The sequence below is a fragment of the Cynocephalus volans genome, chromosome 14, assembly GCF_027409185.1.
Source record: "Cynocephalus volans isolate mCynVol1 chromosome 14, mCynVol1.pri, whole genome shotgun sequence".
Classification (NCBI taxonomy): domain Eukaryota; kingdom Metazoa; phylum Chordata; class Mammalia; order Dermoptera; family Cynocephalidae; genus Cynocephalus; species Cynocephalus volans.
In genome coordinates this window covers 97,801,831-97,873,441 of record NC_084473.1, presented here as the reverse complement: position 1 = coordinate 97,873,441, position 71,611 = coordinate 97,801,831, and the positions used below count along the sequence as shown (strand labels likewise).

The 71,611-nt window shown below is 45.3% G+C and overlaps 1 protein-coding gene and 1 pseudogene across 1 annotated transcript; both read left to right on the top strand.

Moving 5' to 3' along the window:
- Positions 1–9,092: 9,092 nt before the first annotated feature.
- Positions 9,093–11,264, top strand: LOC134362709 (melanoma inhibitory activity protein 2-like; the record flags this gene model as incomplete). Its single annotated transcript, XM_063077916.1, has 1 exon — positions 9,093–11,264. A coding segment is annotated over exon 1 (2,172 nt), but the record flags the coding sequence as incomplete, so codon positions are not given.
- Positions 11,265–31,745: 20,481 nt separating this feature from the next.
- On the top strand, positions 31,746–69,911 carry LOC134362664 (mitogen-activated protein kinase kinase kinase kinase 4-like; annotated as a pseudogene).
- The last annotated feature ends 1,700 nt before the right edge of the window (positions 69,912–71,611 follow it).

Below are 71,611 nucleotides of genomic sequence, written 5' to 3'. Positions count from 1 at the left end.
GATATGCACCAGTCAATCTTTAGGTTAAAATTAAGGATGATTTCCATGTGACCGCAACGTTAAGAACTTTAATCCTTGGGGAAAAAAAAAATCATTCAACTGTATAGCGCCTATATGGGTGGTATGCATTAACAAAATAAATGAGATTTTCTTCTCATTTTTTGCAAAAAAAAATTTTTTTTTGTAAAATAGGGGAAATTCTCTAGAAAATTCTTTGATATTTCTCATCTAGAAAATAATTTGGTAAGTCTCATATTTATGCCTTAGAAAAAAGACAGTATGTGGCATTACACTCTGGTGCTTTGTACTCTGTCAGTGCAGCTAAGCTGGGAATTAATTACATTTTCCACAGTTCCCTTCCGTCTCTTCTTCCAGATTAGAATTGGCCAATAAAGAAACTTGCACAATATTGGAAACTGGAAATGAGGCAGTGGCCATAACCATCTGCAGATCTTTTCTCAGGCAGATTCAGAGACAGACAGAAGAAGAGGCCCGGGCCCATGTGGGTAAAAACCTCCAGCCGAGTCTGTGAAGTGACGTATCCCGAGGTTGTCCTGAGGGGAGTGCTTCCGTTTTTCTTTGTTCACGGATGTTCTCCTCAAACCAAAGCCATTTTTCTGGAAATTTTCTTCTCTAAAGCTTCTTGGCCTTTAAAAACCTAGTATTTGTCGTTGAGTTTTGGTGCAGCATCAAAGACCCTCCACAGTCATCTGAAGTGGCTGCTGAAGCACTTCTTCTGCAGTTAGTGTCCCTGTGAAGCTCAACTTGCTTCACGTTCTTCCACCAAAGCAACGTGTTGCCACAGATTCCTGCAGCAGCAGGTAGGAGAGTCCAGCTGCTCCTGAGGAGCGTCAGTGCTGCAGCGGCCTCCTCAGCGCTCCAGCGCTCCCGCTCCGCTGCAGCCACTGCCCCGCTAGAGCCGCTGCCCGCGTGCTCCCGATCCCACTGCAGCGTCGGCCCATTGGAGCTGCTGCCGCCAGCTCCCGCTCCCTAGGCAGCCGCTGCCCCTTGCCAGCCTCTGCCCCTTTCCAGCCGCTGCCCCGCTGCAGCCGCTGCCCCGTTCGAGCTGCTGCCCTGCGCTCCCGATCGCGCTGCAGCCTCTGCCTGGCTCGAGCCGCTGCCCTGGCGCTCCCGATCCCGCTGCAGCCTCTGCCCTGTTTGAGCCGCTGCCCGCGCCCTTCCGATCCCGCTGCAGCCTGTGCCCCTCTCGGGCCTCTGGCCCTCTCGAGCAGCTTCCCCCACGTGGGCTCACTCTCCCGCTCCCGCCTCCGCCTTGGCCCAGCTCCAGCTATTGCCCGCGCCCTCCTGCTCCTGCTCCAGTCTCTGCTCCGCTAGGGCTGCTGCCCGCTTGCTTCCGATCCCACTGCAGCTTTTGCCCTGCTGGAGCCGCTGCCCGCACGCTCCCGATCTCGCTGCAGCCTCTGCCCTGTTCGAGCCGCTGCCCGCGCGCTCCCGATCTCGCAGCAGCCTCTGCCCTGTTCGAGCCGCTGCCTGCGCGCTCCCGATCACGCTGCAGCCTCTGCCCGGCTGGAGCCGCTGCCGGTGCGCTCCCGCTCCCCCTGCAGGCTCTGCCCGGCTCGAGCCGCTGCCTACGCGCTCCGGATCGCGCTGCAGGCTCTGCCTCTCTCGAGCGGCTGCCCGCGCGCTCCCGCACAAGCAGCAGCCTCGGCCCAGCTGGAGCCACTGCCCGCGCGGTCCCGATCCCGCTGCAGCCTCTGCCCCGCTCGAGCAGCTGCCCGCACGCTCCCGATCTCGCTGCAGCCTCTGCCCTGTTCGAGCCGCTGCCCGCGCGCTCCCGATCTCGCAGCAGCCTCTGCCCGGCTGGAGCCGCTGCCGGTGCGCTCCCGCTCCCCCTGAAGGCTCTGCCCGGCTCGAGCCGCTGCCTACGCGCTCCGGATCGAGCTGCAGGCTCTGCACCGCTGGAGGTGCTGCCTGCGCGTTCCCGATCCCGCTGCAGCCTCTGCCCCTCTTGAGCCTCTGCCCCTCTCCCGCCGCTGCCCCCACGCTCACGCTCCCTCTCCCGCCTCCGCCTTTGCCCAGCGCCAGCTGTTGCCGGCGCCCTCCTGCTCCCGCTCCAGCCTCTGTCCCGCTCGAGCAGCTGCCTGTGCACTCCCGTCGCTGGTCAGCCTCTGCCTGGCTGGAGCCGCTGCCTGCGCGCTCCCGATCCCGCTGCAGCCTCTGCCCGGCTGGAGCCGCTGCCCACCCGCTCCTGATCCCGCTGCAGCCTCTGCCCCGCTCGAGCCGCTAGCTGCGCGCTCCCGCTCCCCCCGCAGACTCTGCCCGGCTCGAGCCGCTGCCCACCCGCTCCTGATCCCGCTGCAGCCTCTGCCCCTCTTGAGCCTCTGCCCCTCTCCCGCCTCTGCCCCCACGCTCACGCTCCCGCATCCGCCTTTGCCCAGCTCCAGCTGTTGCGCGCGCCCTCCTGCTCCCGCTCCAGCCTCTGTCCCGCTTGAGCAGCTGCCTGCGCACTCCCGATCGCTCTGCAGCCTCTGCACCGCTCAGCCGCTGCCCCCGCTCTCCCGATCTGGCAGCTGCCTCTGCCCTGCTCGAGCCGCTGCCTGCACGCTCCCGATCTCGCTCCAGCCTCTGCCCGGCTGGATCCGCTGCCCGCGCGCTCCCGATCTCGCTGTAGCCTCTGCCGTGCTCGAGCCGCTGCCTGCGCGCTCCCGATCCCGCTGCAGACTCTGCCCGGCTGGAGCCGCTGCCCGTGCGTTCCCGCTCCCCCTGCAGGCTCTGCCCGGCTGGAGCCACTGCCCACCAGCTCCTGATCCCGCTGCAGCCTCTGCCCCGCTAGAGCCGCTGCCTGCGCGCTCCCGATCGCGCTGCAGGCTCTGCACCGCTTGAGGCGCTGCCTGCGCGTTCCGTTCGCGCCTCAGCCTCTGCCCCGCTCCAGCTTCTGCCCGCACGTTAGCGCTCCAGCTCCCACAGCAGTCTTTGCCCAGCTCGAGATGTTTCCCACCCCCTCCTGCTCCCGCCCCACCGCAGCCTTTGCCCAGCTCCAGCTGTTGCCCACGCCCTCCCGCTCCCGCTGCAGCCTCTGCCCCGCTAGAGCCGCTGCCCGCCCACTCCAGATCTAGCTGCAGCCTCTGCCCTGTTCGAGCCGCTGCCCTGGCGCTCCCGATCCCGCTGCAGCCTCTGCCCCTCTCGAGCCTCTGTCCCTCTCCCGCCCCTGCCCCCAGGCTCACGCTCCCGCTCCCGCCTCCGCCTTTGCCCAGCTCCAGCTGTTGCCCGCGCCCTCCTGCTCCCGCTCCAGCCTCTGTCCCGCTCCAGCCACTGCCTGCGCACTCCCGATCGCGCTGCAGCCTCTGCACCGCTCAGCCGCTGCCCCCGCTCTCCCGATCTGGCTGCAGCCTCTGCCCTGCTCCAGCCGCTGCCTGCGCGCTCCCGATCCCGCTGCAGCCTCTGCCCGGCTGGAGCCGCTGCCCGCTTGCTCCCGCTCCCGCCACAGCCTCTCCCCAGCCAGTGCGCCTAAAAGGAGGGCGGAGGTTCTGGATCCCAGGGAAAGAGAGCGAGAAATGCAATGACACTGGGTCTTGAGGCTGCACTTTCCTGTCCCTCAGCTCAGGTCCCGTCACGCTGTCCGAACACCTGTGTTTAAATCTGCTCTGATATCCAGAAACCTGCAGACCTCTATTTCCATGTCAGGGTAGAGAGGACCGTCTCATTCTTTTTTAAAGCGGCATCAATTATGATTTTACCATCATGTATTTACCCCGTGCCCCACGGGTGGACACTCAGGTTGTGTCCAGGTTGTGCTGTCCTACACAATGCTGCAGTGAGCATCCTGGTGTCCTTCAGAGATTTCTCTGGGTTTGGGCCTAGAGGTGACACTGATGGGACAAAGAATATCCACATGGAAAATACTGAAAGATAGGAGCAGATTATCTTCCAAAGGCTGTAGTTTTATTGCTACCAAGTGTATGTGAGGCAATTTTAAATTGAGTTGAACTGTGGATGTGTTGAGTCTAATCAAAATTCTAGTGTTCGTCTCTTGATTGTCTGAGGTATTGCGTCAGGCCTCTGGAGACAGGTGCGTGCATGAGATGACTCCTGGCTTCCAGCTGTCTACACCATGTGTAACATGGCTGTCTGATGACTCTGGCGGCCTGCGGTCCCACAGTCAACTTTGTCATTCTCTTCTCCCCATGAAAATACAGGTTGAGTACCCCTTATCCAAAATGCTTGGAAAGTATTTTGGATTTAGGATGTTTTCAGATTTGGGAATATTTGGAGAATACATTTGCAGAATGCTCCAATGAGCATTTCCTTTGAGTGTCATGTTAGAACTCAAAAAGTTTAGGAGTTTGGATTTTTGGATTAGAGACTCTTAACCTGTATATAAATATCCCAGACATTCTGTTTTCTACTATTCTTGGAGTTTCAGGTCCTCAAAGGAGCACAAAAATATTTTGCCAAACCACAGTTCTAATTTGTGATGTTTAAGATGTGGCTTTTGTATTTGCAAACTCGAATTGTTGTGCCAGACGCTCCAGGCTTGCCACCCAGCAAAAGGCCCCATGGAAGATTCTGCCAAACAAATGCCAGATGGGCCAAGGCATCCAAGGTCTCAGGTGACTGGCCAGGGCAGCTCCAGTTGTCCGAGTTGTGCTAAGAGAGGGTCGCCTGGTGGGCGAGAGCCTGCCCATGCTACCCGAAGGGGCAAGCAGTGTGAGTTAACATTTATTTATCGAGCTATGAGTATCAAGGGGGAAGCATGTTAAACGCTTTACAAGGATCAACCAAGAGACAGGACTTGTTGCTTATCTACCTGAGGGCTGAGAAACTAGGATGCAGAGACTGGATGTGGGCTGCTGAGCAAAGGCAACACTTACCCAAAGGAGTCAATGTATGATGGTGGCATTTCAGGACATAACTGAGTTCTCTGGAGTCAGCCTGAGGCCCTGCTCTGGGTGGTGGTGGCCAGTGTCCCTCCCCACCCTCTGGGCCTCCCATCTTACCTCCTAGCACCCTGTCTCTCTGAGCCTAAATGCCAGGGACCAAACCAGGAAGCTGGCAGCCAGCCTGGTCCACACCATGGGCCCCTCCTCCATGGTCCCAAATCCTTCCTTGCACTTTCTGGACAAGCATGGAGCAGTTAGCTTCCAACCCTCGTACAAACACTGATGATCACAGCCCCATGTGGGGAGGGAGGCCGGTGTGTGCAGTGAGATGACCCCGCCCAGCCCCTGACCTCTGCCCACATTGATGCCGCATTTAGAGAAGAGATGGCCTGACCCCTCACCCACACCGAGGGTACCAAGGAGTCAAGTGTTGAGGTTAGAGGTGGGGATATCAGGGAGGTGAGCTGAGACCAGAGGGTGAGGTGAGATGCCCTCGTTCACATCAAGCCAGAGGAAGAGGGCTTTAAAGAGAGCTTTAGGCTTTGAGGTGTCCTCCGCAGGTGGAGAAATCCAGTGGACTGATGCCTCACTCCCACCCCCACCCCAAAGTCTAGAGGGCAAGAGACAGGCTGGCTGCTTTGATGGCGGAGCTGAGGAGAGGGCCGACGGCCCAGGTGAGGGCCTCGTGTGAGAGAGTCGGCGTGGAATCTCACAGGCCCAGTCCCAGGAGGCAGCCTGGGCAGTGAACAGACGCAGGCCAAGAGAAGGTGGGGCTGCCGCTATCCGTCAGGGGCTCCTTGGTTCTCTGAGGCCCACACAAAATATTCTAGTCAGGGGGACAGTGGGGACCATGTCCGGGCTCTGAAGACCCTTGGAGATGCCGATGAGAGAAAGAGGTGTAGCTTTCAACCTCCGCCAAGCCCAGAGCACAGTTCAGCTGGAGGCTGACCACGCCTGCTGCCCGGCCGAGGCTTCCCACCCCACCAGGCCGGGGCAGCAGGAGCGGCCTCCACTTCAAAGCAGGGGACTTGACGATGACGTCAGGCCCTTTTTATTGTTGGGCCTGGACGTGAGCCGAGCGGTGCTGTGTGACGTGAAGTGGTGGAGACCACGGGTATTTCCCTACCAAGAAGCAGCCTGGGCCTGTCAGGTTTCCATCTGGCCGTGGGAGGACTGGCCAGCAGAAGAGGTTTCAAGGGCCAGAGGTGGACACAAATAAAGCTGCTTTAAGTGGTTTCCAGTTCCACAGCTGTGCTGGCTCAGTGTCCTGGTGACATCCCTGAGTTCTGTGGCATCCAGAGGAGGGCTTTGGGGGGGCAACAGGTGTTTATTGACCTTCTTTAAAGAGCGGGCACCACATGCATGGTGAGACGCACCCCCCTCCCAGAGGGGCCTTGGTCTCAGGCAGGGGCTCTTGGTGGGGCAGGGCCCAAACCCCGAGGGGGAATTTCTCTGTCTCTGCCCCTCAGCCAGGCCCAACGGTAGAAAGGGCCTGAGGGAAAGGTACGGAAGAGCTCCACCTGCCGGCTTGGGGTCCTGGGGAGGAGGGATTGAACTTGGGCCTGGAGTGGAGGGGGTCATGAGGAAGGTCCAGGAGACCCCAAGACTTGTGGGTGGGGCTTGCCAAGCCCCTCCCCTGCCTGGGATGAGAGTATAAGACCCTGGTCAGCTAACGCGTCTCATCACCGCCGCCTCCAGTGTGAAGTGCTCAGTAATTGCAACATAAGGAAACGCAGCCTTCATCCAGACTTGAAACGATTCCTTCCCTTTCCACTTCCAAACTGCCCTGCCCTCGGGCTCCTGCCACCGTGGGAGGAAAAGCACAGTTCCAACCCATCAGGCTCAAGCTCGTAGCTAACAGGGCAGGCACTCCTGCAACCTTCCTCCCCTTTTCTGGGTCTGATAGCTGCCAGAGACTCTTGCAAAACTGACTCTCTCGGGGAGTTTGCTAATGGCCACGTGCCCACAGCACGGCCACCGCTGAGGCCCATGCAAGGAGCCTACTCAGGCGTCCTCGATCCCCATTCCCTCCTGCCTGGGAAAGGACCCAGTGGCGGGGGGGTGGTCATGGCAGGGGGCAGGAACGTTCACATCTGTGTTGCATGAGGGGAACCCCCCAGGTTGGCTGCTGCAGTGGGAGGTTCCCAAGGCCCCGGGGCCTGGGGGGCCCAGTGGGCAGGACAGTCGTCCTGACCTGTTTGGTTGCACAGCTTGTTAACTTCGAAGAAAGCACCTCTGAGCAGTGGGAGGGTGACTCTCCAGAGGGCAGCACTGGTTTGGGGGTGGACTTCTCTGGTCCTACCTTTTCAGTTCACACAGTAAGGAAGGCCAGGCCTGTCCTGGGCAGCGTGATCAGCAAGTCTCCAAGCTGACGTATGAAACATGGGTGTGTCATCGGTTGGGGTGCATCTTGACCGCCATGCTCGCTTTGGGATGAAAGGAACAGGCTTTATGTCCCGGCTTTGTCACTTTCTAGCCTGTGACTTGGGCAAACCCTTTTACTTTTCTGGGTCTCACTGTCATCATCCATAGAGTGAGATAAAGACACCTTCCTCCCAAGTCCACCGTGAAGACTCAAAACGCTCAGCGCGTCCCTGCTCCTGGAAGTGTGCTGGGAGCCAAAGGAGCAGGGCTGTCCTGGCCTTGAAAGGCCGAGGGGCTCCTGGGGAGCTGTGCCCTGACCTGAGGCTTGCCCCACCGTTCCCCAGGGGGCAGGGTGGGCTGGGAGCTTGGGCCAGACACCTGGGCAGCTGCCTCCCCTCTGGAACAGTCCTCATTTTATTCCCCTGGGGTCCTGAAAGTTGGAACTAACTGGCTGGCTAAAAAAAAAAAAAAAAAAAAAAGGCAAAGGGCGAGCAAGTGCTTTGTGCGTGCTGCAAGGCAGGGTGTGTCTCAGGGATCTGTTTCCATGGGAACCAGCGGCACAGGCTGGCTCCTATGGGCACCAAAAAGAGAAACTTGGCAGAGGTTTCAGGCACCTGAAGTGGGATTCATGCCAGGGATACAAGGATGGTTCAACATATGAAAGTCAATAAAGGTGATACAATAAATGTAACGGTCATGTGGCCAGTATGAATCTGGCCATCACAGCTTGGGCATGAACGGTGACAATCAGCCTTGCATCCCGTGAATATTCATAACCAATAAAATTGGGGGAAAAAAAGAATAAATGGGTACAGGAGATCTTATTGGTGTGGTGAAAATGTTCTAAAACTGATTTGTGGTGATGGCTGCACAACTTGATGAACTTACTAGAACTCATTGAATTGCATACCTGAAATGGGTGGATTACAAGGTATCTAAAATATTCCTCAATAAAGTGTTTTTTAAACAAAGAGCATTTCACTGACATCCAGCAGATCCCGAAATACAGCACACTTCTGCCACTAAATAGCTAAACAGCCCTGGACAAGTAGTGCACTTACTGTAGACCTTTGCTTCATTACCTATAAAGAAAGCGTTGGGCCAGCTGAAGCCCAGAGTGTCTCAGGCCTCTTCCCGTTGCCACATTCTACGGCTATTTTGGCAAAGTTAGTCCAAAGAAAACACTTTTGTTCCTTGGCAGATATCTAAGGAAGGATGCTCCTCTGAAAGAAATTAAAATCGCAAAATTTCCTTTAAAAAATTGCCAAAGGAAAAGTTGATCTCCTAGAAGTAGCAGACTAGTGGTCACTAGAGGCTGGGAAGGGTAGGGCGAGGAGGGGAAAGGCAGAGGTTACAGATACAAAGTTGCAGCTGGACAGGAGGAACTCTTTGTACTGATCTACAGCTTTGTAAGGTGGCTAGAGTCAGCACACATTTATTAGATAATTTCAAATAGCTAAAAGAGAGGATTTTGAATTTTCCCAGCACAAAGAAATGACAAATATTTGAGTGATGAGTATGCTGATTACCCAGATTTCATCATTATAAACATGGATTCAAATCCAGCGGTGGCCCGGCCAAAACCAAGCCGAGGTGGGGGTGGCTAGGACAGCGTGTGTCACAGGCTAGCGCGGGGCAGGCTCCGGAACCGCGTGGCGGAAGTGACGTCACAAAGGGGCCTGGTTACCATGGTGCGCGGGGGACGCCTGAGGCCGGTGGGCGCCAGTGCTCCCCGGCTCCCCTCAAGGCCGGCTGCGCTGCACTGTGTCTGCTGCTGTCGCCGGGGCCGGTTCGCGTTCCCGACAGAACGCAGAGCTGTCTCAGCTGCTGGTGGTGGCCCGGCCAGGCCGTGGCTACTGTGGCCACAGCCAGAGCAGCCTCGGCGCCATGGAGGTGCCCGGGGCTGCCCCTCAGCCGTACTTGGGGCTGGTCCTGGGAAAGCTGTGCAGGACTGTGGCAGCATTGCCTGAAGACCTGAGACCGGGCCCTGGTTTTCCGTGGGAACTGGTGACATGTGCGGCTCTTACTGGATTGTTGATTCTCTTGTTTTTGTGGAGAAGTGTTCGATCGGTGAGAAGCCGGCTTTATGTAAGAAGAGAGAAAAAGCTTGCTGAAAAGCTTTCTGGACTAATTGAAGAAAAATGTAAACTACTTGACAAACTTTGCGTTGTTCAAGAGGAGTATGAAGGCTTGGAGTCAGCTGTGAAGGATGCCAGCTTTGAGAAGGGGTCAACAGAAGCACAAAGCTTGGAGGCAACCTATGAAAAGCTGAGCAGCTCCAAATCTAAACTTGAGGATGAAATAGTCTTTCTAGCCAAAGAATTAAAGGAACAGAAATCTAAACATTGTGAGCAAGATGAATTGATGGCGGACATTTCAAAGAGGATACAGTCCCTAGAAGATGAATCGAAATCCATCCAGTCACAAGTAGCTGAAGCCAAACTAATCTGCAAAATATTTCAAATGAATGAAGAACGTCTGAAGGTGGCAATAAAAGACGCCTTGAATGAAAATTCCCAACTTCAGGAAAGCCAGAAACAGCTTTTACAAGAAGCGGAAGTATTGAAAGAACAAGTGAGTGAACTTAATAAACAGAAAATACTATTTGAAAACTCCAAAGTCCAGGCAGAACGAGTTCTGAGTGATAAAGAAAATCACATCCAGTCTCTGGCTGAACGCTTGCTCAAGATGACAGACTGGGCTGCTGTGCTTGGAGAAGACATGATGGCTGATGACTTGGAATTGGAGATGAAGAGTGAATCACAAAAGGGTGCTCGCTTAGATGATCTGCCAAAAGGAGCTTTGAAGAAACTGATTCACGCTGCTAAGTTAAATGCTTCTTTCAAAACCCTAGAAGGAGAAAGAAACCAAATTTACACTGAGTTGTCTGAAGTAGATAAAACAAAGGAAGAGCTTATAGAGCATATTACAAATCTCCAGACTGAACAAGCATCTTTACAGTCAGAAAACACACAGTTGGAAAGTGAAAATCAGAAGCTTCAGCAGAAACTTAAAGTAATGACTGAACTGTATCAAGAAAATGGAATGAATCTCCACAGGAAGTTAATAGCAGAGGAAAAGGACCGGTTAGAGAAGGAGGAGAAACTTTCCAAAGTAGAAGAGAAGGTGAGCCATGCAGCTGAGGAACTGGAGACCTACAGAAGGAGAGCCAGAGATGCGGAAGAAGAATTGGAGAGAAGCGTTCGTTCTTATCAAGGGCAGATGACTTCCTATGAGAAAGAAGCGCGTGGCAGCTGGGTGGCAGCTGAGACTGCTGAAAGACACCTCAGGTATTTAAGGAAAGTAAATGTTTCCAAGAGACAAAAATTAGCTGAAAAAGAGTTTAAATTTGAACTTTTCAAAAAAGATCCTTATGTAGTTGATGTTCCAAAGACAGCATTTGGCGGAGAGCATTCCCCATGTGGTGCCTCACCAGTGGGTCGACCTTCATCCGAAACGAGAGCTTTTCTCTCTCCACTCAGACTCGCACCTTTGACTCCAGGGCGAGGAGGAGGAAGAGGCTCAAGAGGCCCAGAGAATACTCTGGATCACCAGATGACCAATGAAAGAGGAGAATTGGGCTGTGATAGGTTAACCGATTCTCATGGAGCACCTTCTGGGTTCCTGTCACCTCCGTGGGAACAGCACCGGAGGATGAGGATCCCTCCACCAGGCCACCCATGTTCTGATCCAGCTCTTCTTCCACGAAGGCAAGACGGATTTGATCCTGATCCTGGTGGACCGTCTGGCCCAGCAGAACTCAAAAGTTTCAATCTGCCTTCTTTGGATAAAGTGGATGGGCCAAAGCCTTCACAAATGGAATCCAGCAGAAATGATACCAAAGACGACCTTGGTAATGTCAATGTGCCTCATTCATCTGTGCCTGCTGAAAGGGAAGCAAGTGGCCCTGGCTTTGCTCCTCCACCTTTTCCTGCAATCAGAGGTCCATTGTTTCCAGTGGATAGGAGGGGTCCATTCATGAGAAGAGAACCTCCTTTTCCTCCACCTCCTCCAGGAAGCATGTATGGAGCTCCTCAAAATTATTATCTACCAAGGGATTTCCCTGTGCAGCCACCACCTCCATCTGGGTTCCTGTCACCTCCGTGGGAACAACACCGAAGGATGATGATTCCTCCACCAGGCCACCCATGTTCTGATCCAGCTCTTCTTCCACGAAGGCAAGACGGATTTGATCCTGATCCTGGTGGACCGTCTGGCCCAGCAGAACTCAGAAGTTTCAATCTGCCTTCTTTGGATAAAGTGGATGGGCCAAAGCCCTCACAAATGGAATCCAGTAGAAATGAAACCAAAGACGACCTTGGTAATGTCAATGTGCCTCATTCATCTGTGCCTGCTGAAAGGGAAGCAAGTGGCCCTGGCTTTGCTCCTCCACCTTTTCCTGCAATCAGAGGTCCATTGTTTCCAGTGGATAGGAGGGGTCCATTCATGAGAAGAGAACCTCCTTTTCCTCCACCTCCTCCAGGAAGCATGTATGGAGCTCCTCAAAATTATTTTCTACCAAGGGATTTCTCTGTGCAGCCACCACCTCCATTTGCAATGAGAAATGTCTATTCACTGAGGGGATTTCCTCCTTATGTTCCTCTAGGAGCTGGATTTTCACCTCCACCCCCACATTCTGAAAGTAGGGGTGAGTTCCCTTCAGGGTCGATTCCGTGCTCAAATGAGCCTGCTCCTGAAATCCAGAAGCACAGCAAGAAACCTGATGATATTTTTGGTCTCTCTTCATAAATCGTTTTGACTTATCTTTCATTTTCAGTTTAAGTAACTACATTTTTTGCTCAAATTGAAGCTTAATGGAATTATAATTCTCAGGATACTATTTTGTAAATAAAGATGATTTAAATATGAATTTCATGAGTAAATTATTTCCATTTTATTTTATCCTAGATTGTATAATTATTTTAATTTGATTAACTAACCCACTATTACATAAACAATAATGGGAAATTTATTTAGGTAATCTTGCAGTTGGGGATGTTTTAAACTCCAAGGGCTGTGTCTTTATGCCAAGAACTGTATTTACTACGGTGGTAGACACATGTGAAAGTAACTTTATGCTTAATTAAATTTTCATTGATTTCAAGACTTGTTTGGTATTGATAATAATAATAAAATCAGCTAGGTTTTTAATTAAAAAAATCACAATGTACCCCATAAATATGTACAGTTATTAGGTGTCCATTAAAAATAATAATAATCTTTTAAAATTACCAGAAGAAATTGTGGATCTAAGACCCTTCAAGACCCTCTATTTATAAAACCTTGCTGTCGATGGATATTTTTATGCTCTTAAAACATGAACTCTAAGCCTCTGTCCATACTGCAATGAAAAAGTCTGTGGTGAGAAGATATGATAAGAAGATGAAGCATATTATTAACCAGTGTTTATGTGTTTCATAGACCTTGACTATCTAGAAAGAAACCTGTAAGGAGGGTATAATGATGCTTCTATGGTTCTAATTTAAATTTTTTATGAATAGAAAACAGTGAGCACTGTATACAGGTAAAAAGCCACATAACATCCTGCATGTATGGGTATCTGAGAACTTCAAAATGTTTGTGGAAAAATAGAATTGAAAGATAATATGAATCTTCCCTGAGCTTTTTGAAGTGCCGCCGTACATGGAGATGTGTGTATTATATATTTATGCATGTGTGTGTGTAATTGACAGTTAACGTTTTTCTGATGATAAAAATAATACATTACTGCTAATTTTTGCTTGAAATATCTGAAGGATATGCACCAGTCAATCTTTAGGTTAAAATTAAGGATGATTTCCATGTGACCGCAACGTTAAGAACTTTAATCCTTGGGGAAAAAAAAAATCATTCAACTGTATAGCGCCTATATGGGTGGTATGCATTAACAAAATAAATGAGATTTTCTTCTCATTTTTTGCAAAAAAAAATTTTTTTTTGTAAAATAGGGGAAATTCTCTAGAAAATTCTTTGATATTTCTCATCTAGAAAATAATTTGGTAAGTCTCATATTTATGCCTTAGAAAAAAGACAGTATGTGGCATTACACTCTGGTGCTTTGTACTCTGTCAGTGCAGCTAAGCTGGGAATTAATTACATTTTCCACAGTTCCCTTCCGTCTCTTCTTCCAGATTAGAATTGGCCAATAAAGAAACTTGCACAATATTGGAAACTGGAAATGAGGCAGTGGCCATAACCATCTGCAGATCTTTTCTCAGGCAGATTCAGAGACAGACAGAAGAAGAGGCCCGGGCCCATGTGGGTAAAAACCTCCAGCCGAGTCTGTGAAGTGACGTATCCCGAGGTTGTCCTGAGGGGAGTGCTTCCGTTTTTCTTTGTTCACGGATGTTCTCCTCAAACCAAAGCCATTTTTCTGGAAATTTTCTTCTCTAAAGCTTCTTGGCCTTTAAAAACCTAGTATTTGTCGTTGAGTTTTGGTGCAGCATCAAAGACCCTCCACAGTCATCTGAAGTGGCTGCTGAAGCACTTCTTCTGCAGTTAGTGTCCCTGTGAAGCTCAACTTGCTTCACGTTCTTCCACCAAAGCAACGTGTTGCCACAGATTCCTGCAGCAGCAGGTAGGAGAGTCCAGCTGCTCCTGAGGAGCGTCAGCGCTGCAGCGGCCTCCTCAGCGCTCCAGCGCTCCCGCTCCGCTGCAGCCACTGCCCCGCTAGAGCCGCTGCCCGCGTGCTCCCGATCCCACTGCAGCGTCGGCCCATTGGAGCTGCTGCCGCCAGCTCCCGCTCCCTAGGCAGCCGCTGCCCCTTGCCAGCCTCTGCCCCTTTCCAGCCGCTGCCCCGCTGCAGCCGCTGCCCCGTTCGAGCTGCTGCCCTGCGCTCCCGATCGCGCTGCAGCCTCTGCCTGGCTCGAGCCGCTGCCCTGGCGCTCCCGATCCCGCTGCAGCCTCTGCCCTGTTTGAGCCGCTGCCCGCGCCCTTCCGATCCCGCTGCAGCCTGTGCCCCTCTCGGGCCTCTGGCCCTCTCGAGCAGCTTCCCCCACGTGGGCTCACTCTCCCGCTCCCGCCTCCGCCTTGGCCCAGCTCCAGCTATTGCCCGCGCCCTCCTGCTCCTGCTCCAGTCTCTGCTCCGCTAGGGCTGCTGCCCGCTTGCTTCCGATCCCACTGCAGCTTTTGCCCTGCTGGAGCCGCTGCCCGCACGCTCCCGATCTCGCTGCAGCCTCTGCCCTGTTCGAGCCGCTGCCCGCGCGCTCCCGATCTCGCAGCAGCCTCTGCCCTGTTCGAGCCGCTGCCTGCGCGCTCCCGATCACGCTGCAGCCTCTGCCCGGCTGGAGCCGCTGCCGGTGCGCTCCCGCTCCCCCTGCAGGCTCTGCCCGGCTCGAGCCGCTGCCTACGCGCTCCGGATCGCGCTGCAGGCTCTGCCTCTCTCGAGCGGCTGCCCGCGCGCTCCCGCACAAGCAGCAGCCTCGGCCCAGCTGGAGCCACTGCCCGCGCGGTCCCGATCCCGCTGCAGCCTCTGCCCCGCTCGAGCAGCTGCCCGCACGCTCCCGATCTCGCTGCAGCCTCTGCCCTGCTCGAGCCGCTGCCTGCGCGCTCCCGATCCCGCTGCAGCCTCTGCCCGGCTGGAGCCGCTGCCGGTGCGCTCCCGCTCCCCCTGAAGGCTCTGCCCGGCTCGAGCCGCTGCCTACGCGCTCCGGATCGAGCTGCAGGCTCTGCACCGCTGGAGGTGCTGCCTGCGCGTTCCCGATCCCGCTGCAGCCTCTGCCCCTCTTGAGCCTCTGCCCCTCTCCCGCCGCTGCCCCCACGCTCACGCTCCCTCTCCCGCCTCCGCCTTTGCCCAGCGCCAGCTGTTGCCGGCGCCCTCCTGCTCCCGCTCCAGCCTCTGTCCCGCTCGAGCAGCTGCCTGTGCACTCCCGTCGCTGGTCAGCCTCTGCCTGGCTGGAGCCGCTGCCTGCGCGCTCCCGATCCCGCTGCAGCCTCTGCCCGGCTGGAGCCGCTGCCCACCCGCTCCTGATCCCGCTGCAGCCTCTGCCCCGCTCGAGCCGCTAGCTGCGCGCTCCCGCTCCCCCCGCAGACTCTGCCCGGCTCGAGCCGCTGCCCACCCGCTCCTGATCCCGCTGCAGCCTCTGCCCCTTTCCAGCCGCTGCCCCGCTGCAGCCGTTGCATGCACGCTCCTGCTCCTGCTCCCGCTGCAGCCGCTGCCCCGTTCGAGCCGCAGCCCTGGCGCTCCCGATCCCGCTGCAGCCTCTGCCCTGTTTGAGCCGCTGCCCGCGCCCTCCCGATCCCGCTGCAGCCCGTGCCCCTCTCGAGCCTCTGCCCCTCTCCAGCAGCTTCCCCCACGCTCACTCTCCCGCTCCCGCCTCCTCCTTTGCCCAGCTCCAGCTATTGCCCGCGCCCTCCTGCTCCCGCTCCAGCCTCTGCTTCGCTAGAGATGCTGCCCGCTGGCTTCCGATCCCGCTGCAGCTTTTGCCCTGCTGGAGCCGCTGCCCGCGCTCACGATCCCGCTGCAGCCTCTGCCTCTCTCCAGCTGCTGCCTGCGCGCTCCCGCTCAGGCTGCAGCCTCGGCCCAGCTGGAGCCACTGCCCGCGCGTTCCCGTTCCCGCTGCAGCCCCTGCCCGGCTCGAGCAGCTGCCCTGGCGCTCCCGATCCCGCTGCAGCCTCTGCCCCTCTGGAGCCTCTGCCCCTCTCCCACCGCGGCCCCAACACTCACGCTCCCGCTCCCGCCTCCGCCTTGGCCCAGCTCCAGCTGTTGCCTGTGCCCTCCTGCTCCCGCTCCAGCCTCTGCTCCGCTAGAGCTGCTGCCTGCTTGCTCCCGATCCCGCTGCAGCTTTTGCCCTGCTGGAGCCGCTGCCCATGCTCACGATCCCGCTGCAGCCCCTGCCTCGCTCCAGCGGCTGCCCGCACGCTCCCGATCTCGCTGCAGCCTCTGCCCGGCTGGATCGGCTGGATCCGCTGCCCGCGCGCTCCGGAATCCGCTGCAGCCTCTTCCTCACTGGAGCCACTGCCCGCGCGCTCCCGATCTGGCTGCAGCCTCTGCCCTGTTCCAGCCGCTCCCCTGGCGCTCCCGATCCCGCTGCAGCCTCTGCCCCTGTCGAGCCTCTGCCCCTCTCCTGCCGCTGCCCCCAAACTCACGCTCCCGCTCCTGTCTCTGCCTTAGCCCAGCTCCAGCTGTTGCCCGCGCCCTCCTGCTCCCGCTCCAGCCTCTGATCCGCTGGAGCCGCTGCCTGCGCACTCCCGATCGCGCTGCAGCCTCTGCACCGCTCAGCCGCTGCCCCCGCTCTCCCGATCTGGTTGCAGCCTCAGCCCTGCTCAAGGCGCTGCCTGCGCGCTCCGGATCCCGCTGCAGCCTCTGCCTGGCTGGAGCCGCTGCCTGCGCGCTCCCGCTCCCCCTGCAGACTCTGCCTGGCTCTGGCCTCTGCCCGCCCGCTCCTGATCCCGCTGCAGCCTCTGCCCCGCTTGAGCCGCTGCCCGCGTGCTCCCGCTCCCACCACAGCCTCTCCCCAGCCAGTGCGACTAAAAGGAGGGTGGAGGTTCTGGATCCCAGGGAAAGAGAGCGAGAAAGCGGAATGACACTGGGTCTTGAGGCTGCACTTTCCTGTCCCTCAGCTCAAGTCCCGTCACGCTGTCCGAACACCTGTGTTTAAATCTGCTCTGATATCCAGAAACCTGCAGACCTCTATTTCCATGTCAGGGTAGAGAGGATCATCTCATTCTTTTTTAAAGCTGCATCAATTATGATTTTACCATCGTGTATTTACCCCGTGCCCCACGGGTGGACACTCAGGTTGTGTCCAGGTTGTGCTGTCCTACACAATGCTGCAGTGAGCATCCTGGTGTCCTTCAGAGATTTCTCTGGGTTTGGGCCTAGAGGTGACACTGATGGGACAAAGAATATCCACATGGAAAATACTGAAAGATAGGAGCAGATTGTCTTCCAAAGGCTGCAGTTTTATTGCTACCAAGAGTATGTGAGGCAATTTTAAATTGAGTTGAATTGTGGATGTGTTGAGTCTAATCAAAATTCTAGTGTTCGTCTCTTCATTGTCTGAGGTATTGCGTCAGGCCTCTGGAGACAGGTGCGTGCATGAGATGACTCCTGGCTTCCAGCTGTCTACACCATGTGTAACATGGCTGTCTGATGACTCTGGCGACCTGCGGTCCCACAGTCAACTTTGTCATTCTCTTCTCCCCATTAAAATACAGGTTGAGTACCCCTTATTTAGGATGTTTTCAGATTTGGGAATATTTGGAGAATACATTTGCAGAATGCTCCTATGAGCATTTCCTTTGAGTGTCATGTTAGCACTCAAAAAGTTTAGGAGTTTGGATTTTTGGATTAGAGACTCTTAACCTGTATATAAATATCCCAGACATTCTGTTTTCTTCTATTCTTGGCGTTTCAGGTCCTTAAAGGAGCACAAAAATATTTTGCCAAACCACAGTTCTAATTTGTGATGTTTAAGATGTGGGTTTTGTATTTGCAAACTCTAGTGCCAAATTTTATGATGTTTCTTGGGTCTAGGGTCCAGACCTCCGGACAAGCAGTTGAGAGCGTTAAGAATGCTCCAAGAAGAAGCTTGTGTCAGGGCCTCTGTCAGCCGGCACTGAGGACTTGAGAGTGGGGGATTCACTGGCCCTGTTCTTTGGAAAGTCACAGTCTAATGTGGCTAGAGCCAGAGGAGTACTGGGGATGTCCATTTGTTTCGATGCTGGAACTTGGGAATTTCTCAGAGTCAGAACATTGTTAGATTGTAGCTGACGTGGCAGTTAGTTCTTGGCCCAGTCCAGGGGGGCCATGGAATCATCAGTTGTTCATGTTGGAGGGGACTCTTGGGGTCAACGTGCCCATTTGTAAAGGAGGAAACAAAGGCTCAGGGAAAAGTGGCTTGCTTGGGTTCACCAGGCTTGGAGTGGTAAAGCTAAGATGAGACCTCTGGTCTTCAGATCCCCAGAGCAGTCATTTCCAATGTGTGACTTTGGAGTAAATGACATAAATTTATTGTCTAAGAGTTCTGGAGACCAGAAGTTCAAGATCATGGTGTTGGTAGGATGAGTTTCTTCTGAGGGCTGTGAGGGAAGGATCTGTTCTGGGCTTCCCTTCTTGGCTTGTAGATGGTGTCCTGTGTCCTCACCTAGTGTTCACTCTGTACCTGTTTGTCTCCAAATTCCCACTTTTTATAAGGAGACCAGTTGTAATGAATTAGGGCCCCCATTTTAACTAAATTATCCTTGTAAAGCCCTTATCTCCAAATCCAGTCACATTCTGAGGTACTAGGGATGGGGGTGACACAATTCACCCCAAGTGGAGAATGTTACAGAGTAAGAGTAAGAACAAGAACTTGCATGTGTGTTAAATTTAAATAGAAGTCTCTACCTCTGCCCTCAATTGGAAAGTCATTTCTCGAGAAGTGCTGGATCTCCAAGCCCAGCATGGTGGGTTGTCATCCAGTAGGATCTCAGAGAGTTTGTGCTGAATACATGGGCAGAAATGAAGAGACATGAAATCAAAACCCTTGGGACTGGAAGAGACCCCTAAGGCATTTGGTCTAACCACCTTCTTATATGTGGCTTCCTTCCACGTTGTTGCATTCAAGTGCTCAGAGAAAGTGTAAACCGAAGGAATGCAAGGGATCGGTGGGCTTTTGGTTTTTCTTGTGTATGTCACCAGCAGTGGGAAAGGAGAGGGCAGAAAGATTTTTGCACATTCTCTTTTTAATTAGTCCCACAAACCTGCAAGGGACAGCATATTTCAAGGGCCTTGTCAGACTCCGTGCCCCTGCCTGTGTAATAACCATCTAGCACAGCTTTCACTCCTAGAAGGAAACACAGCACGGTGGGCAGAGAGTCCCAGGGCCCTCCACGACAGCTGTTCCTGTCTTCTCTTATGCGTATCCACCAGCTAAAATCATGACAGTATGTTGATTTTTTTTTTTTAAAAATCACATGAGAACAAAGCATGTTTTTGGTATGGGCAATTCTGTAAAGGCTCTTTAATTATTTTGAGAACATTTAAATATTTCAAGAGCATCTCTTCCCAGGTCTAGGCATTAAGACAATTATAGTACTGCTTTGTGCTATGTCCACCATGTGACATTATTAAGGGGCACTGTCAACCTCTTAGATTAGTTTCCTCAACCTTAAAAAAAAATTGTATATTGGAAAAAGGATTGTTGACTATGCATGTAGAAAGTTTCCTTCTTTCCCTCTTCCCTTGGGACGTTCTGGGGTGATGTGTTATGACCATTTGCTTTGAGGGATGGGCAGAAAGTTTTGATGCCTCTTGATGCCTTGAGTCCGGATGCTCAAGGGTTGGCAGAGCTCCTGGGAGCCCTTCCTCACGCCACTTGCATTCTCCAACAACTTCTAGAACATGGGCAGTGAAAAGTAAAAGATGAAAGGTAGGTGAGTTTTGCGAATGCTCCCAGTTACTTTTGTATCACAAAGAGGTTTAGGGCTTTCCTGTACTCTCAATAATAATAATACCATCGCTAAATTTATTGAGCACATACGAAGATCAACTCACAGTGAATTGAAGACTTATACAGAAGACAGAAAACTTAAGTCTACTAGAAGAACACATAGGGAAAAGCTTCTTGGCATTGGTTTGACCAAAGATTTTTTGGAAATGACCCCAAAACACAGGCAACAAAAACAAAAATAGGCAAATGAGATTGTTTCAAATGAAAAAGCTTCTGCAGAGCAAAGGAAATAATCAACAGAGTGAAGAGACAACCTGTTGAACAGGAGAAAATACTTGTGAAACGTACATCTGACAAGGGGTTACTACTCAAAATATATAAGGAGCTCAAACAACTCAATAGTAAGAAAATAAATAACCCAATTAAAAAATAGACAAAGGGTCTGAACAGACATTTCTTAAAAGAAGACGTACATATGGCCAACAGGTATATGAAAAACTGCTCAACATCATTAATCATTTGGGAAATGCAAATTAAAACCACAATGAGATATCACCTCACACTTGTTGGAATGGCTATTATCAAAAAGACAAGAGATAGCAAGTGTTGGTGAGGATATGGAAGAAAGGGAATGCTTGTGCATTATGGGTGGGACTCTAACTAGCACAGCCACTATAAGCAGCAGTGTGGAGATTCCTCAAAAACTTGAAATAGAACTATCGTATGATCCAGTAATTTCACTTTTGGTTGTATATCCAAAGAAAATGAAATCAGTATATTGAAGAGGTATTTGTACTTCCATGTTCATTGCAGCATTATTCACAGTAGCCAAGATATGGAAGCAACCTAAGTGTCCATTGACAGATGAATATATAGGGAAATGTGGTATATACACAAAGGATTACTAGTCAGCCTTTAAAAAGAAGGAAATCCTGTTGTTGGTGACACCGTGGATAACTATAGAGGACATTTTGCTAAATGAAATAAGCCAGGCACAAAAAGACAAATACTGCACAATCTTACTTACATGTGGAATCTGAAAAAGTTGGCCTTGTAGGAGCAGAGAGAAGAAAGTGGTCTTGGAAGGCTGGGGGTTGGGGGCAGAGTAGCGAGATGTTAGTCAGAGGATACTGTTGGGAAAATAGAATAGTTTGGTCAGGGCCCTTGCCTCGGGTCCAGCTGGGTGTGGTTCAGCATCCTTTGTAAGCAAATTGTGTGTGTGTGTGTGTGTGTGTGTGTGTGTGTGTGGAGTTAGTGCGCATGTGCACCAATGAATCCTTTTAGTTTTGTTGCTCTTCTTGTGTTCTTGAGACAGAGAGAGAGAGAGAGACAGAGAGAGTTAGTTTTGTGAAGCAGGTGGGCGGGCATCGGCCTTGGGCATCTGCCCCGCACAGCCATGCTTTCCAACCTATGGCTCCAAGGACCTTTTGGCTGGTTACCTAGCTCATAGACCTGCGTGAAGGTGTCTGGTGACCCAGCCCGGCATATGAAGGATTTGTGACCCAGTCTGGACAATGGGCTTGAGGGGTCTGTGAGCTCCAGACCCAGCCCTAGCTCAACAATCGGCCCAGTCGGCAGGATTACCGGCAGGTAAAAGAGCACGACAACTAGTGTGGTCGCCTAGCTTTACAATTGGCATCACGAACAGGATTAAGAGCTAGACAATGGATGCTGTGAGGATTCCAGGCCACAGCCGTGGCACAACAGATACCAAATTTCAGTTAGGAGAAATAAGATCAGGAACTCTATTGTACAATATGGTGACTATAGTTAACAACAATGTATGGTGTTCTTGAAAATTGCAAGTATATTTTAAGTGTTCTCGCCACACACACAAAAAGGTAAGTATGTGAGGAAATGATATGTTAAGTAGCTTGATTTAGCATTTCATAATATACACATATATCAAAACATAGTGTTGTATACCATAAATATATGCAATTTTTTTATTAGCTAAAAAATATATTGAGCATGTACTCTGTGCCAGATCTTCTTTTTAGTGTATTAACTATCTTGTTCTTAATAATATCCCCACTATTTGGCACTATTATTTTCCCACTTCTCCATATGAAGAAATGGGGGCATACAGATGTCAAGTAACTTGCCCAAAGTCACCAGAAGAGGGGTGGGAGAGATGAGATTCAAAGGGGGTGTCCTGGACCCAGAGTTTGTGCTCTGACCACTTGGCTGTCCGTCCTTTGAGGGGCCATGTTTTGATGAAGTCAGTGCTTCCTCCCAGGGCAGCAGGGAATGTGTGGGTGTGTTTGGGTTTTCATTGTGAATGAGGGTGCTGCTGGCATTTGCTGCTTCTCATGGGCATGAGGTGGTCACCCAGTGAATACTGTCCTGCCCCAAATGCCAATGGCCTGGCTGAGAAACACCGGTCATGTCTTATCCTGTCTCAGGTGGCCTGTGTATGGGGGAGCTCCCATAATGACATCCCTGCAATACATGTTCACGCAGATAGTTTCTTTTTCTCTCTCTCTTCTTTCCTTCCCTCTCTTTCTCCTTATTTCTTTCCTTTTTCTCTCTTCTCTGAGAGAAGAGGTGAAACGCACATAACATACAGTTAGCCACTTCGTACAATTCAGTGACATTTAGTGTATACACCATGTTGTGGAGCCATCACTTCTATCTAGTTCCAAAACTTTTTTCATCACCCCAGAAAAACACCCTGTACCCATGAACTAATCACTCTCTAGTCCCCTTCACTTAATCCCCTGGCAACCACTGATCTGCTTTCAGTCTCAATGGCTTTGCCTATTCTGGACATTTCATATAGAATGTTACAATAGGTGACCTTTTGTGTCTGGCTTCTTTCACTTGGGGTAATGTTTGTGAGGTTCATTCAAGTTGTAGCAATTCGACAACTACCAACTACCATGTAATATCAGTACTTTGTTTCTTTTTGTGGTTGGATGACATTACACGTATGCATATATCAGGCAGATAATTTCCTATTTTGTAAATATAGGTGTTGTCGTGCTAAATTCATGCAGTCCCATCTAGTTTGTTTTCTCCCTGGCCATGTGGGGAGGTGGCAGTGGGCCTGGGCATTTTGGCTGCAGAACCCTACTTTTTCTTCTGGAAGATGTTCCTTTTTCTTAAGCAGTCAGTCACAATGACCACTCTGATTTATTGTCCAAAACTGTGCTACTTTTCCACTAACTTCCATTATGAAGTAAGAATGCAAGTGTTGGAAAAAACCCCAAGTTCAGAGACTTGGTGAGGAAGGCTGGACGGTGGTCAGCGGGTGCTGCTGGGCCTCTGGGGGTCACAGAACCCCATTTGACCAGGACGGAAGCGTAGCTGCAGGACAGATGCGCCACTCACAGCACTTTGCCCCCTTCTTTTAAAATCACCCACAGTTTCTGTGTCCCCTCCCAAGGCTTTAGGAATTTTTCCTAGCCCTTGGGATTTCACCCACCTGCTTTCCCATGTAGTTAGTGGCTTCTGCAGCAGCTGTGTCACTCTGAGGATGACTCACGCTCTCTGAACGCATCCTCAGTGGGTACTCAGGGACCTGCTCCAGCACCTTGATCACTTCCAGGATTTGGTAAGTCCAATTCGGGGAGAACAAGTAATGCCCAGACTTTGGATTTTTTTCTTTATGTCCGTGTAGCAGCAAACTACAAATGAGCATGTGTGATTCCCCCTTGTGAAGACCTTTAATAATTTAGCAGTCGAGAATGATTATGGGGAATATTAGCTCAAAGAGAAAATAAATATATAATTGCTCTCTTAGTTTGGAGATAAAACGGTACTTCAGAAAGTTTGTGGAAAAATAGAATTAAAAGATAATATGAATCTTTCCATGAAATTTTTGAAGTATCCTCATAGAAGGACGTTTTGTTTGGGATGTATATGCTCTTTCAAACAAATGTGAAGGAGAAACATTGAAACTAGAACACTTAAACCTTCGGAAGCACTGGAAGGGTTTGAGAGAGAGGGGCGAGATTCCGGTTAATGCTGGGTAGTGCATGGCCGTCAGGTAGAAAAGAGGTCTTTACAGTCCCGTTCTTCCACGTTCCTTCGAAAAGCCAGGTCTTTGGGGAGAAGGAAGTGGGAACCTCCGATGTTGATGCATTGTGACAGTGCCCTTCTCCCTCCCACGTGGCTGTCCTACTTGGCTGGCATCAGTGAAGTCCCATGTAGGGCAGCAGATGGGCACCCCCTAGCTTACTCCATGGTGTCCTCTTGGGGGTAATAGCACCCAGTAGTTTTAGGGGACTCTCCTTCCCCTGGGTATGGTTGGGTGCTGCCTCTGGGGTCCCTCAGGTGCTGACCTTGTCATGAACGTGCCCCCATTCCAACCCCCATCCTGCTTCCTGCCCCTGCTCAGCCTGCAGCCCATGAACCAACTGGTACCTGCTCAGGGTACACACACACACACACAGACAGAGACAGACAGACAGACACACACACACACACAAATACAGACAGACACACAGATAGAGACAGACAGAAACACAGAGAGAGAGAGAGAGAGAGAGACACACACAGATCTCAAGTGAAATGAGTAAAACACTTGTAAGAAGCAGAGACCCTGTGTTCCTTGTTCACCGTCATGGGACTCTAGGTCCCAGAAATGTTATTGGTGGCATGATTTTTAATTCATTTAACAGTTAAAGATGGTAACAGTGAAGTTTAAGAAAAGAATCATTCTGGTGAAAACTGTAGAGAGGATAGGTGGTTAAGAGGTGGGATCTGCAGGATTTGATAATGCTGAATTCTGTTTACTAACGTAATGTGAGAAGTCCACTTAGAGAAGATGGTGGAGTGGTCACACTTGCCTTGACTTCCTCATCAGGAGCAGTTGTAGTGAAGGAGGTCCTGGCCTCATATCGTGCCCCCCTCCCAGCATTACCTAGCTTTCCACTTGGACACATGCCCCTCTCTCACAGGTTGTGTGATTTGGGGAAAGCCAGCCAGTCACCTCGCCATAGGGGTTGTCTCATAACCCCTAGAGGAAGCCACTCCAGGCATGGCAGCCCTCTGGCCATGGGAGTTGGTTCAGAAATAGTCAAGGAGATGTGAGGGGTTTTTTGGGTACTCCTGGGAAAGACGCTTTCGTGCTTATTTGAGAGATCTGTCGGAGGGGCACACCTCTCATTTTGGACAGGGTGGAGTTTGAATGTGAAGCTAGCCCTGGTGTCACCATGAAGGAAGCCAGCCCGAGGATGAATTGACCCACAGAGGCAGAGCAGAGAGCCACTAAGCTTTGAGAACATCCTTGAGCCACAGAGTCAAACCTTTCCTGAAGCCTGCCCCAAATCTGGCCTCCCCAACTCCTTAAGGTAGTACGTCTCCTTTACCATTCAGGTAAATGGAACTAGGTTTTCTGTTGCTTGCAACCAAAAGCACCCAGTTAGCATAAGTAGCCACTCCTGTTTCAGTTGCAGAGTCAAAAATGCTCACACTGGCTTCAGGTGCAGAGGCTGGAATCCAGGTGCTGGGGTGACGCTGTCAGGAATCCCCAGCTCTGCTCTCCTCATGCTCAGACAGCTCCTGTCCCTCTCATGACCTTCAGAGCTCCAGGTGCATGTCCAACAGCTCAGAAACCATGTAGGAGGAGTGTGACCCTCTTTGCTTTCCAGCCTGGCCCAGGCCACCCTCACTGACCCAGCTGGCCATTGCCCTTCCTTGAAGTGGTCACTGGGGCCAGGGACAAGGATTGGCCCAGTCCAGTTGGTGTCTTCTGGGGCAGGGTCACCAACCAGAACCACGTGGTTTGGGGTGAGGGAGTGGGTGACTGCTGAAGAATAACTGGGGTGATGTAGCTCAGAGAAGGGACAACAGAGGCTGGGCAGACAAAAGCTTTGCCTAATGTTCTGGATCAGTGCAGTGACTGAAGGGGAGGAGAACCCAGGAAGCACAGGTCGGGCATTTCTGCCTTAAGTGGGAAGTTGGGTGAGTTCCTTCCCTTGCTGTGAGTTTGATCGGAGGATTGGCAATACCTTTGCATTTCTGCATAGAGACTTGCTGCCTGATTCCAAAGGAAAATGTTACCTATGTAAGGGACCAATGTCTGGGTAAAGAGATTAGGGGTCATTGACGCCCATTCCTCACTGCTTCTGGAGATGGCTGCAAGTCTGAGAAATCTGGGCCTGTTTTCTAACTAAGGCTAGTCTCAGAAAATTGAGCAACTGTTGGGCACCGGCCTCGCAGTTGGAGCCGTGCAGTCACCTCTGCCCCCTTCTCTCTCCTCAGGGGTCAAGAGTCTCCTGCAACCTCCTGTTAGTGCGCATAATTTTTATTTACCTTTTTGCACTGAGTTTTGATAGTACCTCTTCTTACAAGTTACTTCTCTGCATACTCTACCTTACATCATCAAGGCTGACCACATTTGCACCCCATTCTCTCTCTGTAACTAAGGCTTTTTCTTTGCCTTGGAGCTGATGGCACGAGTTGAGAAAGGTTCCTGACAAGATTGTGACTGTGGCCGTAAACAAATAGTGCAGGAGACTCTGATGGCCACCCTTTGCTTCATAATCATGCCCTTGTGTAACACATGCAAACCTCTCTCTTTCTTCTGACACTGTCTGTGGACTTACTGTGAGTGTTCGGACATCATGGGAGACCCAGGCCCTCAGTTTCTCTCCCCACCCACTCTTGACAGCCGTGGGAGGGTACTTGACTCAAGCTTTTCTTGGCCCTCCAGTGATCTCAGGCCCCATAGTCGATTGTAATTGGCCCCTGAGGAACTCACCATATCCATCTTCCCATTTACTTGGAAATGGAGAAGTAAGTGGACAAGTGGCTCTCAGGACCCACTGTGGGACCCTGGTTCCTGACACACTGCCTGACTCACAGAGGGGGCTTCCTCTACATACAGTACCTGTCAAATGGCTCTCTTCTAAAAGATGACGATCTGGCACCGTAGACCCCTGCAGAATTTGTGCACCCTAATCTTCCACCAAGGACATCCTTTGGGTGACTGACCATGTCACACTTATACTACAGTGGGAAGCGAGGAGTCCCACAAGCCAGCAGACTCAGCCATCCCACAGGCAGAGCACAGGCATAGGGGGAGTCAAGGCCTGGTTACATCCATTGCCACAGGACTGGGCGACCCGCCCACACATTTAACTGTTGGAGCTACACCCCCATTTCTGCTTTCTCAGCTAACTTCTTGTGTGCCATTCCAGCTGCAGCACCTCCTAAATGCACCCCACAAGAGATAACCTTCCTTGTTTTGAGCACTGTCTCATTTCTTAGCTAATCACTGTCCTGGAGGTTGGACCACTGTGATGGCCTGAGTTCATCAGGAGTCGCCCCTGGGGTGGCAGTGGAGCAACTCAGAATCCTGGCAGAGGAGGAGCAGCCACCAGAAGTCTCTGCCACGCACACCTTTACCTAGGAAGAAACATTTTTGCACTTGCTTACAGTTTGTATTTTTGTCTTAGGAGATTGTCTGTGTTCATATCCTCTGCTCATTTGGCCCTATTCCTCCCTTCGTTTCCTGCCTTCTCCCTTCCAACCTTTTCCACCTTACATTCCCCCACCCCACATCCCTCCCATCCTGGGACATCTTCTCTGCCCACAGACACCTGCTTCTTAGCATGTCCTTGTGCAGAGCAATTAGGTTCTCACTCTGCCTTCTTGCCACCCTGCAGCTCATCCTGAGAGAACCAAGTAAAGGTAGTTGGTAAGCCAAAGGCTTTCCATTGCAGAAAACCACCATGTCATTCCCCGGGGAAGCGACAACAGCCCTGGCCCCTTGAGCTTTAATGGTGATGTGTAACATTTTTCCATGTGCCACTATGCACTGGGACCCTCCTGCCCTTCTGTCTTCTATGGCACACTCTGAGCTCTTTGAGAACAGGAATGGCCCAGCTTATGTTGAATTCTTAGTGCTTAGCCACGGGGTCGGCCCCTTTTGACCGTATTTTAACATGTGGTTGAAAAGCAGAATCTGGGTGCATCACAGGAATTCCTATTCCATCTAGCTTTGGGGCATGGAAGGTTCCTGGGATGGGGACAGCAGGTGACAACTCGCTTCCTCCCGCCCTGCGCTGAGCTGACTCCTGGAACCCCACGCTCGGGTCCTGACCCCGCGTGTTGAGAGGGGCGGGGCGGGGGGCGGACGGGGGAGGCGCCCGGGGCCGCAGCCGACGAGGGGTCGCGCGCGCGCGGACGGATGGGCAGAGGCGCCGGCGGCTCCCGGAGGTGGTGGCTTCACTTTCCAGGACTCAGGAGCGGCCAGGGCGGTAGCCGCGGGCAGCGGTCTCGGGAGTCGGAGCTACAAGGCCGGGCGCGGCGGCGGCGGCGGCGGCTCTGAGGGTGAGTCCGGGCGGGCGTGGCGGGGCGCTCGTTGACGAGACGGTCGGCGGGGACGTCCCGTCTCGGGGCCTCCCCAGGACCCCGTCCCCCTCGCGCTTCAGACGCCGTCTCTGCCCTGGCGACGTGTGGAGCCCGCGACCTGCGCGGACACCCGTCCCTCCCTCAGGAGCGCGCTCGGCCGCTCCCGCGCCCCGGCCGCGGGCGTCCTCCTCGCAGGCGTCCCTCGCACCCCGACCTGCTCTCCCCGCCGCCGGCTCTGCCGACACCGCAGGCGCCGGCTTCTCCCCTTGCAGGCCCCTCGGCGCCGGCTTCCCCGCGCCGCCTCCCGCGAGCCTCCCGCCCCCGGTTCTCGCCCTTTCTACCCCTCCCCCTCCCGTCCCCTGCTGCCTGCTCCCTCCCGGCCTCCTTCCCTCTCCTACCCCTTCCGCTCTCAGTTCCCCATCCTTCTCTTCCCTCCAGCCCCTTCCCTCTCCCAGCCGCATCCTGGAACTCAGTCTCTGCAAAAGTGCGGGATAAATGTCGCCGTGGAAAGTGCCCGGCTGGCTCTGTCGCTGCTCTCCCGACGGCGTGGTTGCTGCACATGGAGTCTCTCCTGGAGAGCGCCGGGTCCGGCTGCGCCGCGTCCCAGTGGCTGGCCCGGGGAAGACCTTGCGGGGTCTATTTATATATGTCCTGGTGTGTGTGTGGGGGGGGGGGCGTTGTGTTGGTCTTTTGTGATGCCTGGCGCTTGTGACACTTGGGAACCGAAGCCCGTTTCTCTCTGGTCTCTTCCCTGCAGCCCCCACCGGCCTGGTTTGAAACTGGATTCTGTCTGTTCTCTGCCTCCCCCGCCCCCCTCCTCTCCTAACGTTTTGATCCCTTTGACCGTTACTATTTCTAACGAAGATAAAGCGCGGCTTCGCGTGTGGGTGTGGGTGTGGGTGTTCGTGTTCTCCCCACGACCAGCCACAAATGTCCGATTCATCTTCTCTCCATGAAGCTAAGCCCGCCTGAGAAAGACCATCCCGTGGTCGCTGGCTGTTGTTCCTAGTTGCGTGTTTTCAGGATTCTTCGTTTTGTGCTGTGTTTCCTGGAGAGTTTACTCAGATGTTTTTATACGAAAGGAAGTGCTAGGAGTTACCCCCACATGATCTCGCGGTTCGGAAAGATTTTAAGCTCTTCTTAGTTTTAATCCCTGACCCTTTAAAACGTATGTTTCTGAGTATGTGATGATTCAGCCTGGACCTTGGGAATCTAAATATTTGTCTTTCCTCAGACGGTTTGGATACTCCGTGGCTCTGGAGCTTTGTATGCCGGAGGATGCAGAAGATGAAGGCTTTCATATGTAATGCCTATCCCATGCTGTCTCCCCCAGGACACAGCGCCCTTTCCTCCCAAATCTGGTGTTTCACTGTTATTTCCCGCATAAATAGCTTTACAGTTAAAAGCTGAATATTGCTGGATGTTGTGCATATAAGTTGTTTTGCTTTACGTTTTAGAGATTAGAAAAGTGAGGAGGAAGACAGCAAGATACAGATGACAGAGTCAAACTTTTTCCTCGTTATAAAAGCCCAAACGAGCACTTCCTTTTGCAGTTTTATATGACCTAAGGCTTATCTGCATCGTAATCTGGATTTATGGAGTGACTATATTTGCTTTTATGTCATCAGTGATATTTATAGCCAGGGCATTGCATTTTTATGGAACATGTGAGTTTCATTCATTCTGTGTGGCTCATTTCTGGGACTGTAATTACAACATAGAGTACATAGCTAATACAGCTTAGACAATTCGTGTTGAAGGAACAGTATTTGAACTCATACCTTACTATTTTATGTTTAGAAACTAGGTTTTACTTTGAATATGAAGCAAAAACATTAATTTATATATCTCAGTATCTTTCAAACTATCATTGGAGAGTGGCCCTGTGTTTATAATCCTGAGATTTGTTTATCTTCCCTCTATATTAGATAATTACTGTTTAGAAATTAATTTTAAAATGTTAATTTAGAAGCTAATGTTTAAAGAGTTTTAATTCAGGAACTTTTTTTCATTTATATTTTCGAGAAAACACCCGTTTGTACTTATAACTAATTAAAATTATTTATAGGCTACTTTTTCTTCATAATAATCTGTCGCTCTGGAGTGGTACAATCATTTTTTTTCACACTTTTTCTGTAATTGGGCATTCAAAAAACAAAACCAGCACAAATTCCCTTTGTTTTTGATATTTGAAAAATACATATGAAAACTTAATTTCTAAAAGCTTCTATAGTGGTTATCAGCGGCCTCAGATGAATCTATCATTTGTAGTTGAAGATTTGGATGAGATAAGTCATCTTAGGTTAAGAGTGGTAATACGTTTTTCTTGATTTTGAAACTATCGAAATTATGCTTCCATGTGGGCATTTTTAATAGTATTTTTAGTAGTTCTGTAGTGAGACTGTTTTTTACTTTATTCTTCCTCTGGTGCTCTGGAGTAGTTTATGAAATTGGGTTTCAGATTATGGTTCACATTACATCATTGGGTAGTCTGTTAAGTAATTGTGTCATCACAGCGTTTTTAGATTGTTTGAGGATGTAAATACACATTTATAATGAGAAGAATGTGTAACTTTATATCTAATGGGACACAAAGCTGAAACTCTTGGCATAGTTTATTAAATTATGGTGTATTAAACTGAAGCTGCAACCTCAGTATAAAAAAACTTTATTTCATTTAAGCTCCTATATATTTGTCATGTAATGGATTGCTTCTGGTTTAAGATGTACACAATGATTCCTCAGTCATTTCACATTTCTTAAACTATTGCTGGCAGCATTTTGCTGTATATGAGCGCCTTTCCCTGAGAATTGTTCTTTCTCACTCTCACGCACATGTGCTTTAACACAGTTTGAGGTACATACCTACATGGTTTTAAACCTCTGTTAAATTTTAACTGAAAGGAGTAAGGTGAGAAAAGCCAATGTTGAATCCTGGAATGAGAATTTAAAGTGAAATAGAAATGAAAAAAAAGCAAAAAATATGTTAGGACTTTTAGAGCTACATGTGAAACATACCGATATTAAATTTCAGTATTCTATGAAGTGACTTTCGTGCTCATAAAAGATGTCGCAGCTGTGGAGACTGATGCTGTCCATTCGCAGCATAGGTAGAAACGTCTTCAGATTTCCCATCAGTGTGTTTCAGAGCTGTTTGGGGCCGACCTATTTTTGTCTGGCATGGGGGAAGGGAGCTGTAGGGGTTTAGAGGGTGTTGGTGTGCGTGGTGTCTCGGTGAAGGCATTCAGTATTTGCTGTTGACTCTTCACCTCTCTTCACCTCTCTTCACTGCCTTGTGTCTGAAACTCTTTCGTGTGTTTTGTTTAGTTTTATTTGTTTAGGTGGGAGGGTAAATCATCTGGCTGTTGATACTTTATCTTGGCTGGAAGCAGACGTTTCCTTCATCCTTTTTTACTGAAGACTTTTTTCAAAGCCTGTGCTTTATCTGCCTTGCCATGTCAGATGTGTCAGCAGGCGCTCCGGTGCGTGTGCAGATGGAGCCAGTACAGAATGTGGAAACATGTATGACTTACCACGCCTTTGTTCAGAGCTGTGCTCCTTGTTGCCATTGCCAACTTGAACCTGTTTGTAGGGTTTTAAGTAATGCTCTGTTTGGGGTACGTAGTATTCTTTTCCTGCTTGTACTATGGGAAGCTTCACACTGGCTTAGGGAAGGGTGTGAGTGGACTGAAGCAAGATTCTCCTTAAGGGACCCTCTGGCAAGTCAGAAAATGAAGACAGAGCGTGATGCCTGCCCTACTTACCTTCTCCCTTTGCTCCAGGAATGACTTAAGCTTGGAAAGAGCCAATCTTAGAAAGTCATGGGTCTGGATTGGTATGTAGCAAACAGGAGGAAACGACCATGATGCCAAGGTCAGTGCCTTGTGGTGCCTCTGACCCAGGAGAAGGCAGTTGAACCAGGAAGGCTTTAGTTCTTCAGGCACTCACTCGTAGGCCTTCCTGCACAACTTCCATTGGTGGAAGCAGCCTGAGCAGGAGATTGGCAGTCACCGTAGAGCAGCAAGGAGGGGAGCCGCAAGCAGGGACAGAGGGAGGTGGAGCATGTGTGTTTCCAGGAAGGTCATTTTGAATTCTTTTTTTCCCCCAAATTAATTTTTTATTATTATTACATTCTAAGATGTTGTGGAGCAGTTGGGGGAGATTGGGAGAGGGGAAAGGGAAAGGGATAGGATGGGAGGAGGAGGAGGGCGGGAGGGGGCGTGGTCAAGGCCCATGGCACCCACCTCATTCTAGCAGGGGAGCTCAGGGGGCCTCTGGTGGCAGCATGGTCCTGGCTGGACTGGATGTGGACTTTGGGGGGAACATGGTGTGGCTGAGGCCCCCCCACCCCAGCTTGGGAGCCTGGGCACATCCGGTGTTGCTGGGCTGGATGAGGGCTTGAGGGGACAGTGCTCAGGCCCTAGGCCCTCCCCTTCCTGGCTTGGGAACCCTTGGGAGTTGGGGGTTTCTGGTCCTTCTAGGTTTTCTAGGTGTTCTTTGGTGGTGGTAGACTGTTACTGGTTAATATCAGAACTTTGGTGTGTGGGTTTTTTGTGTTTTCTTTCAGTTCTGTGTTGGATTATTAGCTGCCCCCACCACTTAAACTCTGAGCTGGAAATTTTGGTTGTCCTTTAGTTACTTCTAAAATGGGGGAACTTCCTGTGAGAACCAGCACTTGAGCCCTGTGGTTGAGCTAAATTGCTGCTTTGCTGCTGGTTCTCTGGGGAAGGCTTTCTGTGCAGCTCACCTTTTTTTTTTTTTTTTTAAACTTTTATTTTGTCGATATACATTGTGGTTGATTATTGTTGCCACTTACCAAAACCTGCCTCCCTCTTCCCTCTCCTCCCTCCCCCCTAACAATGTCCTTTCTGTTTGCTTGTCATATCAACTTCAAGTAATTGTGGTTTGTTATATCCCCCCCCCCGGGTTTTTTTTTTTTGTGTGTGTGTGTGAATTTATGTATTAATTTTTAGCTCCCACCAATAAGTGAGAACATGTGGTATTTCTCTTTCTGTGCCTGACTCATTTCACTTAATATAATTCTCTCCAGGTCCATCCATGTTGTTGCAAACAGCAGTATTTCATTCGTTTTTATAGCTGAGTAGTATTCCATTGTGTAGATGTACCACATTTTCCGTATCCACTCATCCGATGATGGACATTTGGGTTGGTTCCAACTCTTGGCTATTGTAAAGAGTGCTGCAGTGAACATTGGGGAACAGGTATACCTTTGACTTGATGATTTCCATTCCTCTGGGTATATTCCCAGCAGTGGGATAGCTGAGTCATATGGTAGATCTATCTGCAATTGTTTGAGGAACCTCCATACCATTTTCCATAGAGGCTGCACCATTTTGCAGTCCCACCAACAATGTATGAGAGTTCCTTTTTCTCCACAACCTCGCCAGCATTTATCGTTCAGAGTCTTTTGGATTTTAGCCATCCTAACTGGGGTGAGATGGTATCTCAGTGTGGTTTTGATTTGCATTTCCCGGATGCTGAGTGATGTTGAGCATTTTTTCATATGTCTGTTGGCCATTTGTATGTCTTCCTTAGAGAAATGCCTACTTAGCTCTTTTGCCCATTTTTTAATTGGGTTGCTTGTTTTTTTCTTGTAAAGTTGCTTGAGTTCCTTATATATTCTGGATATTAATCCTTTGTCAGATGTATATTTTGCAAATATTTTCTCCCACTCTGTTGGTTGTCTTTTAACTCTGTTAATTGTTTTTTTTGCTGTGCAGAAGCTCTTTAGTTTGATATAATCCCATTTGTTTATTTTTCCTTTGGTTGCCCGTGCTTTTGCGGTCATATTCATGAAGTCTGTGTCCAGTTCTATTTCCTGAAGTGTTTCTCCTAAGTTTTCTTTAAGAAGTTTTATTGTTTCAGGGTGTATATTTAAATCCTTGATCCATTTTGAGTTGATTTTAGTATATGGTGAGAGGTATGGATCTAGTTTCATTCTCCTGCATATGGATATCCAGTTATCCCAGCACCATTTGCTGAAGAGGCAGTCTCTTCCCCAGTGAATAGGCTTGGTGCCTTTGTCAAAGATCAGATGGCTGTAGGTGTGTGGGTTGATTTCTGGATTCTCTATTCTATTCCATTGATCAGTGTGTCTGTTTTTATGCCAGTACCATACTGTTTTGGTTATTATAGCTTTGTAGTATAGCTTAAAGTCGGGTAATGTTATGCCTCCAGCTTTATTTTTTTTGCTCAGCATTGCTTTGGCTACGTGTGGTCTTTTATTATTCCATATAAATGTCTGGATAGTTCTTTCCATTTCTGAGAAAAATGTCTTTGGAATTTTGATGGGGATTGCATTGAATTTGTATATCACTTTGCGTAGTATGGACATTTTCACTATGTTGATTCTTCCAATCCAAGAGCATGGGATATATTTCCATCTTCTTGTAGCCTCTCTCGTTTCTCTCAGCAGTGGTTTGTAGTTCTCATTATAGAGATTTTTCACCTCCTTGGTTAACTCAATTCCTAAGTATTTCATTGTTTTGGTGGCTATTGTAAATGGGCAGGCTTTCTTGATTTCTCGTTCGTGCAGCTCAACTTTTAATGGTTGACCTTGTATGTACTTTCAGGTCTTGTGAGGTGTCCAATACACTTGGGTTGTGTGGAAACTCTGGTCTGGGCCTGAGACTGTTCAGCACCCCCTGCAGTTCTGTATTCCTGACCAGTCTCCACTGGGTGGTCTTGCAGTGATTGGAGGGTAGATCAGCTGTCCTTGTTTTCTCCCAGTGTTCCCGAAGTGGGCCTGTCTCCCCCACTGTCCGCACTCCAAACACTTCCCATGGGGCGGGCCATGCATTGGTCCCTCTGGCGTGGCGGTAACTCACCAGCCTCTGAGTGGCTCCTTTTTTCAGTTGTCTGTGGCCCCTCACTCCTATATGGGTCCAAGGGAACCCTGTCAGTGGTCTTGCTGTCCTGGGGGCCACCAAAGCCCTTTTCTCCCCTGCTGCCTCCAAGCAACTTCATCCAAAGGGCATAGCTGCAGCTTTGTGTGGTCCCCAGGGCCTGCCTCATAATGTTCGGCGCAGTCCTTTCTTTCTCTCATCGTGGCTTCTGCCACCTTTGTGGTCTCTCCTCCTCTTCCCCTGAGCTCTCACGGTCCCAGGTTGGCAGTCATTGCTTCTTAATAGTTGTAAATTGGTGGACTGTGAGAGGGTGATGCTGGGGACCATCTATTCTGCCATCTTGATCAGAAGTCTCATTTTGAATTCTTATAGGGCTAACTCCTCTATTCTAAACTTTTGTCTTGCTCCCTCTGGGGTTGTGGGCCCAGGGCCAGTTTGAGAGGTGTGACCTGTGCTACTTCAGTGAGAACCTCCCTGTTGCACAAAGCATGGGTCTCACACACCTGGTGATGTAGGCACTCAGGCAGCATCTGAGTCATCAGATTTTTCTCAGAGATCTTACACTTTGCTTTTCTAACCAATGTTGATTTTCTCTTTTCCTGGACATCCTCTCTTCTTTCTCAGTTTAATCCTGCTTTCCTCTCATTCTCATGCTACCTGGAAATCTTCTTTAACCAGACTCTTTGCAGGCAGTTTGTCATGCGTGTGCCACAAGGAATGGAATGCCGTTGCTGGCTGGTGGTTTCTTTCCTGGGTGTGTGTGAAAGAAAGGTGGAGACTGGTCAGCCCTCGTCATTTCAGCAGACCTGTGTCACCATCTCCTTCCTTAACTGACCCCCATCCGCCCCTCACACAAACTGTGTTTCTTCCTCTGCTCGTCTTATTTTAATAAAGGAAATGGCTAAGGGAGGAGCTGAGTCTGAAATAACCTGCTGAGTGATGTTTTGTTACTGGGGTCTGTTGGACTCCCCTTAACCTCTTTGGGTTAGTGGATTCTCACTAAGTGCCATCTCAGAGCAACACTGCTGGCCTGTATTCCTGTATTTAGTAATGTGTCCATGGCCGCGCAGAGCTGTGGGGTTGTTCGACGTAAACCTTTTCTGGCCTTCAGTGGGCCAGATAATTTGTATTTGCAAATGTTTTCTAGAAAGGAAACAGCCTTTCCTAGTAATTAGTTGAAATGTGAGTATCAGTCAATTCCATTTTTTTGTCCCACTTTTACAGATGAGCACATTGAGGCTGAAGGAAGTGGAGTGAATTGCCCAAGGTCACAGTGGGGGAGTGGAGCTGGGCTGCGCCCTCTGCTTGCTGCACTCTCTGTGCTGCCTCCCACATTCATCTTCACCTTTTATACTTCATGCAGTTCTTGCATAGCCCAAAACCACACCTCAAAGGATGAGTCCCCTTAAAGTCCCCAGATCTTGGCACGAGGATAAAGTGACCATGTATATCCTCCTGCTCCTGGAGGGACTGGGGACTTGTATTCCTCGTGTTATTGTGTGTGTGTGTGTGGAAAGTGAAGTCATGCATGTCATTCAAAAGCCACACATTTTATTTTTATTTTTTCTTAAGGCTGAAGAGTGAGGAAGAAATCAAACTGGAGATAAATATGCTGAAGAAATATTCTCATCATAGGAATATTGCAACATCTTATGGTGCTTTCATTAAAAAGAGCCCCCCAGAACATGATGACCAACTCTGGGTAGGTGGGTATTTTCTGAGCATTTTTTGGGCTTTCCTCTGGGGTTGTACTATAAGGACTTTCTAAGGGGTGGGAGAGAAAAGCAAAGAGGGGTCAGTAGCTGGTAGATTCTAAAGGCTTCCTTGGCCTTTATCTCTCGGTTGAAAATACATCAAATGTTTATTTTAATGTTGATTTTGTGTTGCATGGATAAAAGGTTAACTTAATGTTTCAGGAATAAAATGGCATCTTGTAGAAGGAATATGACCTAACTGTAAGGTAATTAGGAACTGGAAAGCAATACAATAAAAACATTATTTATGGGAACTAATTAATATGAAAGCTCAGTAAATTTAATTTTTCTTTACTACCTGGAAGTGAGAGATAGATGTTATTAAGAAAACAGACTTCTGTCAGTAATTTGTTAATAATATTAATAATACTAGTTAATTAAAAATAGTATATTTCGGGGAAATTTCTGGAATTGACATGTTCAACCTTATGGTTTTTTGAACATATTTATATTCGAGGTGATGACACTTAGATACTGTCAGATCTGTGGTTATCACATTAGTTATGCTCAAGGTATTGGATTTATAAAGCAGGAAGATAGATACTTTTCTAATGGTTTTCTTTTAAAGGCCCTTCCAGAAAATGTTTGCAAAATTGAGAAAGTAGAAGGGAAAAAAAATTACCCTTATTTCTATTGCCCAAATCCAATCATAGTTAAAATTTTAGAATAGTTCAATTCGGTTCATTTTCTAGGTAATTTATAAATACAAGGATGCTTCAAAAAGTTTGTGGAAAGATTCATATTATTTTTTAAGTCTGTTTTTCCATGAAGTTTTGAAGTACCCTCACTGAGTCGTGATCATATTGTTCAAACATTTAGATATTGTCAATATTGCATTTTAAAAAATGCGTAACTGCTTACAAATAGCGTTCTTTCTTTTGCGTTAAACCCAGTCAATGTATAATAGTTTGAGGATCATAATATGTGAAAAATAGAACATCCCTGAGGCAAAGTCAGAAAGAATGGTAGGGTGTATTTGAGTCAGATTTCTCATTATCGGGCAGTGACGAGGTACACATGGTCCTCCCTTGCCCGTCTGCTTGTGAAAGAGCGCGAGCACTCAGGAACCGCCGCACTGGGAGCTTCTGCAGAACTTCAGACACTCTGAATCTCCTGGGCCAAATGTGCACTGTGAATACAATGGACTGGGAAATGAGCTTCAGTAATTTGGATGCCTCCCAAATGATCACATGCCCAGGCCTTTAGGAAAGGGGAAGGTGGGGGATTAGACTGTTTTTTCCTAACTTTTCTTGGATGTACACTGAAATCCGGGATGTGTTAATCACAACGTGTCTTGTCTCCCTGTAACTTGTTATGGAGTTCTGTGGAATGGGATCCACCACAGACTTTGTGAAGAACACCAGGGGGCACACGTTCAGAGAAGACTGGATCGCACCCATCTCCAGGGAGATCCTGAGGGTAAGGAGAGTGCACAGCTGCACTGTGCCTGCCTGTGTTTTGTGCTTCCGTTTTCATTTTCCTACCCCCAGTATTTCTGTGCATCAGTTACACCTGTACAGATATTTTCTTTTTGACAGTTGTGGGCTCTGTGTAGCTAGGCAAGTTGTTAAGCTACATCATGGTTTGACTCTGGTGGATATCTAAAGGTAGATTTGAACAAGAATACTTTTTCTGTGTTTCCATGAATTTATCTTCCAGGTCATCATGACATACCTAATGACAACTTTTCTTTGGAATTAAAAAGTGTAAAAGAGTAGAGGGGAAGAGAAATAATCTCTAACTACTGTTTTAATAGGAATCCTGTGTATAAGCTTATAAATCAATACTAATGGTGCCAAATACTGATTTTCAAAATTAACTTCTGGACTTTCGCATTAGGTGTTAGAATCTGTTGCAGTGTTTATGAAGAAAAGTTTTAATGTTTAATGTTGTTGACAGCCAATTGAAAAGCTAGCTAACTATCCTAGAGTGAGTTTCTGAACTGCTGTTTTAGCGCCTTTCTAATAGTTCCTTTCAGTAGTGAAGCCATCCTGACAGTTCAGGCGGAACGTTTTTCGGGTTTTGTATTTCAAAGGTGCATGTGAGTTTCCGGTTGGTCTGTTTCTTTTGTTCTGCCATCACGGTTTTTCTCTCTACTTCAGCCCGAAATTACACACTTAAATTGCTTGATTGCATTTTATTTACCTAGCACATTTTATAAATAAAGACTACGGAATTAAACTGAAGTCCAATTCTTATGCTTCTCTCACTAATATAAAAAATCTTGTGAGTCATTTTATTTTTTATTTATAGGTAAAGTTACCCCACTTTTTATATTTAAAACTCATAGAGGGCTGCGGGTTTTAAAATTGCCATCTAGAATTCCTAGAGAAATGTTTAATTTCTTTTTATTTAGATATTTTAAAGAGACACTTCCCTTTAAAAGACTAGTTGTGGGGCGGGGTATAGGGTGGTGGGAGAACATCTTTTTATAATCACACGCAAGCATCATTATTAAAATATCAGGTTCTCATCTTTTATGCTTATTATTGGAAGCAGAGCCTGAAAGTGGGAAACTAAGCATCCTTCCCTGTATTACTACAAAGGAAGAATTCAGTAATTGGGCACATGTATTTATCATGTTAGTAACTAAAACAGCCTGGCAGGCAGGATAGAACAGTGGTTAAGAGGTTCCGCACTTTATTAAGCCAGACTTAGGTGTGAGTCCTGCCTCTGCCACTTATCTGCTGCCCACCCTGTAGTGTTTACCTTTTTCTTAGGACTTATTTTTCTCATCACATTTTAGATACTACTCCTGTGAAATTACTGTTGTCAGAAGAGTTAAGTGAGCTTAGTGTACACGAATCATTTAATGTAATGAAGGTACAGAGCTAGCTCTCAGTAACTATTAGTTGTCATTATTCTGTTTTAACACACACACACAGACACACACACACACACACACACACACACACACATGCTTTTCTTGTATATAATTTCAGTATCTGATTTTTCATGAAGAGAACTAGCTTTTTAACATAATGTCCTAGATTTTAAATGGATTTCGGCCTTCAAAGGCATTAAAGATAATTTCCATGTTTTTGTATACCCAGGCAAGGATTATTAACTTATTATTAATATCATATGCAATATGTATATTTAAACCTTTTGCTATCATTGATGTTGGGCAAGATTTATAAGAAGCCTGGGTGGTTGAGGCCCTGAGTCAACTTGAGTATGGTAGGTGAATGGACATCTTTTTGAGATGTAGCAAATCTTTTTGAGATGCAGCAAATCTTTTCCACCTCAGTAGCATCTGGATCAAGAGCTTCCTTCACCTACGTTTCATGTAAAATGGGACTTTTTCCTATAACTAAAGATTAAATTAACTAGAAACAAACAGATGCCTCAGAGAGAGTTAAGTATTTTTCACTAGTGTGTGTTTATTATTGGAGTTACTAAGAGTCGGTTTTGGTAAAGGGAAAGCAAGATGGTACGATGGAAGTGAGGTCTCACAGGAAGGGAAGGCAGCCGCCCCCTCGAGGATTACCTGGGGCATCAAAAACAGTTGTGGGTGGCTCTTTCGGTAGCAGCAAAACCTTTGCTCATTTCTCAGTAGATGTTAGATTTAGACACTATGTTAAGATCCTCAAAAGGGTGAGGGTTGTGAGCACGTAAGCTTCAGATCAGTAGAAATGTTGTCTTGGGCCAGGACACTGAAATCCTCTGGACCAAAAGGTTTACCAGCAAAGCCAGCCTGTTCCTTCTGGCGCACTTCCCTGTTCACATTCTACAGAGCAGTTTTCTCGTTGTGGTAGAAGCCAACATTTCATATTGAGTACGGGAACTTAGAGCTTGCCACAACCAATAGTGGGAGACAGTCTTGACTGCTCCTTTGCTCTGTCTACAAATGAAAGAGTTCCAGGAAACAATTCTTGAGCTTTTCAGCATTGACTCTTTTGTCCTAGGATGAGGTATTTACTGAGTATTTGGACTTGACATTCCTGCTAAGGAGGCATAATTGTGGCCTAACTTCTGGCATGGGAGTAGTGGAGCACACACACACTACCAGGCACTTCTTACAGGAAAGTGTATGCACCTTTTAGAATAATCATAACTTGAGCTAACATTGTTGTAGAGCTGTTAGACACACTTAAGAGGGTTTCTGTAGTGATCCTTTAGAAGTATGGACAGGGAAATTGACATCATTTCATACATTTACTGCTGGTAATGAGCAACACTGCATGTGGGCCACATTTGTTTGAGAAGATGTGGGTGCTCATGTTTGTTGCTAAGATAATCCTGTAAAAGTGTAAGAAGGTTTGTGCAAGTTAGAGAACAAAAATGAAATGAAGTAATAGAAGTAGGAATGACAAAAGAATTAGGGAAGGTCCATTTTTTTGTCTTTTCTTTTGCTGTTTGAACTTATGCCATGCTGAAAGGAAGGACCTTCTTCTCAACTGTAGCACTTCCTAACTACAGCACCGTGTGTTTTTAGTGCTTTTCCCCCTAGTCAGTGCTTTGTGGTATAACACTGCATGTCCTGTGTTGTGAAAAATAGCCATCCAATAAGCTCTACTCTTTTACAGGCAGACTAGTAAATGAATATCAGAAACCTCCTGTGTTAGAAAAATTAGTGTTGTAGAGCAGCTACTGTATTTAACTCATATCCTACAAAGTAATGATAACAACAGTAAAACTCCACAAGAAAAGTTAAGCAGGAAAATCAAATAAACCCTTCCTTCTAATCTGCCCTTTTTGGATTGAGACATTTCAGAGTAAGCAGGTTGCTGTGTCTAAAGGAGGCACGCTATAGATTTGGCTTCTCTAGCTAAGAATAGAACAAGTAAATGAGTTGTGAAAATGAGGAATTGCTGTCTTTTGGACCATATTTGGATGCAACATGTGTTTTTCTTCTTCCACCACCTCTCAGGAGAGACAGGCTCTTGGGCCTCATTCCAGATAGAAGGTCATCACAACGTGCTATATGCCCAGTAGGGTTTGTTTCCTTGGGAAAGAAAGATAGTTTATTTGAACACAAGGCTCTTTTGACAGCAGAATCATTTTACGCTTCGGTGGAGGCGGGATTGATCAGCACTTAGCAGTTTGTCGCTATGCAGTGGGAAGACTAGCCAGTGTTGCGGAGGCAGATTTTAAACCCCTCTCTAGCCCTTTGCTTTCCCCCTGAGATGTGTCTAATTCAAATATGCCCACGGGGTCACCCACTGAAAGATAGATGTTTAGCGTGGGAAAGGAACCACCCTGTGTAGAAATAGCACAAATTATAGCAGAGGAACTGCAGGTGGTAATCTAAAGTGTCATAAGGCACAGCTAGAAAGTGGTAATGTTGCTCACACGGGGAACCTAACCCTGTTGGAATTGTGGGGAGTTGGGGTGGGGGGGCTTCTTTCATTGTGCTTGGTTAATATTGGTGATGTCACGCTGGGAATGTACTAAGAATAAATTTTATGTTCTAAATGTGAATTCACAGAAACTTTTGGCCCATGTATGCACTCTGTTATAAAAGGTGTGTTCCTGGCTGTTTACCCTTACAGCAACAAAGAACGAAAGTTTAGATCTGTCTTTCCTATTCAGGGACTGACACATCCTCACATTCATCATGTGATTCTCCGGGATATCAAGGGCCAGAATGTACTGCTGACCAAGAATGCAGAGGTGAAACTTGGTATGTGACAGACTTGCAGCATGATCTCATACTTGCCCTGGCACAAACCGTTGACACTCAGTGCACCCACGTTTTCTGTTTCTACTCCACGCAGGAATGTGGGAAGTGGGCTAATTGCTTAGCCTGGCTCCAACTTCCCTTCTCCCGTGCTTCTGTCTGTTGCTCTGTTCTCTGTATAGCCTCCAGACTGATTTTAAAAATCAGACGATATCACTTTCCTGCTTAACAACACTTACTGGCTTTTTATTTTACTTTGGATAAAATCCACAGTTCATACCCTGGCCCATAAAAAGCCAGATAGGATCTGGCCCCTGTTGACTTTCCTACCTCATTTTGTGTCCCTCTTCCTGTCTTTGTCATGTCTTTTTTTTTTTTTTTTAACTTCTTGGAACTTGCTTCAGGACCTTTGTATGTACTGTTCCCTATTGGGGAACACTTGGCCTCAGTTTTGAAGTTCCAATTTTTTCATCATTTTCGGGGGCCTTCTCTGACCCTCTGATCTGTCTTGGAACCCCTGCTTGTTTCTTACGTAGAATCGTTCACAACTTACCATTATATGGTTATTTATTGACTTGTATTTCTGTCTCCTTTAACAGAATATAACTTCTAGAAGTGCACTGACCAGAATTCTTATCCAGCACTACACTACTAGTGTAGTGCCTTGAGTTCAGTAGGTGCTCGATAAATTTCTGCGTGGGTAGGTCATTGCAGCCCATTGTGTCTTCCCAAAGATGATTTTATGATGGTTCTTTTGTATTTCCCATTTCCCTTAGCTGAGTTTTGTTCCCATTTCACTTTCATGTAATGATTCTGTCAAATTTTTAAACAGAATTATGGTCAAAGGGGGTCATGAATTTGAACTACAATGTATACTGAGAAGTTAAAATAAAAAAACAAAATTTTAAACAGAATTAGCGTTTATTTTTTTTCCAGTAAGCCATCACACACAAAATATTTCTTTATACTTGTTCTTAAAAGGATCTGGTCCATCTTTCTTTCAAAAACCTTAGGTATAGTAATTGTACTTTAAACATAAAATCTTCATCATTGCCTTCTTACATACTGTCTTCATTGATTGGTCATTTGTGGAGGAATAGTCTGTCCAGTTGGAAACTTCCAAAGCACTAAAGTTGTTCTCATACCTAACGACTCAGTGTGTTCCCTGCACTGACCTCACGGTGCTGGTCCTGTGATAGTCCCTGTCATCACTTAGCGATTGGTTGCTGTTGTCATCCATGTTGCTGGTAAGCTTGCTTAGGTTTTATCGGCTGACTGCATGGCCTGTGCATCTCTGTCTCAAGAGGACCATTCAATGAGCTCACCCCTAGCAGGTTGTGTGCTGCGCATGTTCTATGCACAGAAACAGAGTCTGTGACCCCTGTGAATCATCTCAGCAGTTCACGAGTCCTTTTGCCTGACCTCTTCCACCTTTGTAATTTTCTGCTGGGGTAATGCCAGTGTGTGCAGTGCTGATGTTGGCAGGTACTGAACTGGCAAACATTCCGTTAGAGATCGTGGGTTTCCTGACAACTCTGCTGCCCATCCTTGAACTTTCCTCAAGACCACCACCACCATTAAATTTGGTTGGGTGTAGAAGTTCTGAAAAATCGGCAGAAGTTCCAATTGCTTCTGGGGTACTCTTTGTGTATTTGCAATTTAGCATGATTCTGTTTATTTAACGTAGTACCATGTTCTCTCCCAGAAAACCTTTGTGGGTTTCTTTGTATGGTTAATAGGCTGCTTAAGTAGCCAAGTCCAGCGGGTCTCAGTCAGTTCTCCTGAACTACAGGCTTTTTAGGACTTGATCTTGTTTGTGGCAGGTGTGTTCTCTGAGAGCACTGAAGATCTCCATTCATTGAAAAGGCCTTCTGCTGCTGGTCACTGTTTGGGGAGCTCAGGGAGGCAGCTGGGTCCAGGCCTCCCAGGAGCTTCCAGACTGGTAGAGGGTTTTGCAGTCTTGGTGGCTTTGCTCTGGAAGGGGCACTCCTTTCCTGTGTTGCCTGCCTTGAGGAGAATCGCATGTTCATGAAGCACTGCTGTTTCCGTTTACTATGAAGATACCTCCTCCTCACATTTTTTTCTTTTATATCTGGTTTGTTAATTAATTGCATTCCACTTTTCTTTCTCTTTCTCCTGCAGTTGATTTTGGTGTGAGTGCTCAGCTAGACAGGACAGTTGGGCAGAGAAATACATTCAGAAGCACCCCCTTCTGGATGGCTCCTGAGGTCATTGCCTGTGACGAGAACCCAGATGCCACCTATGACTACAGAGTAAGAGGGACCTGCCGGTGGGCCTTTGCTGAGACACTGACTTCCGAGGGATGCGGGCTTTGTTTACAAATCGCACACTTTTTATCCATACTTACTTTCTCAGTGAGGAAGACATGGGCACCCTATTGTGGGTGCAAATTATGCAGGACAGTGTTTAGATGCCGTCTTTTTTGTCTGTTTGCATCAGCTTTGTTCTCATCTCTAAAGAATACTCTGGTTTCAGGGCAGTCTGGGCCACTTTGTTGTGCTTAGATCTTTTCATCATGAGTAAAATGCTTCTGCATATGTTTGCTGTCCTTTTTAACTTGAAGAATATATTAGAATCAATTATTTGTTCTTTTAAAAATATTGTCAGAACTTATAGTAGTAGCTCCATCTATGTGGAATTTTTGAGTATTCTTGTTAAAGGGCTTTATAGCTTTGATTCTGTACACGAATATGTTTAAATTATTAGAGTGACCTCTAGGGACTTGAATCAGTAATGCACTTTTTTGATCCAGATGTAAAAACCATGTTTGATAATCGGACTCAGGTTGACTATGCTTACAAAAAACTGTTTAAAAAAATAATTAAACCCTTACTTGTAATTAAATGAGCCAGAGTGGTTAGTGTACCTGTTAATGATTTTCAGAATTGAGTTCATGTCTCAACAGTCTCCCAGTGTATTTATTAGAAGTATGCGATTAATGAGGCTTAATTTAAGGCTATAGTGCAGAGAAATTTTTATTTTTTGTTTTTATATGCTGAAGTGTTTAAAAATAGATTATAGACTTTGTGACTTTCCATTCTTTAATATAACATTACATATCTCTAAAATTTGAAAACATTTTCCAACACACTCAAAATATTATCATACCTCAATAAATAAGAATATTTCCTTAATACAACGTCCGTAATGAGACCTTGCTGTTTTGTTTAAGCTAATATCCAGTACAGGAAAAAGCAATGTATTTGGTTGTTTGGCCAATCAGTCTCTTTTAATCTAGAACCTCCCACTCACAACACCCCCCCCCCCCGTTTGTTTTCATGAGACTGACTTGCTGAAGAGGCTGGGCCTGTTGTAAAATGTTCTACCCTCTACATTTGTCTGAGTACTTCTCTGTAGTGTCATTTAGCTTGTTTCCTGTGAACTGGGAAGGCTCAGTTAGTATTAAGGGAAACCTTCTCAGCAAGATCCCCTCACAGGAAATGGGGGTGTCTCGTGTTGCCTTACACCAGGGTATGTGCAGCCCTGATTATGCCACCACTGCCACTGCCACTTTGGGTCGCTGGGTTAAGGTGGTAAACACCTTTGCACTTGTATAGCATAGAAAATTTCAGAAAAATAAGGGAGAAATTTGTAGGCCTGTTCTTATTCTTGTATTCAAACATGTGTCTGAACTTTGTAACCTAATTATAGGTTATTTAGAAAATAATTAAACTGAGCAACTTTAAGTCTTAGCAGTTGGAACTTCTAAAATTAAAAGAGAAAAATATCTACATAGCCTGCTTTTTAAAAAGCCATTACTTTTAAATTTGGACTTTTATATGAAAATGTGGAATATAAGTAATAGTCACTCTTGAAAATTATGTTCAGTGAATTGACTGAGTCTTAAAGTATCTCAGTATCGAAGAGTAAAGGGAAATGGAACCTTTTAACGTAAATTCTGCCGTGGATTCTTTTCTGTCTGATGTTGACATTCATTGGCACTGGTGTGGAGACGTGGATAAGGCTCAAAGGGAGCAGTAGGGAAGCCCACCTTGCCTTCTGCCCGCAGTGTACACGGGGTCACCACTTTCTTTATATGTCATGAACTTTTTTTATGCATATGGCAGGTTGTGTACAGTTGGTGAGGCTCACTTCACTGTTCTTTCTCTTTTCTGTAGGTTTGAAATTTCTAATGAAAGTTTGAGAAAAAATAAATACTTTAAATTAGGCATATTTTGCTAGAAGCTTGCTTTCTACATAGTTCCCTTAAAAGAAGACTTTGTCATATAGACAGGTGTCTTTCCAACAAAGCCCAAGCATCTGTCTCTATACAATTGTTGTTCTAGAATTTTACCTTACATTTGAAAAAATGCTCATCATAAGCAGACTGTTATGTTTTTTACTGTTGTGGGATTTGATCTATATACAACATTTTTGACTTTTTTGGTCTTTTCTATCAAAAACTGACCTTCCTATGAAACTTGAAAGTACTTTACCAAACTGTTTTATAAAACTGATATTGTGGCTATTTGTTGATAGTTAAAATAAAGAACTCGTCATTCTTTCCTGTTTCCTTCCCATCTTCCTTTTTTCCTTTTTTGCCTTACTCTCTTTTCTCTATTCATGCACTAGGATTTGACTGCACTGGCCAAAGAGCTTCGAGCAGTGGAAGATGTGCGGCCACCTCAGAGCATGACGGATTACTCCTCGTCCAGTGAGGAGTCGGGGATGACAGACGAGGAGGACGAAGCTGTGGAACAGGAAGGGGCTGGTGAGTCCACCTCTGGACCCGAGGACACCAGAGCAACGTCAGTCCAGGGCGTATCTTAGAGAGGGTGTAACCCACTGAGCCTTCATTCCACTGGGAGCCAGAACGTTTTCTCTAAGCCTGTCACTTGACTCCACAAGCATTTACAATTTAGTTGTCACATATTCAGCAGCAGACAGTCCTTGTGTTGTCCCCTTCTCTTCATTTGTGTGTGTGCATATCAGTGTCTTCCTCAGCAGCCCACTGCTTGCTTTACTTTTTCCCTTTGCTTTGAGAATATGCTAAAAGGATATTTCACTTTGGTATAACTACTTGAATTAACCATAAACATTTATTCTTTTTGCTCAAAAACAGACTGCACTGGAAGGCAATTATTTGTTGAAGGGAAAAAGCTGAGCACTTGCTTTCCTTGAGAAATCTTTATACCTGTAGCCTCATCTCATGACTTCGTTAAGGTGAAAAGTCTAAACGATATTCTCAGCTCATGGATTAGGGTCCTTTACTTCTGGATTTTGTCTCCATAGGTCATCTCTGAATTGGAGCAATGGTGAAACGGAGCCTGTGAAAACCATGATCGTCCATGACAATGTAGAGAGTGAACTGGCCATGACCCCATCCAAGGAGGGCACTCTGATCGTCCGCCAGGTACCTTTGTCTTCTCTCTGTTGTCAGAGGCTGAGCTTCTCCTGTAGTCATTAACCCACTTGCTCATTCACTCACTCATGCTGTGTCTACATCACCATCTGTTTTCGTGTTAACAGGAGCCGAGGGGCGAGTGCCCAGGGACAGGGAGGCAGGTGTGTGCTGCATGCCCAGAAGGTAGCTCCAAGTCTTCCACCCCACATTGCTGCTCCTCTGCATGTCTGCGGCAGCCCTCACGCAAGCACTACACTGAGTCTCACGGTCTCTGTCTGAGTGGTAGATGAGCCACAGGGCATCCTTAAACAGCCATGTGAGGGTGGAAGCAGGCATGAAGGCTGTGGCAGAGTGGCCACAGTGGCCCTGCTGGGAGTGCTCAGCAGTGAGCATCTGCAGTGCTACAGCAGGAGTAGATGGGCAGACAGGACAAGACTCGTCACAGCCCCGCAGACTCGGAGAGCATTAGTCTCTCTTCTGTGTTCCAAAATGCTAGTCTCCTCACTTGTTGAATAATTAAATGTATGCCACCCAGATGTGCTTAGTCTGGATTGCTAAGTTTTATGACTGTCTGTTCATTTCTTATCTTATGCTTCATTAAAAGATACGGTTCTTATTTCAGTAGAACAGGGCACCAGCTAGTGTTTTGGCCTTTGCCCGGAGTGTATTTCATGCCATGGCAATGCATTCAGATGGAAAGTAAGAACATGGAAAAGACTGGGATTCAAAGAAGCCACAGGGTACTTTCCAGAGCTCTAGACAGAAAGAAAAGAAAAAGAGTAGTGGTTTTGGTCACAGAAGTTAGTGTGATAGATAAACCAATTAAACTCTCAGTGCTTCAGTCATGCAGCTACCAGACTTTGAATTCTGTTGGCTCAACTTAGATGTTTGGCAAGGAAGCGTGAGCAATTCAGGCTATTTTTTTTGGTTTTTCCTTGGTAATTTAACAGAGTTTGAAAAGTCACACAGCGCCTTAAACAAAAGCAGTTATCAGCACATCGTAGGCAATTTCAGCAGTGCTTGAGCGAGGCAAGTGTGCCTGTTTTTTCTGCAGAGTACAGTTGACCAAAAGCGTTCCAGCCATCATGACAGCAATGGCTTTGCTGGTCGCATTCACCTCTTGCCATATCTGTTACAGCAAAACCATTCCTCCTCCACTTCCTCCACTTCCTCCTCCTCATTCTCCAGCCAGCCGACACCCGCCATGTCCCCACAGACACCCCAGGACAAGCTCACTGCTAATGAGGTATGTCTCGCACCACAGCTGGCTGCTTTCCTGGGGTTAGACCAGCACTGCCTAGGAGCTAGTTTGCAAAAGAGACCTTTCCAACACCCTCACCCCTTTCCTACCCACCCTGCTGTCTTCTGTCACTTCCCCTTCTCCCCAATCCCCAAGTAACATGTTTCAGATCTGCATACAAATCCCCTAACCCTAGGTCAATTTCCCTCCAACTAGCCAGTTCACTGTTTACTTTTCTGTAGATGAGTGTAGTTGCACGGCTTTCTTCAGTTTATTTTTTAAAATCCTAAGTAAAATGATTGCTCTGTTCTCAGACCCATTTGGCATGAAATTCTTGAAATCATTTGTGGAATTTGCCTTTTTCATTCTTTTTATCCAATAAATAAAATGTAGGAAAATTTATTTAAGCAGACTTTGCCTTTGTGGGCATACTTGTTATCCTGTACAGGAATCTCTTTCAAACAGGGCTGGATTTTTATTTCCCTTCTTTTTTGGGGGTCGGTTGTTGGTTGGTTGGTTACTCTTACTTGTTTTTCACCAAGACTGTCAAAATAATTTCTTTCCTTGAAATTTGCAATCACTCAGAGTTAGAGGAGCAGCCAAATGCTTTTTGGGGAGACCTAGAAAATCAGGATGTTGAGCAAGAAGGACAAAGGTCTGAGCCTGCTTTTAATTTAAAATTTCCTGTGGGAAATTCTATGTGCTTGTTCAAAGGCTTGGCTGTGGTGCTCTGTCAGGGCCTGGCTGGGTGATTGTTTGCTCAAGTTCGGTGACAGAGCCCACCATGAACACCCTGTACTTAATTAAACAGGGGTTTGACTTCACAGGAAGCTTGGTTTAAATGCCTCTAACAGTTGAGGGAGGTTGACATGCAGCTTCAGCCAATCTTGTTAATATAAGTACTTAGTTGACTGCGCACTCCTACTTTAGTTCTCTTGTTAGGAAGAATCAGAAAAATCCTCTCCTGAGGAGCAGGAGCAAGTCAGCTGCATCCTGGGTAGGCTTGGCATAGGATTGCCAGCGGCTAGGTTGGCCACTGGCTCATAGGACAGGGAGGGGATCCTGCCAAGTGGCAGATGTGTCAGGCAGGGAGCTGAGGAGGGTGTGGGCTTTACGGCATGGTGACTTTCAGGTGTGTATGGAGGGAGTGAAATGGTACAGGACAAAAGCACTTGATTGGACTTGTTCTTTTTTCTTCTGAGATTTATATATCTGCCTACACTCACATTCCTCTTTAAATTCATAATTTAAATTTTGCTCCATTTTGCTGTAATGTACAGTATTTTACTATAACCTGTAACTCACTAAAATGGCAATTTTATTTACTTTTCTGTTTGTTTTGTTTTTATTTTTTTTATTTTTCATATTTACAACAAAACATTTATTTTATATAACTGAATCATCAGATATGCAACATCCTGCAATAAAAACTTAATGGACCCAACTCTACCTTCTGAATGGACCAATTTTATGATCCTCCTGGAAAGCTTTGTGTTGGGTTTAGTTTTTTTTTTCTTTCACACTGATTTTATTTTATTTATTTTATTTTTATTTTTTTAACTTTTATTGTTTTGTTTTTAATTGTCATTACATTTCCACTTAACAATTTGTTTCACGTCCTTTATGTTTTTTTGTCTTAAGTTACATTAGTAACCAAACACTAGTGATCCTAAAAGATCAAAAGGGTACACCTTAGTTTGTCATTTGCACCTTTCACTAATGAACCCCTGTGTGGTACGGGATTAATGGTGATGCACCTAAAACAATGGCAGCCAAAGCTTCTGTAGCTTTCTGGCAAGAAGCTTAATTTAAAATAAATAAAATTAAATTAATCTTTCCCAATATCCAACATAGATTAATTGGACTATTTTGGGTAGGACATCAAATTCAGAAATTGGTGAATTGGGACCAAGACATTTGAGACCTCCTTTAGGAGTTTTCATTCTGATTATTTATTTCATTAAATCTAAGAGCTTGAAGTGTAGATTTTATTGGGAGCTCGCAGCATCGCTGTCCTAAGTGAGCGACATCTCTGAAGGAGGTGTGGCTCCTGCAGTGTTCCAAGTGGGGCAACCTGCCAGGGGAGTGCTGGGCCCATGTGGAGGCCCCCCTGCAGGGCATTTTTGGGGAGTGATGCAGGAGGGCTTTGTACTGGGAAGTAGTGCAGTATAGAAGTGGATTGAAATGTTTTTTATGTTCATGTTTAAAATGTCATTTGTATTAATGAAATTGAAATTTACGTTGCAGACTCAGTCCGCTAGTAGCACACTCCAGAAACACAAATCTTCCTCCTCCTTTGATCTTGTATAGACCCCAGATTCCTGTAGATTTCTCCATCTAGTGGGAAAACAGTGACTTCTGTGGGTAAGTACAGTAGCAACAGGAAATCAGGGGCCATCCCCTGGTTTACTTGGGAGAGTATGGTGTTGGTAACACCAAGGCCGTGGGTTCAGATCCCATATAGAGATGGCCGGTTCCCTCACTTCAGAGAGCGTGGTGCCGACAACACCAAGTCAAGGGTCAAGATCCCCTTACTGGTCATCTTTTTAAAAAAAAAAAAGAAAGAAAGCAGCTGACAAACAGGACTCAGTCACATTGCATTGCTCTTTCAATGGCTTAGGCACGGCATGATGGTTGTTCACAGGTGCAGGCCTTGGCTAGAGAAACCTTACATCCCACTGGCATTGCCTAACTTGCAATGAGCTGCATCGTCAATGACCTATTTCCATATACATCTCTTACAGATTTCTTCTCCTTGACAAAGTGTCAGTTATGGCATATGAGTATTTACCTGAGGAATAGTGGGGAGGGGGACAGGCATGGTATGTGTGTGTACAGAAAATAATTTCAAGTATACTGTGTTTCAATAGGATTTTCCTGTGTTGGAATTAGACTGGAAGCCATAAAGCAAGATCCTACCCAGAAGGGCTCAGTGGTCAGTGTGAATCCAACCACCACAAGGCCACAGAGTGACACCGCAGAGATTCATAAATAGAAGAAGAGGTTTAACTCTGAGATTCTGTGTGCTGCCTTTTGGGGTAGGTGTCTTGCTGCTACTCTGACTCTTTTCATTTTTATTCTGAAGTGTGGGTTAGTCTTTTAGAGAAGTACTACCTTGAATAGTTGGGGGATTTTGTGAAGGGTTGGTGAGAGACAGGATGGGAGACTTCTGTGATGCCCACCCTCATGCCTCTTGCTGTCGGCTCAGTGGTGCATGAATAGAATGGTGTGGTACGTGTGTGTGCTTGCACCTGTGTCTGTAGTCAGATGTTGGAGGAGGAGAGTAAAAAGATGGGGCAGAGAGTTGGTCCATACAGGGAGAATGAAGAAGTTCACTGAGATGCTTTTCTTTAAATGTTTCCATTTCACTTTTTCTTGCCTTTTGTGACTTTGGCATAACTTCTAAATTAAAAGCTGTCTGCAGTTGACCAAAGAATCGGCAGAAAGGGACAGTTGAGCTGGCTTTGCCTGTTGAAGACCTGTGGTTTTTGTGTAGCATCTTCCAAACTTAAGACACCATGGGAGGGTGTTGATGGAATTCTGCCTTCTTGCATCCTGAAGCTTGCCTTTCTGTCTTCCCTGCCCTTTGCCTTCCTCGCTCCCAGACAGACCCTGCTCCTTTCTTTGTATATTTTGGATACAAGGCTTTGATCAGATACATGTTTTGCAAATATTTTCTCCCAGTCTGTGGCTTATCTGTTTATTTTCTTTAACAGTGAGTGTCTCTTGCAGAACAGAAGTTTAAAATTTTAAAGAAGTCCAACTTACCAGTTTTTTATTTCATGGATTGTGCTTTTGGTGTAGTATCTAAAATGTCATTGCCAAATCTGAGGTCGCATAGATTTTCTCCCGTGTTGTATTCCAGAAGCTTTATAGATTTGCATTCTACATTTAGGTCTACAGTCTGTTTGAGTTGATTTTTGTGAGTTTAGAAGTCTGTATATAAATTCATTTTCTTTTGCATGTGGATATCTAATTGTTCTAGCAGCATTTCTTGAAAAGATTGTCCTTTCTCCATTGAATTGCCTTTGCTCCCTTGTCAAAGATTAGTTCACTGCATTTGTGTGGGTCTCTCTCTGGTCTCTCTGTTTTGATACATTGATCTGTTTGTCTGTTCTTTTGAAGTCAGGTCCTATCAATCTTCCAACTTTTTTTTTTTTTTCAATATTGTATTGTCTATGTTGAGTCTTTGGCCTCTTTACATAAACTTTAGAGTCAGTTTATTGATATGAAAGAAAATAACTTGCTGCAATTTTGATTGGAAGTGCATTGATCACGTTGGGAAGAAATGATAATCTTGAGTCTTCCTCTCTGCGAACATGGAATATCTTTCTGTTTATTTAATTCTTTGTTTTCTTTCATCAGAGTTTTGTAGTTTTCAAGTAGATCTTGAAAGGGCTCTTTTGTTAAACTTATACTGATTTTGGCTTTTTTAGTGCTAATGTAAATCGCATTGTGTTTTTAATTTCAAATTCTAACTGTTTGTTGCTGGTATATAGGAAAGGGATTGACTTTTATATATTAGGCTTGCGTCCGGCAGCTTCATTATAATTGCTTATTAGTTCCAGGAGTTTTATTGCTCATTCTTTGAGATTTTCTGCCAAGGCAATCATGTCTTCTGCGAACAGAGATAGTTTTATTTTTTTCCTCTCAGTCCTTCTACCTTTTATTTATTTGTTTATTTTCTTGTCTTATGCATTAGCTTAGGAGACCCAGTATGATCTTTCATAGGAGTTGTGAGAGGGGACATCTTTCCCTTATTTCCAGTCTTAGGGGGAAATCATTTTGATTCTCACCATTAGGTATGGTGTTAGCTAGCTGTAAGTTTTTTGTAGATGTTCTTTATCACATTGGGGCAATTCCTCTCTATTCCTATTTTCCTGGGAGTTTTTATCATGACTGGGTGTTGGGTTTTGTCAGACACTTTTTCTGCATCTGTTGATATGATTATAGGATTTTTCTTCTCTGTCTTGTTGATGTGAGTGTCTGGCTGCTTTTGCTCAGTATCATTTTGTTGTTGCTTGTAGCCATAGTTTGCTCTTCATTCCTATTAATGAGGACAGCACAGTTATTCATTCATTCCACTGTTGACATAGACATTTATGTTGTTTCCCTTTTGGGGCTGTTATGAATAATGCTGCTGTGAACATTCCCATTCATGGATTTGGGGGCTCATACACATTCATTTGTATTAGGAGAGAAATTGCAGGATCATATGTAGGGTACGCACGTGTCCTAGAAATGTTCTAACAGTTTATCACACTAGCTTACAAAGTTTCTAGTTGCTCCACATCTTGCCTACCTTTGATATTGTCAGTATTCTAGGTATTCTAACAGGTGCATGAAATTGTATCTCTTTATGGTTTTAGTATGCATTCACCGTTCAGTATGCAAAGCAAGCACTTTTTAAAAATGTATCTGTGAGATCACTTCTTTTGTGAAGTGCCTGTTCCAGTGACTTGCCACTTTTTCTATTGGGTTATCTCTCTATTTGATTTATAGGCATTATTTCATATTCTAGATGTGAATCCTTTGTCAGCTTTTTAAGTGCCACACATCTCCAGTTTGTGACTGGCCTTTCTCTAGATTCCTGCATTGGGTGATTAATGTAACCCTTCTGTGCTTATCTTTCTAATGGGATATAGCAGCTACTCTAGAGGGTTTTGAGAAGGTGGCATAATACATGTGAAAGCATCTTATAAGCTCTCTTGCTTGTATTGTTGTGCAGGTTTTTGTATTTCTTTCTGGATTATCAATCCTATCCATATACATAAGTGTGAGTTCATTATTCTTTTAAAACCTTTCCTTCTAGCCTGGGCCAGCACTCAGTGATAATTTTGTAGGAGTTTCAATAGTCCACATGAATAGCCTGAATTGATTTTCCATTAAAACTTTGATACTAAATGGTTGCCTCAGGGGAAATAATATTTACCATTGTAGAAGTTTCTTTTGGTTACTGTTGTTATGAATGATGATATCTGCTTTTGAATCTGCATGTAACATATATGTATTTATTTGATAGGCGTAAAGGATAAGTTATGTGTCTACTATTTGTCCTGGTTAAGAAATAAAATACTTCACCATGATCTAGAAGTTGAGAAGAAGCAGGGATGGACAACTGTAGGGGATTTGGAAGGATGTGTACACTATAAAGTTGGTAAGTTCAAGGAGGGTCCTAAGTGTTTGTTTTTCCAGTGTCTAATTAGGGTAGTTTAAAATCCACGTGTTCTTTGATGCTTATATTAGTAAACTTGTTTCTGAAACATGTGACTCTTTTCTGGTATTCTGTTTCTAAGGCATCTTCTATTCTTAAGGTCTCATCTAGACATTGCCTGTGTGCACGTATAAGCATAGCATCGTTGTTCCTGCAGCTTCCTCTGTCTTCAGTCTCCCCAACACCATTCATCTTGCGAAAGAGTCTTTTCACCCTTCTCTTTTGACAGTCCACTCTCTTCTCCTCTGTAAAATGTGGTGCAAAGTAATCTCTCTTTAAGGAAGCCTTGTCAAATGAAAGCCAGCTGACCTGAACTCCTTGTTTACACACCAGGCTTATTCTCCATTTACAGGACTGTGGGTCCTTGGCAATCACTGATAGAACATTTGAGAGTTCGACCCAAAGCATTACATAGCTTGTCATTTTGAATTAGGTGCACTCTGCAAAGCTACTGTGCTCTTACTAGTAAATGACTGCAGCTGGCCAGTCAGTGTTTCCTGGCAACTATCTATCTATCTATCTATCTATCTATTTTTTCTTTTGGCATGCATGCAGTGATTCTCATGAACAATCTTACAGAAACAAAATCAAAACAAATTTCCTATTGAAAAAAATCAAAATACTGGTGCTAATGTTGGAAATAAAGGGGAAATAATGGACCTTAGCCAAATAAAAGCTTTATGGGAAAGATGTTGTATCGTAGTTGAATTTGTAAGAGCTACTGAATGTTGATTTCTGCATGCATGTTTTCCTTTTTCTGTGTTTATGAAGTATGTACTATAGTTAGTTCCTCTGCTCCCAGGATATTATAATCCTTGACATTGTCTTGTTTATGACGTCTGTCTTCAATCCTCAGCTCACTGACTAATAATAATTATGGGAGCAACCTCAGTATTTGGAATGATTCTGAGTGATACTGGAAAGTAGTACTATCTCCTTGGGATTTGGGGGTTAGGATTTTCTGTGTTGTGTTTCTGTGAAGTATTTGTATTTGTTGAGGTATAGCTAAAATTATCTAAGGCTAAATTTAATGGACCATCTCATAACAGCTGAAATGTACATGATTAGAGGATTCCACAGAGGAAGCTAGAGGTGAGTGTGTTAGATTGTGTGTACTGGGCTTTTCATCAGCACAAAACTGTCATTCTTACAGAATGAATCCCAAGTATTTCCTGGAGGTAAGCATGGGTAATAGCGTCTATTCATTATCTTTGTGGTTACCACCAAGAACCGGGTGCTATTTAAATGTATATTTTGATTAATAAAATTAAGTAAACCTTAGAATTTAGTTCCTCAGTGGCACTAGGACATTCTAAGTGCCCAGCAGCCACATTTGTGTATTGGCAATTATATCAGTAGTGCAGACATAGAGCATTTCCATTATCATGGAAAATTCTATTAAACAGCACTGGTTTGGACAACCTCTTATAATCCTTTATGTCTTAATATTAATGCCAGTGATTTATTTGAATGACAATATGTGGAATTTAACAAGGAGAGTTTTCAAGTTTACAAGTCATCTCACACACAAAGAATCAAGTAGCAGTGTGAAGTTCGATAGCTTACGAAGGAACCAGTGGATTTGCATGTAAGCCACGTGTGGTCAGGGATCCTCAGAGTGGCTGTTTTGATTAGCAGAGTTGCCTGGCTGTGAAGGAACTGAAACAGCTGTGGAAAGGAAACAGTTTTTGTTGTTGTTTTTTTAAGTGGTTGAAATGAGATTTATTTTATTACTGCACGTCTGGTGCAGAACGTTTTGTAGCATCCTAGAAATGACTGACTTTGTATGTCAGGAAGAGGTCTGGAGTGATACTTGGACTTGTGCACCGACATTTCTTTCTCCTGATAGAATTTCGTGACTATTTTGTTGTCACCTTCTGTGTTCCTCTGTCTTTGTGAGGCCCGTGCAGGACTTGGGGAAAGCTGCACAGAAGACCTTGACCTCTTTTCTGTGGTTCAGGAGCCTCTTGGCTGATTGGTTCTGCCATTGTTCTTTTGAAGTAATGTTGAGCCCTTGAGACATTAGGATGATATGCCTGGTGTTGTCCTTGACTGTCAAACACTTGGCATGTATGAGGGCTATGAACATTAATGACAGTACTCATTGATGGTGTCCAGCATGTTTGAGTTGAGCCCAGTACAACATCAAAAGAGATGGGAACAGCATGGAGCATACATTAAAGAATTGGGAACGGAAATTGTGTGACTTGATCTCTCTCTGCATTTTTTCCACTGCTAGTTTAGATGAATCAATAGAAGGCATATTTATATAGTTTACAGAAGACAACTTTGAACAATTTAGAATTCCTGTTGGTAGTGACCTGTGCTTCTTGCTTTTTATGTTTTTTTCCCCCAGTAAAATATGAAAGAATCAAATTTCTGGTAATTGCTTTGAAGAGTTCTGTGGAAATCTATGCGTGGGCACCCAAGCCATGTCACAAATTTATGGCTTTAAGGTAAGAACATCAAGTGCATTTAAAAGTAGTATCAGCCATGCAACTGTGACCAAGAGCCAGGGAGTAAGTTTAAAGAGTCTATATAGTTCAAATCCATAATATGAAAGCTAATGATAATATAAGAGCTAGTGTAGCATCTAACTTTATCATAAGAGGTCATTTTTAGTGTAATAAGCTTAGTTAACTGCTTTCCAAGCCCTCAGAGTGTCAAAGGGAGTGAGCTGGATGTTGGGCAGACACTTTGATTGATGTGCCAATATGGTAACACAGGAAAAGACAAAACAACAACACTTCCACTCTCCATTTAAAAAGCAGACCTTCACAGTAAGTCGTGGATTTGTATCAAGATTTAGATGTGTTTTTGATAACAAAAAAGTGTCCAACAACAGGCAATTTTAAGGTGTACCTATTCAGTAGAGTACTAGTTAAAAATTAAATTACAGAAATTCTTAATGATATACATTAAATGGAAAAAGCAAGTTAAAAGTATGTGTAATATGATACCATGTTTGTTTAAATTAAGAAACTGTACATAACATCCAAACTAACGTATAAACTCAAGATGGTTTTGCCATTTTGCCTGTACACAGTTTTAGGAAAGGAAGTGAATGGACACTTTGTTTTAAAATTAGGATTGTTTCTATTTGTGACTTTACACATACACGTGTAATTGTGGTTGTAAACCTACCTCACTTTGATTGGTGGTTAGGTTTCTAAAGAGTTGCAAATAAAACAATTTTTTAAGTAAAATTAGTGGTCTTTAATGTGTTTAAGTAAAGTTCTTTAGCAGATCTGCCCGCAAACCTATAGAAAATAGCAGTCATTTTCTGTGGGTATTTTAAATGTCTTTTTGATAATTTTAAATGTGTACTAAATACAACTTTATGAAATTCTTAAGTAAAATTGACATTACTCTGACATCGAATATTACAAATAACTTAATTACATCATTTCTAATACTAAAGATAAAACCTTAGTCATAGCTCCTAGGGCCATTTTAGTGCAGGGCAAAAAATTAAGAATTTTTCATCCAAAATTCTTATTTTTTTAATTTAAATTCTTGTTTGGTTATTTTTAGAAATAGTTTGAGTATGTCTTATTGAAAGGATAAGTTTGAGTTACTCAGAAAATTTACATTTTTTTATTGCTTATTGCTTGATTCACCAGTAAAGCAGGATAAATGGGCTTACTGTACTTATTTTAAAAAATAAACCTAAGTATATTGAAGAAAGGTAATTGGTTCTCAAATTACATTAACCTCTGAGATCTGGACTTAATATTGTTTATGTCCCGGGTAGCATAGTAATTACTTTTACAAATATTACCTTATTTAAAGCTACAGTCAGCCTTCTATATTTGTGGATTTACTCAACCAACCATGGATAGAAAATATTTGAAAAAAATTACATCTGTACCAAACACATACAGACTTTTTTTCTTGTCATTATTGCCTAAGCAATATAGTATACAACTATTTACATGGTATTTACATTGTGTTAGGTATTATAAGTAATCTAGAGGTGATTTAAAGTGTACGGGAGGATGCTACACCATTTTATATCAGGGACTTGGGCATCCTTGTATTTTGGTAACTGGGAGGTCCTGGAAGCCGTCCCTTATGGATACCAAGGGACAACTATATTCTGTTTCATCATCATCCCAGTCTTGTGAGCTGTGGATGTTGATATTAATGAAAACCTGCGGCTGTCCAGTATAGTGCAGCACAGCTATCACAGTATGTTACCGCCTTTCATCACCTGTCTGTATGGTCAAAAATTAATTCAGAAGTCTTTGTAGCTCAAGTAGTTACTAGGACGGTAACACTGATAGAATTCTCAGTGTGCGACTCCTCCTCTTGCTCTGATGCCTGCATGTGCGAAGTTGAATGGTATGCTGTAGAAAGTCCAGTTGTTTTATTTTATATGTTTTTCTGATCAAGACATACAATAAGATAATAAGTGACAGAGCAGAATTCTTAGGCTGGATAGGGGAGATATGGGACATAACTTCTGGGAGGAGTGTCTTCCCGATGCTAATTAACAGTCAAAAGCATAGTAAAGACTAATTTTATAACATATCTTTTGCCTTATGGTTGTTGGCAGTGTGGTTCCGTAATCGAATAGCTGAGTCTAGCTTGATCCAGCTTGTCTAGTGTGATCTGTGAGAAATAAGTTCAGCTTCATCATACTGCTTTTTTCTTGGTGACTTCTTTGTAGTCATTTGGAGAATTGGTACATAAGCCATTACTGGTGGATCTCACTGTGGAGGAAGGTCAGAGGTTGAAAGTGATCTATGGATCCTGTGCTGGACTTCATGCTGTTGATGTGGATTTAGGATCACACATAAGAAAGAACCCACACCCTGTGGTTGATTGACTGGCTTCATTTTGTTTGGACTTTTTTCTTTACTCTGCTTAGTGAGGCAACATAAGCAGGGATTCTTCATTTCCCCTTGGTGTGGGGGTGAGTCTTTAAATGATGTGTCATTTCCAATAGCTCCATGCTGTGAGACCAGTGGAAATCCACTCTCCCCACTCTGTGAAGCCCTCCTGAGAACCTCTTAGCCCCTGCTTTGACTAACATGGGATGGATTTGGGGCAGGTGCTGGCAGGCCAGAACACCCGTGGGGTGGGAGTGATTCTCAAATGGAGCCCACTGTCCAGATATGTTTCAGGGGCCTCAGAAAATGAGTCAGAGTATAAAGGTAGACTGGGGATGTATGTCGTATGGCTGTTCCAAAACATTATGTAATTGCTGTATTTATCGTCAGAGATATGGTACGGGTGCATTCACCAAGACAGTCTTACTGAGCACTTTCACAGGGCTGGACATAGCCACAAACCTGCTTTTCTGCACTTTGTTCCTCTTTTCTAGATCCAATGTAGCATCAAACCCCATGCGGACATCATCCTCCCCAACACGGATGGGATGGAGCTTCTGGTGTGCTATGAAGATGAGGGGGTTTATGTGAATATATGTGGAAGGATCACCAAGGATGTGGTTCTGCAGTGGGGAGAGGTGCCCACATCTGTAGGTATGTAGAACTCAGGCAGTGTTTGTGAAAGTGGAGCCTTCTCTAAGACTGCATATATTTATCATACTAATTTTACTTGTGGTTTAACTCTTCTGGTCATTTAGCAGAGTGGTTGGCAATAGATAGTGGAAAGTTCAGTTGCAGACCATGGAAATAGTTATTGGTCTATTTTAGAACAAAATCCAATTATTTTATATTTTTTAAAACTCAACAGTCTCTCATTTAATTTAACTTAAGATATCTGGAGAAAACAGGACAGGTGTTTTTGCTGACCAATCTTTGGAAAGGAAAGGGAGACAGAAAGGGAAGCGATTTGCTCTTGGGAGTGGCAGGGCCACAGCCAGGCACACAGCCTCATACACAGTCTTCTGCTTTGCATTTGAGAATAAGGGCTGATGTTTGAAATTTTCATAGGTTTACATTCATATCCCAAAACTATTTTTGTTTTATTACAATTAAGTCACGTCTGTCCACTCATCATTTCTTTTTTTTTTTAGCTTATAAATTTTATTGTATTTATAAACCTAGCAAAAATAAATCACTTTTTTTTTCTTTTTTTTTTTTTTTTAAATTTTATTTTGTCGACATACATTGTGGCTGATTATTTCTCCCGATCACCAAAACCTCCCTCCCTTCTCCCTCCCCCCCCTCGCCCCCAACAATGTCCTTTCTGTTTGCTTGTCGTATCAACTTCAAGTAATTGTGGTTGTTATATCTTCTCCCCCCCCCGGTATTGTGTGTGTGTGTGTGTGTGTGTGTGTGTGTGTGTGTGTGTGTGTGTGTGAATTTATATATTAATTTTTAGCTCCCACCAATAAGTGAGAACATGTGCTATTTCTCTTTCTGTGCCTGACTTGTTTCACTTAATATAATTCTCTCAAGGTCCATCCATGTTGTTGCAAATGGCAGTATTTCATTCGTTTTTATAGCTGAGTAGTATTCCATTGTGTAGATGTACCACATTTTCCGTATCCACTCATCTGATGATGGACATTTGGGCTGGTTCCAGCTCTTGGCTATTGTAAAGAGTGCTGCGATGAACATTGGGGAACAGGTATACCTTCGACTTGATGATTTCCATTCCTCTGGGTATATTCCCAACAGTGGGATAGCTGGGTCGTATGGTAGATCTATCTGCAATTGTTTGAGGAACCTCCATACCATTTTCCATAGAGGCTGCACCATTTTGCAGTCCCACCAACAATGTATGAGAGTTCCTTTTTCTCCGCAACCTCGCCAGCATTTATCATTGAGAGTCTTTTGGATTTTAGCCATCCTAACTGGGGTTAGATGGTATCTCAGTGTGGTTTTGATTTGCATTTCCCTGATGCTGAGTGATGTTGGGCATTTTTTCATATGTCTGTTGGCCATTTGTATATCTTCCTTAGAGAAATGCCTACTTAGCTCTTTTGCCCATTTTTTAATTGGGTTGCTTGTTTTCTTCTTGTAGAGTTGTTTGAGTTCCTTATATATTCTGGATATTAATCCTTTGTCAGATGTATATTTTTAAAATATTTTCTTCCATTCTGTTGGTTGTCTTTTAACTCTGTTAATTGTTTCTTTTGCTGTGCAGAAGCTTTTGAGTTTGATATAATCCCATTGGTTTATTTTTCCTTTGGTTGCCCGTTCTTTTGGGGTCGTATTCATGAAGTCTGTGCCCAGTCCTATTTCCTGAAGTGTTTCTCCTATGTTTTCTTTAAGAAGTTTTATTGTTTCAGGGTGTATATTTAAATCCTTAATCCATTTTGAGTTGATTTTAGTATACGGTGAGAGGTATGGATCTAGTTTCATTCTCCTGCATATGGATATCCAGTTATCCCAGCACCATTTGCTGAAGAGGCAGTCCCTTCCCCAGTGAATAGGCTTGGTGCCTTTGTCAAAGATCAGATGGCAGTAAGTGTGTGGTTGATTTCTGGATTCTCTATTCCATTCCATTGGTCAGTGTGTCTGTTTTTATGCCAGTACCATACTGTTTTGGTTATTATAGCTTTGTAGTATAGCTTAAAGTCAGGTAGTGTTATGCCTCCAGCTTTATTTTTTTGCTCAGCATTGCTTTGGCTATGCGTGGTCTTTTATTGTTCCATATAAATGACTGGATAGTTTTTTCCATTTCTGAGAAAAATGTCTTTGGAATTTGATGGGGATTGCATTGAATTTGTATATCACTTTGGGTAGTATGGACATTTTCACTATGTTGATTCTTCCAATCCAAGAGCATGGGATATCTTTCCATCTTCTTGTATCCTCTCTCGTTTCTCTCAGCAGTGGTTTGTAGTTCTCATTATAGAGATTTTTCACCTCCTTGGTTAACTCAATTCCTAAGTATTTTATTTTTTTGGTGGCTATTGTAAATGGGCAGGCTTTCTTGATTTCTCGTTCTGCATGTTCACTATTGGAGAAAAGAAATGCTACAGATTTTTGTGTGTTGATTTTGTATCCTGCTACTGTGCTGAAATCATTTATCAATTCCAACAGTTTTTTTGTAGAGGTTTTGGGCTGTTCGATATATAGGATCATGTCATCTGCAGACAAGGACAGTTTGACTTCATCTTTTCCAATCTGGATGCCCTTTATTTCCTTCTCTTCTCTGATTGCTCTGGCTAGTATTTCCAACACTATGTTGAATAGGAGTGGTGAGAGTGGGCATCCTTGTCTAGTTCCTGTTCTTAAAGGAAAAGCTTTCAGCTTTTCACATTCAGGATGATATTGGCAGTGGGGTTGTCATATATGGCTTTAATTATGTTGAGATACTTTCCCTCTATACCTAACTTATAGAGGGTCTTTGTCATGAATGAGTGCTGAACTTTATCAAATGCTTTTTCAGCATCTATAGAGATGATCATATGGTCCTTGTGTTTGAGTTTATTAATATGGTGTATCACATTTATTGATTTGCGTATGTTGAACCAACCTTGCATCTCTGGGATGAATCCCACTTGATCGTGATGAATAATTTTTCGTATGTGTTGCTGTATTCTGTTTGCTAGTATTTTAGTGAGGATTTTTGCATCTATATTCATCAAGGATATCGGCCTGTAGTTTTCTTTTTTGGTTGTATCTTTACCTGGTTTTAGTATCAGGATGATGTTTGCTTCATAGAATGAGTTTGGGAGATTTGCGTCTGTTTCAATCTTTTGGAATAGTTTGTAAAGAATCGGTGTCAATTCCTCTTTGAATGTTTGGTAAAATTCTGCTGTGAATCCATCTGGTCCTGGGCTTTTCTTTGTTGGGAGCCTTCTGATAACAGCTTCAATCTCCTTTATTGTTATTGGTCTGTTCAAATTTTCTACGTCTTCATGGTTCAGTTTTGGGAGCTTGTGTGTGTCCAGAAATTTATCCATTTCCTCCAGATTTTCAAATTTGTTGGCGTATCGTTGTTTATAGTAGTCTCGAATGATTCCTTGTATTTCAGATGAATCAGTTATAATATCGCCTTTTTCATTTCTAATTTTTGTTATTAGAGTCTTCTCTAATGGTTTGTCAAATGCTAATGGTTTGTCAATTTTATTTATCTTTTCAAAAAACCAACTTTTTGATTCGTTGATCTTTTGAATTGTTTTTTGGTTTTGAATTTCATTCAGTTCTGCTCTGATCTTAATGATTTCTTTCCGTCTGCTAACTTTAGGTTTGGATTGTTCTTGTTTTTCTAGTTCTTTAAGGTGAAGTGTTAGGTTGTTCACTTGCCATCTTTCCATTCTTCTGAAGTGAGTGTTTAATGCAATAAATATCCCCCTCAATACTGCTTTTGCAGTATCCCACAGGTTTTGGTATGATGTATCATTGTTTTCATTAGTTTCAATAAATTTTTTGATTTCCTGCTTGATTTTTTCTTGGACCCATATGTCATTAAGTAGAATGCTGTTTAATTTCCATGTGTTTGTATAGTTTCCAGAGTTTTGTTTGTTATTAATTTCTAGTTTTAATCCATTGTGGTCTGAGAAGATACATGGGATAATTCCAATTTTTTTGAATTTATTGAGACTTGATTTGTGACCTAATATGTGATCTATCCTGGAGAATGATCCATGTGCTGATGAGAAGAATGAATATTCTGAAGTTGTTGGGTGGAATGTTCTGTAGATATCTGCCAATTCCAATTGGTCTAGAGTCTTGTTTAGATCTTGTGTTTCTCTACTGATTCTTTGCCTAGATGATCTGTCTAATATTGACAGTGGGGTGTTCAGGTCCCCTGCTATTATGGTATTAGTGTCTATTTCCTTCTTTAGGTCTAATAGAGTTTGTTTTATAAATCTGGCTGCTCCAACATTGGGTGCGTACATATTTATGATTGTTATGTCTTCTTGATGGATCAGTCGTTTTATCATTAAGTAGTGTCCCTCATTGTCTCTTTTTATGGTTTTTAGTTTAAAGTCTATTTTGTCAGATATAAGAATAGCTACTCCAGCTCGTTTTTCTTTTCTGTTTGCATGGTAAATCTTTTTCCATTATTTCACTCTTAGTCTGTGTGAATCTTTATGAGTGAGGTGGGTCTCTTGTAGGCAGCATATAGTCGGGTCCTCCTTTTTGATCCAGTCAGCCAGTCTGTGTCTTTTGATTGGGGAATTTAAGCCTTTTACATTAAGAGTTGTTATTGAAAGGTGTTGATTTATTCCTAGCATTTTATTGGTTGTTTGGTTGTCTTAGGTGTCTTTTGTTCCTTGCTTTCTGATTTACTGTTTGGTTTCTGTGTTTGTTGGTTCCTTAGGTTGTAGATAGTGTTTTTATTTGCTTGTTTTCTCTTTATGAATGCCATTTTTATTATACTAGTGGGTATTGATTTTTCTTGGGTTTTTATGGCAGTGGTAGTTATTTTTCAGGAACCAAACCCAGTACTCCCTTGAGGATTTCTTGTAACGGTGGTCGTGTGGTAGTGAACTCCCGCAGATTTTGTTTGTCTGAGAAATATACTATTTGAACTTCATTTCGGAAGGATAGCCTTGCAGGGTAGAGTATTCTTGGCTGGCAATCTTTGTCTTTTAGTATTTTGAAAATATCATCCCATTCCTTTCTAGCTTTTAGGGTTTGTGATGAAAAGTCTGATGTTAGCCTGATTGGCGCTCCCTTATAGGTGATTTGACGCTTCTCTCTTGCAGCTTTTAAGATTCTCTCTTTGTCTCTGAGTTTTGCCAATTTGACTATGACATGTCTTGGAGAAGGCCTTTTTGGGTTGAATTCCTTTGGAGATCGTTGAGCTTCTCGGATCTGAAGATCTGTGACTTTTCCTATACCTGGGAAGTTTTCTGCCACTATTTTTTTGAATATGTTTTCAATGGAATCTCCATTTTCCTCCCCTTCTGGAATACCCATGACTCAGATATTTGAGCGCTTAAGGTTATCTGATATCTCTCTCAGATTTTCTTCAATGTCCTTGATTCTTTTTTCTTTCTTTTTGTCTGCTTGTGTTATTTCAAACAGCCCATCTTCAAGTTCAGAGGTTCTCTCTTCAACTTCGACAAGCCTGCTGGTTAAACTCTCCGTTGTGTTTTTTATTTCGCTGAATAACTTCTTCAGTTCAGCAAGTTCTGCTACATTTTTTTTCAGGACATTGATTTCTTTGTACATTTCCTCTTTCAGATCCTGTATACTTTTCCTCATTTCATCATGATGTCTAGCTGTGTTTTCTTGTATCTCATTCAGTTTCCTTAGAATTATCACTCGAAATTCCTTGTCAGTCATTTCAAGGGCTTCTTGTTCTATAGGATCTAGAGTTTGAGATTTATTAACTTTTGGTGGTGTACTTTCTTGATTTTTTGTATTTCTGCTGTCTTTTTTTTTATGTTTATTCATTGTGGCAGGGGGTTTCACAGTCCACCGGTTTGAGACTAATGACTAACTAGGATGTTGCTGTGTTTGCCAATTTCATATGGCTACCTCTGTGGCTGCTCAGTTGGCCTCTAGTGCCTTGTGTGTGTGTTTGCCTCGGGTCCTGGGCTTCTCCAGGGAGCCATCTTTCTGGTCAGCTTGGACTCTGCTGGGCTGGTGGATCACGTACCACAGGGTGTGTGATCGCTGTTGAACTTTCACTTCCTGTGCAGGACTTCTCCCTGTTCCTGTGCTCTGGCCCAGGCTGTTGGGTCGTGCAGTGGCGACCCCACAGGGTGTGTGGTTTCTGTCGAGTCTCCGCCTCCCTGGCCACACGTCTCCCCACTCTGTGCGCACTGTGCTGGGCTGGGGCGTGTCTTCTGCAATCCTCGTCTATCAGCTGGGCCTTCCAGACCCTGCTCGGCACCGCCTCACCCAGGAAGTCTACCAGGTTTCTGCTAGGCACAGACCACCGGTCGCTCTGGGTGCCTTTGTAGCACTGTGTAGATCTTTCTCGGGACTTGTTCACCTTTGTATCCCCCCGGTATAAACCGAGTCTAGCGTCCGCCTGCAGCCAGCTCTCCGGCAGGTTCAAGCGGACCTGGGTACTCTCCTACCACACTATTTCCAACTAGAATTTGGTTAGGCTTTTTTTCCGAACTGGTGGCTGCAGAGTTGGTATCTGCCTCCCAGTAACAAGAAGTTTACCGGGGGCCGGAGTCCAGGGTGTGGTGGAGTGACAGTCGGCCCGCCCGTACTTCCTTGCCCTCCCGACACTGGCCAGGGATGCCCCACGCCACCAACCCGCCAGAGAACCGCGGAGGGAGTGGGAGGGGAGGCTGGCCCGCAGGCTCCGGAAAGCCCCCCAAACAGAGCTGGGCCAGGGGTCACTCACAGGACTGTGCCAGGTCGGGTGCTCACTCTCTGTCTCTGGTTTGCCGCTTTCCCTGTTCTCGGCCGCTGCCGCCTCAGGCTGTTCAGTCGCGGCACAGCTCGGGCGCTCCCAGGAATCTTCTTTAATGCTGGCCTGAAACCTCGAATCCTGAATAGGGCAGCTGGCCGCCTTCAGTGCGGCCCCGGCCTCTGGGATCCTGTCTGCATCCACAGCAGCCCTGGCGCCGTGTTCCCTGTTTCGAGACTCGCTTTTGCAGCTACGAAACAGTTCTTTTCCTGCTCCACACTTCAAAGCTGTTGCCTGTAAATGGGGCAGCCTCTCCTGCCGGGGGCAAAGTGGTGTTCAGCCCCCACGACCGGCCACCAGCAGCGGTCCTCCTTTAAGAGATGGCAAGAGGAAGGTCCACAAGTTTCCCGGCTGCCTGAGGCCCAGTGGCTGCCTTTTCCACCTCAGGTACTCCGCACCAACTGCCGCAGCTACCGCCATCTTGAAAACCCACTCATCATTTCTTCTTAGTGCCTTCGCTCATGACTGGATTGATGAAAATACGTGCACTAATAAACTAAACTCAGTGGGTCATTTTTCAAGACAAGTATGTAAGGCCTGAGGGAAATTAATAGATTCAACCATTGATTAAGATTACCACTTGCCAGGATAGACTAGGCAATTAGGAAGGCAAAGTTTCTTCAAAACAAAAATCCTCAAATGCTAGCCATTTAGGTGTGTGTGTTTGTGGGTGGGTGGGTGGGAGTGCGGGTGTGACATAAGTACATCTTTTCAAGGCTGTTTCCTTGTCTTGAATGATTTGCTTTTTTTTTTCCTCCTGAAAGCATGTACTCAATCCAATCAGACAATGGTCTGGGGCGAAAAGGCTATAGAGATCCACTCTGTGGAAAGTGGCCACTTGGATGTGTGTTTATGCACAAAAGAGCTCAAAGACTAAAATTCCTAAGTGAAAGCAATGACAAGGTAATGGTTACCTTCTGGCTTATTTTTAGTTCTGCTATCTTTTAGCAGTGGTTTATTTTCCATGGAGTTTGGTGATGAATTTCCTTGGAGTTTGGATAGATTCTGAAATAAATTCATCCAGGAAATTTTAGACATCACTTTTATGCATGTTTGTTGGGATTGGAGTGCAGTTTAGTTTGTTTTTTATTGTGAGGGGATGGAAGTATTTGTGTCTATAGAAATCATCATATGTTTGCTTTCATGGATTATTTTTTAACCCTATTAGGTGACCTGTCTAGGCTGTATTTGGTTTGGGGGTAGTGAAATTTAAAGCTGCCAATTTAGTTGGATGGGATTCTTTTATGAGTGGAAGGAACCACTCATGCAGTTGGGTGAGTTAAAGATTCTTCTGTGATGTGTATCACAAAGATAACACTTGTTAGACTGCTTTTTGAGCAGTGAAATAGCTTCCTGGTTTGCACATCAGAAATGTTAAACAGTAGAATTCATTTTGTGCAGAAGCACCACAGCTTCTGCACCTCGCTAGGGTGTCAAAGCCCCTTTCCTTTTCAGAACTGGCCACAACATCCCTATCTGCTCTGGTGGTGACTCTCTCTTGGAGAGTCCCTCTCAAACCAGCCTGGTTGTGGAACAGATCGATAGCCCAGGGTACTGGCCCATCCCGGCCTGCTGTGGGAAGGACATTGAGGGTGGAACTGACCTTTTCCAAATCCAGCCTTCCCCCGTTTTGTCTAGTAGGATGAAGGCATGTCTCACCACCTAAGGCAATGCACTGCGGCCCTAGAAACTTGCCTCTGAAGGATATTTCCACCTCTTGCCTCATATTGAGATATAGCAAACATTTTAGCACCCAACCTGCAGGCTGACTTCTCAGATTAAACTCACAAACTCAATGTGAGAAAGAAGAGAGCCTCACATCTCCTTGACAGCCAGCCGGTCCTGCTGCTGCACAACCACACACTAAACGCAAACGGCACATCACCACCAGCCCACTGTCTCCTGCAGTCCTGTGCCTTATTTGTGAATGGGGTTTACGGTTTTTTCCTATATAGTATCTCCCAAATCTGTTAACTTGAAAATCTGTTCAACTCAGGCCTAATCCAGGGTTTTGTCAGCTTTTTGGCTTATGCTTTTTTCTGAGTATATTTAATGTAGCCTTAACTATAACATTCTTTGAACTTCAGGCTTTTCAGTATTTTTATCATGTACGACATCATGTCCCTTAACATAATTACTAAAAGGCACACAATAAAGCATATTGCTTTACCTATAGAGTCACATGAAGAAATTAATACATTTTTTACCTAATATTTTAAAAAGAGAGAAATGAGTTGCTGAGGAGTCTTCCCTGTTGCTCATTGCATTTTTCAAATATATTTCTTTTAGAAGGTGTTAACAGTGGAAGTGGAAAGAAATTACCCAATTTCAGAGACATCATATTTTTTTTTCCTTTGAGTTTTCTCAATATGGCAATGTATGAGGAATTACCCAGTTAATAATCTTTAGTTATTATAAAACATGCTCCTGATTGTCACTTCTTACAAATAATAAATTATCATCCTAGAGTTTCTTTCAAAAAGGTTCTTTGGGGTCTACATTTCTGGCATGTGGCAGTGTAGAGTGTGGTGGTGGCTTAAGTTTTCTGGCTGGGGACCACAGGAAGCCCTGCTCCCATGGAAGGTACCCTGTGGCTGTAGTAACTGCATTCTGTTCTCTTGTTTTGGCAGGTGTTCTTTGTCTCTGTTCGGTCTGGTGGCAGCAGTCATGTTTATTTCATGACTTTAGGCAGGACTTCTCTTCTGAGCTGGTAGAAGCAGTGTGATCCAGGATTGCTGGCCTCCAGGGTCTTCAAGGTCCTGAGAACTTGGAATTCCTTGCAGCTGAAACTCAGCTGCACTGGTACAGCCAGGACAGCTGTGTGTGCAGACTTCACGTGCTGGGTTCTCTCTCTCCCTTCCTTCCTGCTCTTCTTTTACCAGTTTATGCCTGTTCTCTTCTTTTCTTTACTCAAAAATAAATCAAGGCTACAGTGCAGCTGATGCTGTTCAGATTCTACCATCAGGTGCTATAAGTCTTTGGGACTGAGCATCAGACTGGGAAGCAGACACTTTCCTGCAGCTCCAGAATTCCTCGTCTCTGAATGACTGTCTTATGGGTGTCTGAAGGTGGCGACAGTGAACATGCTGTTGGTTTTACTGGCAGTGGGCACAAGGAGGTGAAAAGTGGTGGTATAAGGAGCAGTTTGATGAAGCAGAGGGCAGATTTAATATAGTAACATTAACAATGTATTTAACTGACATTCCTTTTTTTGTAATGTGACCATATGTGGACAAGAGAAGGTGCAGGTTTAAGAAGTTAATATTTATCAAATGTGAAATACAGTTACTAGGATAACTTTTGTGGGTGGGGCTAGGGAGGTGGAGTGGGATAGGTTAAAGGGTCTCATTTTGTTTCTTTGGACTTTGGGAGGCGGAGGAGTGGGTGGATCGTGGCCTAGAACCCAGTCATTTTTCTGTGTACCCGGTTTTGCCTAAATCATGAGCAAATCATTCTAAAAAAAGAAAAAGAAAATATGTGCAGTTTGTATAATGGCCAGAACTTTGTCATGTGACAGTAGTAGCACTGCCTCAGTTAAAGGTTTAATTTTTGTTTAAGCCTTGAAGTGTAGCAACAGTTTTAGCACAGTCTGCACTTGCAGAAGAAAAAACCCCTCAATCCACATGTTTATTTTTTTGGCCTACTCATTGTCTTTAATGCATTGAGAGGTGATTTAGTTTATGTGTTTTTGGAGGAAACCATTAACATTTAATTTAATCTTAATACCAAAACTATCAGATTGAAGTTTGACTATTATTTTGTCAGAAGCCTCAGCAGGCCCAAGAAAACTGTCCGTGAAAGTGGGAAATAGTCCTACGGCTAATGCAGTCTGCTTTCTAAGGATAGAAAGCAGAACACTTCAGTATCACCAGATGCAGCATTAGTGGTTGATGGGGCCATTTCAGCCTACGACACAAGAGATCTCATTGTTCTTAACTGGGGTTTGGTTGCAGACAGGTGGTCACATTAGAATAGTCACACAAACTGTTCAGTATTGCAGGAACCTTTTCTTGGGGGTGGGGGTATTTCCCTTTTCTAAAAATGCAATGCACTAAACTTATAAGAATGTAGTTAATTCTGCTTATTCATAAAAATGGCATCTTTCTGTGTTTTAGGTGTAATATCAAAGCCCTGGCTTTTCTTGTTTTCTCACTTGCTCTCTTGTTCTCTGTTTTTTAAACTGGTTTTACTTTATGGATATGTTCGTGACATTTGTAATAAATGTCATGAGTAATAACTTGGTTCACGGCTTTGTGGTCATTTCCTCTAAGGGTAATGTCTTGGTGAGGAGATGTCTTTGTGAGGAGTGGTGCTTGCTTCTGCTGTCTTGCTTTCCTCTTGCTGACTTCTCAGTGGGAATGTTGTGCAGCAGCTGCCTTAGGCTTTGTTCACCAAACAGAAGCTGGGTGTTTCG